General features: G+C 35.9%; 1 long non-coding RNA gene across 4 annotated transcripts; it reads right to left on the reverse strand.

The window, feature by feature from the left end:
• Positions 1–29,189: 29,189 nt before the first annotated feature.
• LOC121173226 (uncharacterized) lies at positions 29,190–32,985 on the reverse strand. 4 transcript variants are annotated; one of them, XR_005887649.1, is made up of 6 exons: positions 32,668–32,985; positions 32,469–32,561; positions 31,509–32,169; positions 30,444–30,459; positions 30,271–30,355; positions 29,190–29,907 (listed from the first exon to the last, which is right to left on the reverse strand). It is a non-coding gene; the product is annotated as an uncharacterized lncRNA (long non-coding RNA). The 4 variants fall into 4 exon arrangements; XR_005887651.1 differs by lacking the exons at positions 32,469–32,561; positions 32,668–32,985 and adding an exon at positions 32,285–32,456 and having other exon boundaries at positions 31,509–31,739; positions 32,065–32,169; XR_005887648.1 differs by lacking the exons at positions 32,469–32,561; positions 32,668–32,985 and adding an exon at positions 32,285–32,456.
• Positions 32,986–72,089: the final 39,104 nt, after the last annotated feature.

Genomic DNA, 72,089 nt, shown 5'->3' on the forward strand with positions numbered 1-72,089 from the left:
TAATGGACATATCATTCCTGCATTTATCATTTATCATATTCATGCATTGCATTTGCATAAGTCATTGCATTATCATACATCTTCATTTAGCATGCTTTTGTTTTGCCAGTTGCATACATTCTATTTTCATCGTCCGCATGTTATGTTCACTCATGCATGATCCTAACACATATTTGCTCATGCCTTTCATTTTCCAAAATAGAAAACAAAAAAGAGCAAAAAGAAAGTCACAATGAAGCTTGAAAGTTTACACCACATTCTTAGTTAAATGTGTTGGGTACCATGATGATAGCTATAAACAAACCATGTTGGGATTATACACTTATTTCTCTTGAAGAATGATTGAAAATCATGTGAACATGGTACCTAATGCATTGTTAATTAGAAAATGATGGTTCGTCGGACATCTCATGTCGATCTCATAATTACATTTGTTATGCATAGCATAAGTATGCCTTAATCATTCATCTCTATGATAGGTTGTCAAAGTATTGTCAATCAAAATTTCTATTCCTTGGATTATGGGGTCAAACCAAGCACATGCTTTTAAGAAAAGGTTTTCATCAAGTCAAGGTCAAGTATGGAAGTAACCAGCTTGCCAAAGTTGGGGCATAAGATGGATCGAGTTTACATAACTTCTTTGGCTACTGCCAACACATGATTGAGCTAAATAATTTACAAAATTAGGGACTGTTGATGTCCATGTTTTATTTCCAGTTGCACTTTGGCTCTGACAAGATGTAATGAACAATATTGTTTTAATGAAAATCTGAATTGATTCGACCCTATGTTCTACTGGATGTCCTGTGTAAAATTTGCAATACTTCAACAATGTATCATTCACATACATCCATGCTTATTTTTCTTTTTCACATTGGTTGCATTGCTTATTGCATTTTTTCCTTGAAATAAGAACTATAATCATTGTAATCAAAAGGAAAAGATGCGCTTTACGACGCCCTTACTGAATGCGTGCCAAAGCTAGAGTGATGAATGAAATAAAAAAGGTGCAAGAGCAGATGAAGGCCGACATGGAGACTATGAAAGAGCAAATGACCACAATGAGCGAAGCCATGATGAGTATGAGAAAAGCAATGGAGGTCAACATGGCTACAATCATTGCTGCAAGTACCGCCACTGAGGTGGACCCGACTCACCTATCTGGCCTCAATCAAGTAAATCATCCAGTCTCAGATATGGTAGGTCAGGGAGGCGGGGCATTGGGAAGTATGAGAGGCCCCCATTTTGTGCAGGTCCAGAGCAAGCATTCCTTCCCACCATATGGCTTGCCTCTCAATGATACACCACCCAATGTTGCACACGCTTCTGACGGGAATGTCGATAACTTCGCTCCTATACCCATTGAGAGCCAACACCCCAATCCGGTCATGCACAGGTCCCTCAACCCATGAGGGAGACACATGAAGTACCCCAAGACCACACTCTAGCCGACTTCAAGCCTCACCTCGAATATGTCACTGAGGGGCAGGCATTTTGTGGCATACCCCTGCCAAACACTTTGGGGGGCCCTCAGTATCGCCCACAATCATAACCCTTGCATTTTGCAGTAGGAAGAGTGCCTCCTGCCATGGTGGAAAGGGAAAAATTTGATCATATAGAAGAAATGCTGAGAATCATTGAAGGAGGCGGAAATTATGCCTTTGCTAACATGGTAGAGTTGTGCCTAGTGCCTGACATGGTCATTCCTCTGAATTTCAAGGTGCTGGATTTTGATAAGTACAAGGGTACTACTTGCCCCAAGAATCACCTGAAGATGTACTGTAGGAAAATGGGGGCATACATGAAAGATGAAAAATTGTTGATGCATTTCTTCCAGGAAAATCTTACTAGGGCAACCGTCACCTGGTATACTAATCTGGAACCTTCCCGGGTCTGTTTCTGGAAGGACCTAATGGTTGCCTTAATTAGGCAATATCAGTACAATTCTAATATGGCTTTAGATAGAATGCTGCTACAGAACATGTGTAAAAGAGATAATGAATCATTCAAAGAATACGCCTAGAGGTGGAGGGATCTGGCGGCTCAAGTAGCACCCCCAATGATGGAAAGGGAAATGATAACAATGATAGTAGATACATTACGCGTGTTCTACTATGAGAAGATGGTGGGATATATGCCTTTGATTTTTGCAGATCTAGTGTTTGCAGGCGAGAGGATCGAGATAGGCTTAAGAAGAGGCAAATTTGCTTATGCTGCTTTGATGAATAGGAAGCCTGGGGAAAATAGAGAGAATAAGAAGGAGGAAGAAACCCATGCTGTGACTGTCGTTCCTACATGGCCAAATTTCCCACTAGCTCAACAATATCAATATTCAACTAATATTTGTTCTTCTTATTACCCACCACCCTACCAGCCAAGAACACCCAATCATCCACAATGGCCGCCCCTAAATCAGCCACAAAACTAGCCTGCTGCACATCCGAGACCAAACACCACCCTTAATACGAATCAAAACACCAACCAGGGAAGGAATTTTCTTGAAAAGAAGCCTGTAGAATTCACCCAAATTCCGGCGTCGTATGCTAACTTACTACCATATCTACTCAATAATGCAATGGTAGCCATAATCCCCACAAATATTCCTCAACCTCCATTTCCCCGAGGATACAACTCAAATGCAACATGTGCTAATCATGGAGGAGTTCCGGGGCATTCCATTGAGCATTGTATGACCCTGAAACATAAGGTGCAAAGTCTAATTGATGTAGGCTGGCTAAAATTTAAGGAGGACAATTGCTTGTGAATTCTGATGTTGTTGAGCGATACTATGCATGATACTTGGGGAAATTTGAAGGTTGTTGTTAGATGTCTCCAATGAATCATTAGAATTTTCAAGTTTATGCCATTACTGTAAACAACAATCATAATGGTAATAATGTGATATATTTGATGTCCTTGTCTCTTATTCTCTCACAATTACATCTTTGAATATTTATTGAACATTCATTGGAATGACTTGCGCTCATGAGTTGATCTCCAAGTCCGTTCAATCCGAAATTGCTAGTTCTACACGTTTGGTAAGGGTGCCATAAACAACGAGTAAAGTAAAAAAAAAAAGAAAAAAACATTTGATTGACTGTGTTTCAATTAAAAAATAAGAAGTACATACATTTATGTGACCTCATTTTTTTTCATTCTTAAAAGTTGTCTTTTGAGAGAAAAGTGAGTTGTCAAGAACAAGAGTCTTTCAACTTAATCTATCAATTGAAAATCCTTTAAATATTTCTCGTCCTTGAAAATTCATTTTTGAGAACCTGCATAGTTCCTTTCACTTTTCCTTGCTACAAGGTCATGACAAAAGACAACAATAGATACCTCAGAGCCCTACACTGGGGCAGTGAGAGGCACTATGCATGAGCCTCAAGTGAACCTAGGGACAGATCAGAAATTCTCACCCGGTAGGTTAAAAACCCGAAAGGGCGGCCTAGGCAAAATTAGCGTAATAAAAAATAAAAAAAGGAAGAATAAAGAGTGTGTTTATCAAAGGTTTTGTCCCAAAGTCCAAACTGCAAAAATATCTAAGTCAAGATTTCAAATGACACATGGGCGTGTTTCAACATCCCAAAAACTAATTTATCCCTTGCTTCCCCCTCCGAGCCAAAGCATATTTGTTTTCTAAAAGCAACACAAAAAACAAAAAAAAAAAAACAAAATAGAAACCATGAGTAGGAACCACTGCTAAACCGGCGGGAAGAGCAATGCTAACAGTGCATGCATGAAGTTGGGCAACAATGAAAAGAGAAAGAAAATAAAATTTGCTAAAGGCGAGTGAAGAAAAAAAAGAGAGACAAAAGATCTCCAGATTTTACAAGGAAGGCACAAAAGTGTAGTAAGGGTTAACGTATAAGACAAAAGGAGTAGAGCCCAACCCAAAAATTGAAATGAATAAAAGTACAAGCAACGCTCTCGAGGTTCTTACTCAATATAATCCTTAAGCACTCTTTGAGCCTCTCTGATCCTTTCTTTCATAGCCCTCTTACCCCTAACCTCGTTACATGCCCAATAAAGCGCATGTGGATCAAGGAATTACTAATTTTGCTTTTAAGTTTGGATTCTAGAATGGAATTCGCACACACTTGTGATTGTTGAAAAAATTTATATAAAGAAAAAGAGAATCCTCGAGGTTTCACACTTGCACATTTGTGAAGAAAACTCATTCGATCGGGAGCTCGTGGAAAATGCCCAAAGACAATTGTGATAGTAGGGTACATCTAATGTTAGTCGCTCATGCAGACTCCTTAGGATTCCTTTTGAATCCAAGGGTGACCTTTGTTGTATAAATTCTTTCGGGATCATCCCATGTCATCGAGTTTCAGCGGGATCGACAGACCCTTGGCATCACTCTATGACTTTAAATCAAGAAAGTTTCACTTGGTCACTTACCAAAGTGTGACAATCCATTGCCATCCTTCAATGGGGCATGTGATCGATTCCAAAGCCTTATGTTTCCTTGCTATGCAAAAAATAATAAAAGGTTTTAAAACAAAAAAGAAAGGGACAAAACCTAGGATCAATATTTCAGTTGACTGATTAAATATCAAACGACTCCATTGCTGTCATCCAAAATAGTCAAGTGATTAAATCAAACAAAACATGCACTCTAAGGGAGTCCTTGAAGGGATTTGTAAAAGATAGGATGAGGTTGCACGATTTATCACATCTTTTAGAAAGAGACAATCAATCTGTGTTTTTTCACACACAAAAAGAGAAAAAGAAAATTAAGATCACCAAAAGTGGAAAGAATGTCATGAACATTGCCCAATTTTTCATTGCATTGCATTGTTGCATACAAAACCTGCATTTACTTCATTTTAGGACAAAGTTTGCATGCCCATGCATTCCAAAGCCCATGTTTCACATCAAGATATCAGTCCATAGATTTCTCATTATATACCAATTGCCAAAATCCAATTGCATGATTCACAGGACTCAACATCCTTTGTTTTTTTTCATAGGACTCAACGTCCCGTGCTTTATGTTTCAAAAGACAACAATGTCTTTTTTCGTTTAACCTTTCAAAGACTACAATGTCTTCTGTTTTATGATTTCAAAGACTACAATGTCTTTTGCTTTATGATTTCAAAGACTACAATGCCTTTTGCTTTATGATTTCAAAGACTACAATGTCTTGAGTCTTTTACGCTTTCAAAGACTACAATGTCTTTAGTCATTTATGCTTTCAAAGATGTCGCAACCTACCCTTCGGCGGGAGGGCGAAAAGACCAAAATGGATTGGCCAAAGCATTTGCCTCCAAGGGAGAAAACACGCGAATTCGCCACCAAAGTTTATTCGGGGAAAGCGTTAGAAAAACCAAAAAGACAAAGGTCTACGGATTTTGAAAATGAGGGTTCGGGAGTTGTTTACACATGGGGAAGGTATTTGCACCCCACACGCCTGTCACAAGGGACGACAACCTTTGATCGAGTGTGCAAAACATGACTTCAATATTATGTATTTACCCTTTTATGTTTATTGTTTTTTTGTGGTCGACAAGGATGTTCCCCTTGCTCCTACATATCCTTAGGTGCGATGAAGAATTCAAACCTACGTAGTTCTTTAAGTCTGAAAGTTTATGTGTTACATTGATTTTATGTTTTTTGAAAGATTGATTTTAATTGCAAATAAAAGTCATTTAAGGCGTCAGACCTTAAAATTATATTTTAAATTTTGAAAAGCAGAGAGAGTCATTAAGACGTTGGACCTTGAAACGATCTTCTCAGGTTTGAAAAGCGAAGAGAATCATTAAGGCATTGGACGTTGAAACGATTTCAAGTGATTTTAATGAAGAGAAAATCAGTTATATGTTGATTTCATCTTGGTTTTATTCATTAACTTTCAATCTCTTTAAAAAGATTATTTATGGCATTAATGATCGGTAAAACTCACTTTACAGGAAGAAAAGTGATTACTGATGATAAAAGAAGGAGATGAAGATGCACAAAAAAGAAATAGGACCCCTAAGGGTTCATAGATCACATTCAAATCCTTAAAACAAAAACTAACTGGATGACAAACAAAGAACGATGTAGAAGTTGATTACGGTTGCAATTTGGTAGTGCCTCGGCCTCGATTTCTCTTCTTTCTTCTTCTTATTCTCTCTAATTTCTCACAATTTCTCTTAATGTTGGACCTTGGAATCCATCACTCAGCCTCCCTCATGCCTATTTATAAGAAGAGATGGCATTAAGGGTCATAGCAGCTCGCCCAAGCGAGCTGGTGACTTCACCATTAAGCTATTTGGTGGCCCAGGTGAGGCAAAGGCTAGCCTGGGCGAGCCAGGGTTCAGAAAAAGCTAAAAATGACCCTTTTGCCCCTATCTTTCGGTATTTTTCACATTCTTGATCTAAACATGGAATGATCATCTATTTTGCACTGTAATTGGCATTCAACACCATAAGTCGACTAGCAAGGATCAAAAGATCAACAAATGATAGTTCCCAGACAAAATTAGGGTATGATAGTTGCCCCTGTTTACTTATCTTTTATTATAAATAAAAGGGAAGTAAATATAAGGACACTAATTTCGTTCGATTGATCTTGCTATTTGATTGGGCAACTAGCGAAAACCAAGGAAGTGAAACCGAGAAAACATGAGGACATTAAAGTTCTGTAGAGCGGAAGACATCTGAAGTTTTTTTTTTCAAAGCATAGAAACAGAGGACGTTGAGTCCTATGAAACACAAAGACAAAGATATTGAGTCCTATAAAAGATAAAAGAGGTTGAAGTCTTGTAAAGCGTAAAAGATAGAAGATATTGAAGTCTTTGAAAGTGTAAAATGATTGAAGACATTGAAGTCTTTTGAAATGTAAATGAAGACATTGTAGTCTTTTGAAGACAAAAGGCATTAATAGTCTTGGAAATGCAAAGGCAGAAGACATTGAAGTCTCTGCAAGACAAAAGACTTTAATAGTCTTGGAAATGTAAAGGGCAGAAGACATTGAAGTCTTTGCAAGACAACATACTTTGATAATCTTGGAAAAGTAAAGACAGAAGACATTGATTGTCTCTGGAAGACAAAAGACTCCAATAGTCTTGGAAAAGTAAAAAAGAATTTGATAGTCTTAATAAAAGACTCTGATAGTCTTGGAAATGTAAAAAAGACTTTGATAGTCTTGACAAAAGACTCTGATAGTCTTGGAAATGTAAATGACAGAGGACTTTAAGCCCAATAAAAGCATAATGACAAAAGAATTTGAGTCCTATGAAAGATAAAGATGAGAACTTTGAGTCCTATGAAAGATAAAGCGAGGACTTTGAGTCCTGTGAAAGATAAAGGCGAGGACTTTGAGTCCTATGAAAGATAAAGGACTTTGAGTCTTGTGAAAGATAAAGGTGAGGACTTTGAGTCCTATGAAAGCATAATAGCGAGGACTTTGAGTCCTATGAAAGATAAAAGCAAGGACTTTGAGTCCTACGAAAGATAAAATGAGGACTTTGAGTCCTATGAAAGATAAAGTGAGGACTTTGAGTCTTGTGAAAGATAAAGACAAGGACTTTGAGTCCTGTGAAAGATAAAGACGAAGACTTTGAGTCCTGTGAAAGATAAAGTGAGGACTTTGAGTCCTATGAAAGATAAAGATGAGGAATTTGAGTCTTGTGAAAGATAAAGTGAGGACTTTGAGTCCTATGAAACAAGCCAATCGGTACTAGTACCAAAGGGCTCAACCTTATGAGAAAGCAAGAGGTTGACTCTTTGAGAAGGCCTCTCATCCTAAATTCAAAAGATAGGACATTAGATTTGAGAAATTGGTATATAAAGAGAAAAATACGCACTTATAGCTTAATATGAACATGATTTTTGGGATGCAGATGCATGCAACCTTCATCTTGAAATGCAGTAAATGCAGGCTTTGTATGCAATAATACAATGCAATGGAAAATTGTACAATGTTCATGACATTCTTTCCTATTTTTGTCATTTGATTTTGATTTAATTTTTTTTGTTTGTGGAAAACACAGATTGACAATCTCTTTTTTGGAAGATGTGATAATGCATACAACCTCATCCTATCCTTTTGCAAATCTATTCGGGGACTCCCTCAGAGTGTATGTTTTGTTTGATTTAGTCTCTTGAAAATTTTAGAGTGATGACAATGGAGCTGTTTGACATTTAATTAATCAACTGAAATATTGATCTTAGGGTTTTCCCCTTTCTTTTTAAAAACTTTGATTATTCTGCACAACAAGAATACACAAGGCTTTGGCATCGATCGTGTGCACCATTAAAGGATGGCAATGGATTGTCACATTTTGGTATATGACCAAGTGAAACTTTCCTGATTTAAGGTCATAGAGCGATGCCAAGGGTCTGTCGATCCCATTGAAACTCAATGACATGGGTTGATCCTGAAATAATTCATATAGCGAAGGCTACCCTTGGATTCGAAAGGAATCCTAAGGAGTTTTGCATGAGCAACTAACATCAGGTGTACCCTACTATCACAATTGTCTTTGGGCATTTTCCATGAGCTCCTGGTCGGATGAGTTTTCTTCTCAAATGTGCAAGTGCGAAACCTCGAGGACTCTTTTTTTTTTTGTTTTGTTTTAGATATATATTTAACAATCACAAGCGTGTGTGGGTTTCATTCTAGAATCCCAACTTAAAAGCAAAATTAGTCATTCCTTGATCCACATTGGCTTTACTAGGCTTGTAATGTGGTCAGGGGTAAGAGGGCTGTGAAAAAAAGGACTAGAGAGGCTCAAAGAGTGTTTAAGGTTTATATTGAGTAAGAACCTTGAGAGTCTTGCTTGTACTTTTTTTCCTTTCAACTCTTGGGTCCGGCTCTACTCCTTTTGTCTTATACATTAATCCTTCATTACACTTTTGTGCCTTTCTTGTAAAATCTGGAGATCTTTGTCTCTCTTTTTTTACTCGCCTTTGGCAGATTTTACTTTCTTTTTTTCTTTCATTGTTGCCCAACTTTATGCATGTGTTGTTTGCATTACTCTTCCCATCGGTTTAGCGGTGGTTCCTACTCAGGGTTTCTATTTTGCTTTTGCTGTTTTTTTTTGTTTTTTGTTTTTAGAAAACAAATATGCTTTGGCTCAAAGGGGGTAGCAAAGGATAAACTAGTGTTTGGGATGTTGAAACATGGCCATGTGTCATTTCAAATCTTGACTTAGATCCTTTGGTAGTTTGGATTTTGGGACAAAACCTTAATAATAGGCCCCTGATTGTTTTTTTTTAATTTTTTTTAATTTTTTATTAACCCCAATTTTGCCTAGACCACCCTTTCGGGTTTTCGACCTACCGGATAAGAACTTCTGATTTTCCCCTAGGTTCGCTTGAGGCTCATGCATGGTGCCTCTCATTGCCCCAGTGTAGGGCTCTAAGGTATTTATTGTTGTCTTTTGTCACCATCTTGTAGCAAGGAAAAATGAAAGAAACTGTGTAGATTCTTGAAAATGAATTTTTAAGGACGAGAAACATTTAAAGGATTTTCAATTGACAGATTAAGTTGAATGACTCCTGTTCTTGATAACTGACTTTTCTCTCAAAATGACAACTTTTAGGAATGATAAAATGAGGTCACATGAATGTTTGTACTTTTCATTTGAAACACATTCAATCAAATGTTTTTTTTTTAACTTTTTACTTTTACTCGTCGTTTACGGCAGCCTCACCAAATGTGTAGAACGAGCAATTTATGATTGAATAGACTTGGAAGTCAAACTCAGGAGCATAGGTCGCCTGGGAAAACAAACCATCGGCTTACATTCACATTCCAGTGAAAGTTAAATAAGCAAAGATGTAATTGAGACATCAAATTTATCCATATTATTAGCATTGTGACTGTTGTTTACAACAATGGCATAAACTTGAAAATCCTAATGATTCATTGGAGACATCTAACAACAACCTTCAAATTGCCCCATGCATAGTGCCACTTGACAACATTAGAATTCACAAGCAATTGCCCTCTTTGAATTTTAGCCAGCCCACATCAATTAGACTTTGCACCTTATGTTTCAGGGTCCTACAATGCTCAATGGAATGCCCTGAGCACATGTCACGTTGGGGTTGTATCGTCTGGGAAACGAAGGTTGAGGAGTCTATGTTGGGCTTATGACTGCCATTGCATTATTGAGCAAATAGGGGAGTAAGTTCGCATATGGCATTGGAATTGGGGTGAATTCTGCCGGCTTATTTTCTGGAAAATTCCTTCCTTGGTTGGTGTTTTGATTTGTGTTAAGGGTAGTGTTTGGTATCGGATGTGCGGCAGGCAGGCTTTGTGGCTGATTTAGGGGTGACCTTTGCGGATGATTGAGTGTTCTCGACTGATAGGGTGATGGGTAATGAGAAGGGATGATATTGACTGAGTATTGATATTGTTGAGCTGGTGGAAAATTTGGCCATGTAGGAACGACAGTCACAACATAGGTTCCTCCCTCCTTCTTATTCTCTCCATTTTCCTCAGGCTCCTCATTCATCAAAGTAGGATAATCAATTTTTTATCTTCTCAGACCCACTTCCATCCTTTCGCAGGCGAAAACTAAATCAGCAAAGCTTGAAGGTGTGTAACCCACCATCTTCTCATAGTAGAACACCGATAATGCGTCCACTATCATTGTTATCATTTCCCTTTCCATCATTGGGGGCGCTACTTGAGATGCCAAGTCCCTCCACCTCTGGGCGTATTCCTTGAATGAATCATGCTTCTTCTTGCACATGTTTTGTAGTTGCATTCTATCTAGAGCCATGTCAGAGTTGTATTGATACTGCTTGATGAAGGAAACCATTAGGTCTTTCCAAGAATTGACTCGGGAAGGTTAGAGATTAGTGTACCAGGTAACGGTTGCCCCAGTAAGACTTTCCTAGAAGAAATGCATCAAAAATTTCTCATCTTTCGCGTACACCCCCATCTTCCAACAGTACATCTTCAGGTGGTTCTTGGGGCAAGTAGCCCCCTTGAACTTATCGAAATTTGGCATCTTGAACTTTGGAGGGATGACGATGTTAGGCACTAGGCACAACTCTGCCATGTCAGCAAAAGCATGATCTCCGCCTCCTTTTTCACCATGGCAAGAGGAACTCTTCCCACTGCAAAAAGCAAGGGTTGTGGTTGTGGGTGGTACTGAGGGTCCCCCGAGGTGTTAGGTTGGGGTATGCCACCAAATGCTTGCCCCTCAGTGGCATGTCTTGGGTAAGTCTCGCAGTCGGCCAGAGCATGGTCCCAGGGTGCTTCATGTGTCCCCCACATGGGTTAAGAGACAAGTGCATGATCAGATTGGGGTTGTTGGCTCTCAATGAGTATGGGATTGGAGTTATTGACATTCTCATCGGGAGCGTGTGCAACATCGGGTGGTACATAGTTGGGAGGCAAACCATATGGTGGGAAAGAGTTCTTGCTTTGCACAACATGGGGACCGCCTGTACTTCCCAATGCTTCTCCTCCCTAACCTACCACGTCGGGGACTGGACAAATTATTTGATTTACGTCAGACGAATGAGTTAGATCCACCTCAGCAGTGGCGCTGGTAGTGGCAACTACAACTGCATTGACCTCCATTATCTTCTTCATGCTCAACACGACCTCCATCATGGCAGCCATTTGGTCTTTCATGGTCTCCATGCCAGCCTTCATTTGTTCTTGCACCTCCTCTATTTCACTCATTACTCTAGCTCTGATGCGCGTTAGGTAAGGGCACCGTAAAGCACATTCTTTCCTTTTGATTACAATGATTAAAGTTCTAATTTCAAGGAAAGAATGCAATGAGCAATGCCACCATTGTGAAAAGAAAAATAAGCATGGATGTGTGTGAATGATGCATTATCGAAGTATTGCAAATTTTGCACAGGACATTCAGTAGGACATAGGGTTGAATCAATTCAGATTTTCATTAAAACAACATTGTTCGTCACATATTGTCAAAGTGAAACTGGAAATAAAACTTGGACGTCATCAATATTTAATTTTTTGTAAATTATTTAGCTTGATCATGTGTTGGGAGTAGACAAAGTGTAACTCGATCCATCTTCTGCCTTAACTTTTGCAAGCTGGTTACTTCCATACTTGACCTTAACTTGATGAACCTTGTCTTAAAACATGTGCTTGGTTCAACCCCCACAATCCAAGGAATATCAATTTTGATTGCCAATACTTTGACAACATATCATAGAGATGAATGACTAGGGCATACTTATGCTATGCATGACAAATGTAATTATGGGATTGACATGAGATGCCCGAAGAACCATCATTTGCTATTTAACCACGCATTAGGTACCATGTTCACATGATTTTCAATTTTTTTTTAGAGAAATGAGTGTATAATCCCAACATGGTTGGTTTATAGCCATCATCATGGTACCCAACACATGTAACTAAGAATATGGTGTAAACTTTCATGATTCTTGTGACTTTCTTTTGTTCTTTTTTTTTCTTTTTGTTTGTTTTTTTTTTTTTGCAGAGGAAAATGCAAGGATCATTCATGAGTGAACATGACATGTGAATGATGGAAATAGAATATATGCAGTTGGCATAACAAAAGCATGCTAAATGAAGATGCATGATAATGGAATGACTCATGCAAAAGCAATGCATGACTATGATAAATGATGAATGCATGAATATGTCCATTACGATGCCATAAAGAGATGCATGATGCAATCAAGGAACATGCCAGAGTGAGTTTGCTATGTGCCCCTCTAATTCAGGAACCTAATGGAAAGGATCCAAAAGTCCACTTTTAGTGATAATTCCCAAGGGCAGTTTCATGTAACTTTACTGGCTTCTAGAGATATCATCCTTTTAGGTAATACATTTTGGAAATAGGGACTATAAGCGACAATGCATCACCAAAAGAGGAAAACTCTAGATGAGGCTTCACTGTTATCAAGCGAGTCGGAGACCCAACATGACCATAGATCGACCTTCACTCCTTATGGCTCACATAGACTCGGGTATAGGGCCTAATATCTCAACGTGTGTGCAAGGTGTAGGTGCCATGTGTGCGTAGAAAAAATATTTCTAACTATGAATGTAATTGATAGACAAACACACACCAAACACAACAAGATAGCAAAGGTTCTATACAAAAATGGACAAAACAAAGGATAAAAGGGAAAAGGGACATAAAAAGAAGAAGTCAAGATAAAAAAACATTGCACACTGATTGAATGGCCTAACTCTCTAATAAGTCCCCAGTGGAGTCGCCAACTGTCGCAACCTACCCTTCGGCGGGAGGGCGAAAAGGCCAAAATGGATTGGCCAAAGAGTTTGTTGTTCACGGTCGGCAAGTGTACCGGATCGCACAAGTAGTATAAAACTGTAAGAACCGAGTATCGAACTCTCGGGGAACTTGTGATGTCTGGCAAGCTATTTCGCTAAATAGGTGTCTGGTATGAAAAGATGATTATGGTTATGAACAGGTATGTAAACTATCTATGCAAAAAGAAAGAAAATCACGCAAGAGAAATGTTGTGTAAAAACAAGTAGAGAACGCGTTGGTCTTCCTAATAGGTTCCTGATGCTAAAACAGATGTTCTCTATCTAACAATGCTCATGTATTCCTTTGTTGTCTCCTGAACTGCTAGACCCCGATTCCTCATGATAGCCTAGCCTAATCCTAATCAAGCCTCGTCCGCTGATTCCTCTTGTAAGACTAAACTCAACCAGGACCGCATTAAGACACATACATAACTAAGTTCTTGTACCCTGATTCCTCGTGATAGTACAACAACTTAGCCCCGTACTATCAAGGACTTTAGAATCAGACCATTTTCCATTGTTGAATGACCCTAACAAAGCATGCATATACTGGAATGAAAAGCAGATAGCACAGAGAACACACAAAACATCATTACATAGATAGAAATATATTTACATCAGGTACCTACAGGGAAGATCCAACGGAGGATTTAGCTTTCCATAGTCTGGAAACCTCCTTTACAACACAGAGAAGAACAAGATGAAAGATTGCAAAAATACAAGTGGTGAGGATGTCTCCTTCACCTCTAGGATCTCACAATCACTCACAAACTCATCTCAAGCTCTCAGAACAGCTTCTGCTTTGAGCTCTCGTCTCTGTAGATCTTCACAAAGCAAAATCTCTCAAAACTCTCTGGAACTTGGAACTTTCCCTCTCTAGAACTTCCTAAACATGCAAAAGCTTCAAGCCAAGGCCAGACTCGTGCATGCAGAGGCTTCTCAAGGAAAAATGCCAAACTCCTACAAAAAATCTGATTTCAAGCTTAAATAGGTGGGCTGGTCCGTGCTTGCGCGCTTAGCGCAAATCTGAATTGCTTAGCGCACATATGTGGATTTTGGCTTAGCGCGCTTCTCTCGCTTAGTGGATAAGCTGAAGCGGTGCGCTTGATGACCTGGAGCGATGCACTCAGCGAACCTGACAGCTTATCTTCTTCTGGCTTCTTCCTCGCGCTTAGCCACTGAGTGCCGCGCTTAGCGAATGCTCCTAAGCCAACAGATTGGCTTAGCGAGAAGGTGAAAACAACACTTTTTCCAATTTGCCTAATTAACCTGAAATTGAGAGAAATTGATTATTAAACACACAAAACAAAAATATAAATTATCTATTACCTATATTTAACAAAATGTACTTATAATATTACAAAACAACTATAAATTGGAGAAGTTTGATACAATATACATAAGTTTTATACACAAAAGTTAGTCGTATTCATCGACTAACAATTCCCCCAAATTTACAGTTTTGGTTGTCCTCAAGCAAAAGAGAACAACTCACTTGTCCTCAAGTGGTAAAACATGCAGTGTTTATGTACAAAGGTGTATGCATCAAAATTTATTGATTGCATGATGAGAAAGATGAAGCAATGTGTACCTATCACTTGTTTTCACAGAATACGCAGCTAGACAAAGAGGAGAAAAAGTGTGAACTATACAGTTAGATGAAGTTAATCATAAGACAGATATCAAGGAAAATAGCTCAAACCACAGTCTCATGGCTACTATTTCACTCAAGCACAAGTGTTTAAGCTATTCATTAATAACAACTAATAGGGGGTCCAATCTTTGCATTTCATCTCATGCCATCAAGTCAGGAATGTATAAACAGAATCAGAAGGACTTTCTCGGGCTTGTAGTGAGGTTTGGCTACAAAAATTCATTGGTTTTTCTAGGATTCAAAGGTTTAGAATCTAAGAGAGCACAAGTCCTAGACTTATCCCAATGATATTTTCTTGTATCATACAAGTAGCCTTCTCACTATTTTTCTTATCTTAGGTCGCTTTTGACCTTATTGAAACAGCACACTTATTCTTTTCTTCTTCCTTTTTTTATTTACATATAACTTATTTGTTGTGTGTGCTAATGCTTAACCTTTTTCTTTTCATTCTAATTGACTTTCCTCCCCCAAATTTAGAGTAAATTTCCTTGAACCATATGCTCTCCTAGAATCTAAACAAGGTATCAGGAGATAATCATTTAAGTTTAGGGTTCAATTCATGACAAAAATCATTCAGCTTATAGAAGGAGCAAAAGATACAATTATCATTCAAGGTGAGCTATTCGGTCAAAAAAGCTTGTGTATATACAAATCATGGCCTTCATCATGTTCTAAGCTATACATATCATTCTAGAATTCAGAGATTCATGCAAAGATCATTACTCATAGTTAGTCGTTCACTCACAGAGTAAGGTCACATTCTCACCAGTTTTTGGTTCAAGCTTTTTCTTTCACAATCAGTATGCCTATTGACTAACAATTCTACTGTAAGTTCACACTCTTGTTCTTTCTTTGTTCAACATGAATATTCGTTCAAATTCATGAAAAGAAACACAGATCTCATCTTAAGCATGCATTCAATTTAAAACAAGGCATACATCCATTTCACAAAATAAATAAACTACTTCACTGCCATACCAACAAAAGTTAAGTTAAACTATTCCAGATGCTTCATGATGAGAAACTACACTACTCATGCACAAAACTAATAAAAAGTAAATAATCTACTAACACCATAATTATACTAATAGATCAAAAAGCACAAAAAATAAACAAGAATTTAAAAGTCCTGTGATTGGTCCTGGGTGTCCTGTGTCTGAACCTCCTCCTCTTCCAACAAATGAAGTACAGGAGTAGCTACAGGAGAGGCGTTCGGAGACTGGACCGGGGTGGTTTAATCCTCAAGCGTGGAAAGGTCTGCTGCTTGCAGCGGAGAAGTGGTATCTGCCACTGGTGCCAGAGGCTCTGGAGTGGCTTCAAGAGACTTTTTAGAGGTGGCTGCAGCTTCCTGGGTTACAACTACCCTCCTCTTCCTGATCAAGGGCTCAGGAGTGGAAGACTCTGATGACTCATCCTCCGGCCGATGGGGTACCTGAGCGGCGGGATCTTCGTCTTCCCTGTGAAGAGGAGGCTGAGTCCCTGGCCAGGCTACCCATAAATTAAATTGCTCTACCGTCGGGATGGAGTTTGGAGGCGCTACCAGCTGTAGGCTTTGCAGTAAAATAATCTTCCCCTGATGTATGCTTCGAAATGTTGAAAATCTGCAGGAGGTAGGGTAGAAGGAGTTGTTGTCATACAAGCTGGAGGAGGAGCTGCTGATGTAGAAGCTGGATGAGGAGCTGCTGATGTGGAAGGAGCCTCAACTGGCCTTGCCCTTGGTCTTCTGGCCCCCCTAATAATAACTGTTGGATCATTCGGGTTCCAACAGTTTTTCCTTATGTAGGCCAAATTAATGACCGGGCTAAAACATTCAAAAACTAAGCTATTGGAAGCGACTCCTCTGGACCTACGTAAAGCTGTGATAAGAGCAGGGAACCCAAGTCTAGAGGAGTTAGACTAGGCCATTGATGTGATCTGTCCAGAGATGAGAGCTCCGACATTCATGTCCAGTTGAGTAACTAGGCCAAAGATTAACCTAACTCTATCCACAGTCAAATCCGAGGTGTGGGAAGTCAGAGCCAGGTTGGAGTATGAGAGAACACTCCAGACCTGAGCAAGAGTGGTTAGATCTTTTTTGAGGATCTTCCCAGGGTGACCTTCAGCATTTAAAATAAACCCTCGGCCGAGTATGCACAGAGCAGCCTCAATTTCCCTGATGTTAGTAGGCATCATGTAGTATCTTGAGTAAGCGGGTAAAGATTTACCCTCAGCAAGCACCATAGGTGTTTCTAAAAAGGCATTGAGGCTGTCTGCATCAATTCTTATCAAGTGGCCCTGTATTCTGACTTGTTTTGGTGAAGGCCCCTCAGGACTGTAGAGATTGGCGTAGAACTCCTTCACCAATGCTAGGTCAATGCTACTGTCAGCTAAATTGGTGAGGCGCTTATGGAAGTTACGCCTCTCCAATTCAGCCTTAAATTCATCCAGCTCTGTATGATATATTTCCACTTTCCTCTTAGCTAATACATGTCTTCCCAGGACATTATCAATGTATCTAGTCCAAGCCTTAAAAGAGTGGAATCTTCTTGTATCATATTGAGTGGTGGGCCTTGAAACGACACTCTTTCTTTTCCTGGAAGACATCTGCAGACAAAGGAATTAAACATTTGATCAGGACTCAATTTATTAAAAATCAAAAGAAAAAATGAAAAAAAAAACTAAAAAAGACACTTTCCGCTTAGCGGGCCTTCATAAAAGACACACACCCACTTAGCGAGACATGGGTTGCTTAGCGGGCTTCACAAAAAATGACACTGGGCTTAGCGACACAGGAGTGCCGCGTAGTGGAAAATGCTAAGTTACAGTGTCTGCAAAGTTGGCTTAGCTGGCAAGGAGCCCGCTAAGCCTAAGGTTAGCCACATGGATTTGCACTTAGCCAAGGATAAGCTGCACTTAGCGGCACTAAACTGAGCAAAAATTTCACTAATTTATGTAGGCTTAGTGAACAGGGCCGCTCAGCTCAGCAGATGCCGCAAGGAATTTCGCTTGGCGCAGGAGATCCTGGCTTAGCGCGCGGCCAATCAATCAAATTTTTTTTTACTAAGTTACCTGGGCTTAGCGAATTAGCCTCACTTAGCCACAGGTATTGTACTAGGCAGATAAGTGTTCATCCTCAAGAAATAAACTCGCTTAGCGCACAAGGCATGCTTAGCAAGTTCTCTTATCAGCACCTATGTTCAGGGAAGAACTCGCTTAGGGCAATAGGTGCGCTCAGCGAGTTCTTCAGGAAAACGCCTATATTTAACGAATATTGATGAACTCGCTTAGCGAGGTAAGTGCGCTAAGAGAATTCATTGCATTTTCCAGAAAAAAACACAGAAACAGTGGCATGTTTTCTTCCATATTTTGGGCCTCTACCTAGTGGATTAAACATGCACAGCCCTCAATACAGTTTTCAGACACAAAATGAACCTAAAGTTTTCAACTTTAAACTATTTGTAAAACAGCAAAACCCTAAAAATTTAAACCTACTCAAAAGTTGTCTATCCTAAGGTTTGATAAAATAGCAAAGAGAAAGATCAAGGAACTTACTTGTGCTGCGAATGATTGATGAGAACAAAAGGATGCAAAGCAAAAGAAACAAAAACACATAGAGAGCAGTTTGAGGGAGAGAGGGAGCAGAAAGGGTGCAAATTTTTGGAAAGTGGGTGTAACTGACGTTACACCCACTAAGAACGTTTCGTTCTTTTTGCTTAACGGTGAGGTTCACTGAGCGAGAAGGCAAGACGTTTGGTTTCTCAAATTTTCCCATTCAGCGGTCCCGTGCTTAGCCAAATTCAAAATTCAAAATTAATTTTTTTAAGCACAGAATTTGGCTTAGCGCGAAGGTGTTGTCGCTTAGCAAGATCTGCAGATCAGAAAACCTGCAACTTCCGCTAAGCCAAGCTCTAGTCCGCTTAGCTGAACTTATGCATTTTAAGTGCAGAGGAGCTGGCGCTGAGCGGTTAATAGCATCGCTTAGCGCGCATATAGCCGCAAGCGATTGAGCTCAGCGACCATGAATGGCGCTAAGCTGCATCAAATCCAGTTTAATCTACAAGATAGTCTGCTTAGCCAGCAAATTACACGCTCAGCCCCATGGCCCTCAATTCTGACCGCAATGAATTGTGCTTGGCGACACTGGGTCATGCTTAGCCAAGGTAAAGCCATCGCTCAGCGATCTGTCTGTCGCTTAGCTGAATTCAACTCGAATTGATTTTGGCTTAGCTTAACCTTGGCTAGCTTCTGGAAATAATCAACCTCAGGTGCCAGGGTTGTGCGCTAAGCGCTTGAAACTCGTGGCTTAGCGCATGAACGATTATGCGCTTAGCGAAAGGACTAATTTTCAAAAAGATTTTATAAGTTTTAAACTTAGTCCTTTCCCAAGAAATTGAAACCCTTAATTTTACCATTCAAAAAGAGGTTTATATTCTCCAATGTTCAGATTATACAACAAGTTCCCAATGATCCAATGCATGAAAAACCAAAAATAACACAAATTGAAACTGGGTTGCCTCCCAGGGAGCGCTTCTTTAATGTCATTAGCTTTACACTTTTACCTCACTGGGCGATCTTACGTTTTGGTTCTCGCCTTCAGAACCTCTTGACCTTCTCCCATTACCCGCAAGCAAACATTGTGTTCTGGAGTAGGCTTGTCTTCAACAAACAAGTCAAAATCAATTTTCTGGTCTTCAAAACCTAACTCCAGCTTCCTCTTCCCCATGTCAACTATGCAGCTTGCAGTCAACATGAACGACCTCCCCAAGATTATAGGGATGTCAGTATCTTCAGAGATATCCATGACCACAAAGTCTGCTGGGATGATAAAATGCTTGACCCTGACCAATACATCTTCAATTACTCCGTAGGGCCTGGTAATGGAGCGGTAAGCTAATTGTAGAGTCATTCGAGTGGGCATAATCTCCAACTCTCCCAATCTTCTGCACATGGAGAGTGGCATCAAATTAATGCTGGCTCCCAGATCAATCAGAGCCTTTCCCACATTGACTTCTCCTATTGAACAAGGAATAGTTACACTCCCGGGATCTTTATGCTTAGGTGGAAGAATCTTTTGGATCACTACACTACAATTTCCTTCCACTATGATGTTTTCCTGATGAATGTATTTGTGCCTCCTTGTCAACATATCTTTAAAAAATTTGGAGTAGAGTGGCATTTGCTGCAAAGCTTCGCCAAAGGGCATGGTTATTTCCAGTTTCCTGAAAATATCCAAAAATCTAGCCAAATGACGATTTTTTTCTTTCTTGGAAGGTACCACAGGATATGGTACTTCCACACCTTTGTCCACAGCCTTTCCACTTCTACTCTTATATGAAATCTTATTTTTTTCTTCTTTTTCATTTTTTTCATTTTCTATTTCTTTTTCTCCTTCTTTTTCTTTTTCTTAGTTCTCTATCTCTTTATTCTGGACCATTATTTTCTTCCCTTTTTCCTGATTCTATTTACCCTTCACATCATTTTCCTTAACCTTAACACCTGTCTTTTCACCCATTTGCTCCTTGTACACCAGACTTTCTTTATCCTCAGCTTCCACAAACCTTTTACTCATAGTCATCACAACCTTGCATTCCTCCTTAGGATTATTTTCCGTATTTGCTCCAAAACTGTTGGATGACTTGTCAGCTATCTGCTTGGCCAGTTGTCCCACCTGGACATCAAGGTTCTTTAGTGCTGACTCAGTACTCTTATGATTTGACATCGTTACCTGCATAAACTGAGTCAAGGTCTCTTCCAACTTAGTCATCCTCTGAAAGATGTTAGGCCCTTGTTGAATTGGCCTGTTTAAGGATCCACCCTGGTCTTTATTGAACTGGTTGTCAGGGTGTGTCATCCACTGTCCTTGCTGATTATAAAGACCTTGTTGGAAGCCTGAAAATCCTCCTTGATTATACCTTTGCCTCTGCTGATTCCCTATGAAATGAAATTCTTGAGTGTTTTCTTCAGTGGTGATGCATTGGCCTGTCTCATGAGCTTCACCACAAATGGTACAACCTGTGACCTGCAAAACAAAAGAATGTGTAGGTTGTAAAATCGACAGTTTAGTTGGCAGCTTACCAAGTGTTTCCGGTAGGATCTCAAGTTGCTTAGATAGCAACTTGTTCTGTGCCAACAAAGCATCGTGTGATGTTAGCTCCAACAGTCTCTTCTTTGTGGGTTGATGGGTTCTGCCCCTCGAAATGGCATGATCACTGGCTGACATGTTCTCTATTAGCTCAGTTGCTTCTTATGGGGTTTTCAGCTTTATTTTTCCCCCAGTAGAAGCATCTAGTAATTGCTTGGTTTGTGGTCTCAGCCCATCTATGAACATATTCAGTTGGATTGGCTCAGAGAATCCATGGGTGGGAGTTCTTCTCAGTAAGTCTCTGAATCTCTCCAACGCCTCACTCAAGGATTCATCAGGGAATTGATGAAATGAAGATATTGCTGCCTTCCCTTCAGCAGTCTTAGATTCTGTGAAATACTTCTTTAGGAACTTTTCCACAACTTCTTCCCAGGTTTTAAGACTGTTACCTTTGAATGAGTGGAACCACCTCTTTGCCTCTCCTGCCAGTGAAAATGAGAAAAGACTGAGTCTGATAGCTTCATTTGGTACACCAGCAATCTTAACAGTGTTACAAATCTCAATAAATGTTGGCAAGTGTGCATAGGGATCTTTATTAGGTAATCCTTGAAATAAATTCCCTTGTATCAGAGGGATCAAAGAATGTGGGTAGGTGATGTTGTGCGCTTGCACTTCAAGACGTGCAATGCTAGTGAAAAATTGTGGTACCGAGCTACTTGAATAGTCCTCAAGGGTAGTCCTCTGGTCGTGCTCATCTGCCATGGTAGCAGTTTCACACAATTGATTAGTGGATTCCCTTGATGATGGTGAATTAGGTGATGATGAATCAGAAAAATGGGTCTCTTCCTCAAGAATGGATGCAACTGTTCTGTCTTGCAATAGTTTCCTTCTCCTCTTAGCCCTATTCCTTCTCAGTGTAGCTTCAATTTCTAAGTCCAAAGGAACTAAAGTTCCTGTGGGAGATCTATGCATAAACAGTACTAACAGAACAGCGGTTATCCAGTTCAATAAGAGAAGACAAATATAAATTAAAGAACAAATATTCACAGAAACAATCAAAGAATAGAAACGTAAGAATGAGCTAACTTTCCAAATAAAAAGAAGCTCCCCGGCAACGGCACCAAAAACTTGTTCGCGGTCGGCAAGTGTTCTGGATCGCATAAGTAGTATAAAACAGTAAGAACCGAGTATCGAACTCTCGGGGAACTTGTGTTATCTGGCAAGCTATTTCGGTAAATAGGTGTCTAGTATGAAAAGATGATTGTGGTTATGAACAAGTATGTAAACTATCTATGCAAAAAGAAAGAAAATCATGCAAGAGAAATGTTGTGTAAAAACAAGTAGAGAACGTGTTGGTCTTCCTAATAGGTTCCTGATGCTAAAATGAATGTTCTCTATCTAACAAAACTCATGTATTCCTATGTTGTCTCCTGGACTGCTAGACCCCGATTCCTCATGATAGCCTAGCCAAATCCTGGTCAAGCCTCGTCCGCAGATTCCTCTTGTAAGACTAAACTCAAGAAGGACTGCATTAAGACACACATACATAACTAAGTTCTTGTACCCCGATTCCTCGTGATAGTACAACAACTTAGCCCCATACTATCAAGGACTTTAGAATCAGACCAGTTTCCATTGTTGAATGACCCTAACAAAGCATGCATCTACGTGATCAAGGTAAAGGAATACTGGAATGAAAAGCAAATAGAACATAGAACACACAAAACATCATTACATAGATAGAAATATATTTACATCAGGTATCTACAGGGAAGATCCAACAGAGGATTTAGCTTTCCATAGTTCGAAAACCTCCTTTACAACACAGAGAAGAACAGGATGAAAGATTTCAAAAATACAAGTGGTGAGGATGTCTCCTTCACCTCTAGGATCTCACAATCACTCACAAACTCATATCAAGCTCTCAGAACGGCTTCCGCTTTGAGCTCTCGTCTCTGCAGATCTTCACACAGCAAAATCTCCTAGAACTCTCTAGAACTTGGACCTTTCTCTCTCTAGAACTTCCTAAACATGCAAAAGCTTCAAGCCAAGGCCAGACTCTCGTGCATGCAGAGGCTTCTCAAGGAAAAATGCCAAACTGCTACAAAAAATCTGATTTCAACCTTAAATAGGTGGGTTGGTCCGTGCTCGCACGCTTAGCGCAAATCTGAATTGCTTAGCACGCATAAGTGGATTTTGGCTTAGCGCGCTTCTCTCGCTTAGTGGATGAGCTGAAGCGGTGCGCTTGATGACCTGGAGCGGTGCGCTCAGCGAACCTGACAACTCATCTTCTTTTGGCTTCTTCCTCGCGCTTATCCACTGAGTGTCGCGATTAGCAAATGCTCGCTAAGCCAACAGATTGGCTTAGCGAGAAGGTGAAAACAACACTTTTGCCAATTTGCCTAATTAACCTGAAAATGATAGAAATTGATTATTAAACACACAACACAAAAGTATAAATTATCTATTACCTATATTTAACAGAAAGTACTTATAATATTAGAAAACAACTATAAATTGTAGAAGTTTGATACAATGTACACAAGTTTTATACATAAAAGTTAGTCGTATTCATCGACTAACATTTGTCTCCAAGAAAGAAAACGCGTGAAGTCGCCACCAATGTTTATTCGAGGAAAACGTTAGAAAAATAAAAAAGATGAAGGTCTGTGGATTTTGAAAATGAGGGTTCTGGAGTTGTTTACGCACGAGGAAGGTATTAGCACCCCACGTGGCCGTCACAAGGGAGGCAACCTTTGATCGAGTGTGGAAAACATGACTTCAAAATTATGTATTTTCCCTTTTTATGTTTATTATTTTTTTGTGGTCGACCCTTGTTCCTATGTATCCTCGGGTGTGATGAGGAATTCATACCTACGTAGTTCGTTAAGTCTAAAAGTTTGTGTTACATTGATTTTATGTTTTTTGAAAGATTGATTTTAATTGCGAACAAAAGTCGTTTAAGGCGTTGGACCTTGAAACAATGTTTTAAATTTTGAAAAGCAGAGAGAGTTGTTAAGGCGTGTGACCTTTAGACAATCTTCTCAAGTTTGAAAAGTGAAGAGAATCATTAAGGCATTGGACCTTGAAACGATGTCAACTGATTTTAATGAAGAGAAAATCAGTTATATGTTGATTTCATCTTGGTTTTATTCATTAACTTTCAATCTCTTTAAAATGATGATTTACGGCATTAACGATCGGTTGAAACTTACTTTACAAGAAGAAAAGTGATTACCGATGATAGAAGAAGGAGATGAAGATGCACAAAAAAAGAAAAAGTACCCCTAAGGGTGCATAGATCACATTCAAATCCTTAAAACAAAAACTAACCGGATAACGAACAAAGAACAAACGAAGAATGATGTTAAAGTCGATTATGGTCGCAATTCGGTAGTGCCTCAGCCTCGTTTTCTCTTCTTTCTTCTTCTTCTCTCTAATTTTTGTCCATTTCTCTCAATGTTGGACCTTGGAATTCATCACTCAGCCCCCCTCACGCCTATTTATAGCAAAAGATGGCATTTAGGGTCATGCGAGTCGTTGCTTCAACCTGAAGTAACCTTGCTCGCCCAGGCGAGCCGGTTACTTCACCATGAAGCTATTTGGTGGCCCAGGCAAGCCAGAGGCTAGCCTGAGCGAGCCAGTTTTCAGAAAAAAGCTAAAAATGACCCATTTGCTCCTGTCTTTCGGTGTTTTTCGTATTCTTGATCAAAACATTGAATGATCATTTGTTTTGCACTGTAACTGGCATTCAACATCATAAGTCGACTGACAAGAATCAAAAGACATCAAACGATAGTCCCCAAACAAAATTAGGGTGTGACAAAAGACTACGATGTCTTTAGTCATTTATGCTTCCAAATACTACAACATCTTCAATCATTTATGCTTTCAAAGACTATGATGTCTTCAATCATTTATGCTTCCAAAAACTATAATGTCTTCATTTATTTATGCTTTCAAAGACTACAATGTCTTCAGTCATTTATGCTTCCAAAGACTACAATGTCTTCAATTATTTACACTTCTAAAAACTACAATGTCTTCAGTCATTTGACTACAATGTCTTCAGTCATTTGACTACAATGTCTTCAGTCATTTACGCTTCCAAAGACTACAATGTCTTCAGTCATTTGACTTCAATGTCTTCAGTCATTTACGCTTTCAGAGACTACAATATCTTCAGTCATTTACGCTTTCAAACATTACAATGTCTTCAGTTAGTTATGCTTTCAAAGACTACAATGTTTTCAGTCTTTTACGCTTTCAAAGACTATAATGTCTTCAGTCATTTATGCTTTCAAAGACTACAATGTCTTAAGTTATTTATGCTTTCAAAGACTATAATGTCTTCAGTCATTTACACTTTCAAAGACTACAACGTCTTCAGTCTTTTTACATTTTCAAAGACTTTGATGTCTTCAGTCTTTTACTTTCCAAAGACTTCGATGTCTTCAGTCTTTTACTTTTCAAAAACTTTAATGTCTTTAGTCGTTTACTTTTCAAAGACTTCAATGTCTTTAGTGTTTTACTTTTGAAAGAATTCAATGTCTTTAGTCTTTTACATTTCAAAGACTTCAATGTCTTCTGTCTTTTTACATTTTCAAAGACTTCAATGCCTTCAATCTTTTACATTTACAAGACTTCAATGTCTTCTGTCTTTTACATTTTTACGAGACTGCAATGTCTTTAGTCTTTCACACTTCCAAAGAATTCAATGTCTTCTGTCTTTTACATTTCAAAGACTTCAATGTCTTATGCCTTTTACATTTCAAAGACTTTGAATGTCTTCTGGCTTATACATTTCAAAGACTTTAATGTCTCCTGTATTTTAAATTTCAAAGAATTCAATGCCTTCTGTCTTTTACATTTCAAAGACTTCAATGTCTTCTATCTTTTACATTTCAAAGAATTCAATGTCTTCTATCTTTTACATTTCAGAGACTTCAATATCTTCTGTCTTTTACATTTCATAGACTTCAATGTCTTCTGTCTTTTAAATTTTTAGAGACTTCAATGTCTTCTGTCTTTTAAATTTTTAGAGACTTCAATGTCTTCTGTCTTTTACATTTCAAAGACTTTAATGTCTTCAGTCTTTTACATTTACAAGACTTCAATGTCTTCTGTCTTTTACATTTCAAAGACTTCAATGTCTCTAGTCTTTTTACATTTTCAAAGACTTTAACATCTTCTATCTTTTACATTTCAAAGACTTCAATGTCTTCAGTCTTTTACATTTACAAGACTTCAATTTCTTCAATTTTATACATTTACAAGACTTTAATGTCTTTAGTCTTTTACATTTACAAGACTTCAATGTCTTCATTCTTTTACATTTACAAGACTTCAATGTCTCTAGTCTTTTACATTTCAAAGACTTCAATGTCTTTAGTCTTTTACATTTTTAAAAACTTCAATGTCTTCAGTCTTTTACATTTCCAAATATTTCAATGTTTCTAATTTTGTTTTACGAGACTACGACGTGTTTTGCTTGATGCTTTCGATACTTCCATGTCAATGTCTTTTTTTTTTTAGGTTTCGCTTCCTTGGTTTTCTCTGGCATCCAGTCAAATAGGAAGATCACTCAAATGAAATTAGTGTCCTTATCTTTACTTACCTTTTCATTTTCAATAAAAGATAAGTAAAGAGGGTCAACTGTCAGACCTTAATTTCATCCAAGGACTATCGTTCAATGATATTTTGATTCTTGCTAGTCGAATTATGGTGTTTTACGCTAGTTATAGCGTGAAACAAGGAATCACTCAGTGTTTTGATCAAGAAAACAAAAGGATACCAAGGAAGGGGGCAAAGGGGTCTTTTTTGGATTTTTCTAGACCCTAGCTCACTCAGGCTAGCATTTGGCTTGCCTGGGCCATGAAATAGCTTCATGCCTAAGTAACCAGCTCACCTGGGCGAGGTTCAATTGCCCCAAAATGGCTTTTTCCCTATAAATAGCCATGATGGGAGGGTTTAAGGGGTTCGAAGGTTTAGGAGTTGAGAGAATTGAGAGAAGAGAGAAAGAAGAAGAAATGAAATTGAGGCGTTACTAAATCGTGATCGTGATTATTCCCAATATCGTTTTCTTGTTTTGTGTTCCTCGTGAAATAGTCGGTTAGTTTTGTTTTTAAGGATTGAATGTGATCTATGTACCCTTAGGGGTCCTCTTTGTTATTATGTGCATATTCATCTTCTCCATCTATCATCTGTAATCTCTTTTTGTTTTGTAAAGTTTAATCTTAACCGATCACTAGTATCGTAAAGTTGTCTTTAAAGAGATTGAAAGCTAATAAACAAAACCAAAATAAAACCAACTCATAACTGAACTTCTCTCCATCAAAAAGTCACTTGAGATCATTTCAAGGTCCAATGCCTTAACGACCTTTTTGTTTGTAATCAAAATGAATCTTTCAAAAGCATAAAACCAGCTCAACACACAAACTTTCTCACTTTAAAGAACTACATAGGTCTGAATTCCTTATCGAACTTGAGGATACGTAGGAGCAAGGGCAACCACCTCGTCGACCCCAAAAAGTAAAAAAAATATAAGAAAAAATAAATAATTTTAAAGTCACGTTGCGCACATTCGATTAAAGGCTATCATCCCTTGTGACAGGCGCGTGGGGTGCTAATACCTTCCCCATGCGTAAACAACTCCCGAACCCTTATTTTCAAAATTCGCAGACTACTTTTTGGGTTTTTTCTAATGTTTTCATTAAATAAACGTTGTTGACAACTCCCACACATTTTCTTTTTGGAAGATGCCCTTTATACTTTTTCGCTCGTGTGCCCGTCGTAAGGTAGGCTGTGATAGGGGGTTAGGTGGGTCCTTAGATTTGTGTGGATTTGCAATAAGGAGGAGAATGTGACCTCGACATTTGTGGGACGAAGTCTACTTTTCATCATAGTTATAACACAGACCTTTCTCACGGCGGAGGGCAATTTTGTCTAGAGTATGGTGAATGAAAGGCTGACGAGGATTGGAAGTGGTGGTTGTGCAGGGCTATACGTATTTGCGGGTTTATAACTCTGGCAATGATCAAGGAGTTTATCCTCCTGCAATTTAGCAAATGTCGTGGCTTATGGTAAAGATATTGGTTATATGGCTTAGACTTCACGGATAATTTTTGAAGAGAGGCCAGAAATGGAGCACCTAAGGAGGAAAAGTGTTTCAATAGTGCACCCTTAGGATCGTCGTAGTGCGTTAGAGCAAATCGTGATTCCAACGCCTAAAGAAATCCAGGCCACGAGGTGATAAAGCCGTTCCGATATGACCATTGAAACCAATTGAGGGAAGGACCATCCATGTAGAACAGCATGACGATAATGCACTCCTACTCGGGTGTTCCCTGGTACTCAAAGAATTGGGAGATCTTAAAGATCCATCCCAAGTGATGTAAGCTCCATTGGAGCTTGTAGGCCTAGGATCTTCTTCATCAATGGATTCCTTTGCTTCTTGGAAGATGAATGGCAGCGAAATGGAGAAGGAGGAGAGAGAGGAGATGCCACTTCAAGGAGAAGATGAGTCTAGAAGAAGCTCACCACCATAGGAGGCCATGGATAAGAGCTTGGAGGAAGAAGAAGATGAATGAAGGGAGAGGAAGAGAAGAGCACGAAATTTTGTACTCTAAAAGAGCTCTGAAATCTGAAGTTTAATTTTCAAATGATCAAAGTTGCAAAAGTGCACACACATAGCCTCTATTTATAGCCTAAGTGTCACACAAAATTGGAGGGAAGTTTGAATTTCTATTCAAATTTCACTTGAATTTGAAATTGAATTTGTGGAGCCAAAATTTCACTAATTATGATTAGTGAATTTCAGATATGGTTCAGCCCACTAGTCCAAGATCAAGTCCAAGATTCTCCACTAAGTGTGCTTCGGTGTCATGAAGCATGTAAAGCATGAAGGACATGCACAAAGTGTGACTAAATGATGTGGCAATGAGGTGTAGCAAGCAAATGCTCACCTCCCCCTCTAAAATTTAATTGGATTGGAATTTTCCCAATTCAATTAAATTTATTTCCCAACACACATCAAATATTCACTTAATGCATGTGAAATTACAAAACTACCCTTAATACAAAAACTAGTCTAGGTGCCCTAAAATACAAGGGCTGAAAAATCCTATATTTCTATGGTACCCTACCTACATTATGGAGCCCTAAATACAAGGACAAAAAATAATGAAATCCTAATCTAATGTGTACAAAGATAAGTGGACTCATACTTAGTCCATGGGTCCGAAATCTACCCTAAGGCTCATGAGAACCCTAGGGCCTTCTCTTGCATCTTTGGCCCAATCTACTTGGATTCTTCTATCCAATGCCCTTGCGGGGTAGGATTGCATCACCAAGGGGTCGTGGCCATCAAACCTTAGAACTTCGAGTTTGATGTGAGGACGTGGGGAAGGAAGGGGCAGAGTTGGGGTCATGGAAACAATGGTGAGGTGGTTGAGGTAGTCCAGGAAGGTCTTAACCTTAGAGGCGAGGTTAGAGTGTTTGGAGGGAAGGGATTCGTGGTGAATGGTTAAGTGAGATAAAGCCATGGCAAGTCAGACCAAGATAATAGGAGCATAGGGAAAGAATAAGGAGTAAGGGACCTTGAATTCGAGGGCAAGGGACCTCCTTCTATGCTAAAGGTAATTTCTGAAATTCATATTTTGCTTTTATTCCTTTCTATGTTCTATTTATATAAGCTTTGGTGCTAATCATACTCACAATTCACTAAGGCAACTAACAGAATTCCACTACTAACAGAATTATCAATCCACTAACGCCACTCATAATTACTAATAATCTTTGGCATTTTGCTAAATAGAAAACATTGCTAATATCCACGACTGTTACACGTAATCTTCAAGGTAGGCTGGTCGAGTTGCACTTCTCTTAGGCCTACTGTCTTGGGCCTCTATTGCATTTGTAGTCTCTGATATGCTTGGGTTCTAGTTGCAATCAATCAACCTATGAAACATTTTAGCATCACCAACACCATCAATTGTCATGCTGCCACTTTGGTTGAGATATTTATATTCACGATATAGGAGAAAATATTTTCATGCTCAATTAAATTGATGAAGAAATCACAATGTGAAGCTAACATATCACTTCATATGCATAAATTGGGGTCGATAAATTTCCGTATAAAATCTAGTGTTCATTTAAGATTTGTAACTAATATTATAGGGAAGGGGAGATCTTTATAGATGACAACACTGGGATCAGATGTGTACAATGGAATATCTCAAAAATGGTCATTTTGATCTCAAAGATGCACAGAGGTGTACAAGTATGCAAACTAATAGATAGGCTATGTAGAAAATGCACCTTTAAAATTAGATGAAGATCCAACACAAAGTTGATAAAATATGTGATATGACCTCTCGCCCAAGGCAAGTTGAACAACTCTTGACTGTCCAAGAGACAAGATGATTTTAGAAGTGAAGAATAATAAATATTTCAGTTTCACACTTTTGTTCAAAAAGAGCATCTCAAGTTACCTTTTCTAACAGAACTCTTCAATTTAGCATATGGGAATTGGCATATGAGAAACACAAATCATAAGAATAAGCTTGGTTAGTAAATTGAAAAAACAAAAAAAAATATCAGAAAAGAGGTAATTTTATTAACATATTTAATTCAAACAATCTTAGAAGTTTGAATTTTTGCCCCATAAATTTTCCCCATTGTACTGAAATGAATTTCAAGCAACTTCCCCTACACCCAATTAAAAATGAATATCAACTAAATTGCTCAGCCATTAGATAGCATCCACACATCTTATAGAAATCTTATAGAACGAAGAAAAGGTGGAGTAGGTTCCTTCCACTACATTGAAAAGAAATGCAAATTCACAAATCTGCTAGAGTTGTCATTTCTAGATGTTTTTGCATTCCTAAAAGCTTCTGGTTTAAAGTGTCTGAAGAACTTTATTTTCTATTCCATAACATCCACCACCGAGAGCAATTAAGTATTGCATAGAAATTTTTGTTGTCTCTGGTTTCCCAGATCCACTCTTGCCACTATAAAAAAATTTGAGTTTAGGAACATGTATTAAGAGGCGTGCATGAAACAAATCATCTAATGTGCTGAGTGTTAACCTTATGATAATGAACTGATTTGCTTCATCTAAAATGTACAGCATGCAAACAAAAAAGCTTTGTATCACACAATTGCATTATAAAAGTTTCAAGGAGGAGAAAGAAAAAGCGAATTCCTTTTACCTCTAATGTATTTCCTCAAATAAACTTTATTGCACAAACTATAAAATCCTGATTGTAAATAGTAGAAAACAGGAAATTAGAAAAAGCCTTTATCATTGGTGATTTTTTGGCAAAAAACTAATCATGGAAAAAGACCTCTCCATTATCGGCTATAATTAAAATATTAATCAAAGTGCTTGCTTATGAAAATTAAGATGTAAAGTACAAGGCTTTAAACTTGGTGTACTAAAATTAATTTGGACAGAAAATTAAAGATAAAATGTACCACCAATAGTTTTGAGTTGAAAGGTATGGAATGATTTTTCCTTTAAATGGTAAGTACTAGAGCACTTTATAATCTACCTGGAAGAACTAATTCCATACGCTGGACTTCCCAAGACTCAAAGGATGCTCCCAAAAGTGATTTCGGATATAGATAGCAATGCCCTTGCACAGTTGGCATCATCAGTATCACAATTTGTCGAGTTGAACATCTTCCTTGTGATTTCTGGCTACCTAGCCACACAAAAATTCCACAAAAATTCCACTTGTACACACATACACCCTATCTTTCCACGTTGGCACACATGCACCCTATCATTGTCAGTTTGTGACAGAAAGAACCAAGTAAACTACAAATAAATTCAAATAATTAATGTGATGACACATTCCTTAGAATTATCTCTCTTCTACAAACCATAGTTTGTCACAAGAATGAACATGATAATGTGCAAAGAAATGTTACTTCATTCTAAAGCTCTAGCTCAACCCCTGACAGTTTTCAGTTATTTCTCATACAATCTTATGACAATTAATGCATCTTTACAACTTCACCCCCCTTCCAAACAAAACAAAAGTTTAACAAAATTAATGAGATGATGACACTAAGGCATCAAAGCTCCCTAAGAAACTAACTTACAAGATTCATGAAAATCTTCTCTTTGAATTGTTTGTGCTATGACCGCTTCTTGACTAATTTAGCTGACCAAAGCCCTCGATCTGGTGGAAGATATCCAAGCAATAGCTACAAGTATCAAAAAGCATAAATTGCAACAACATTCCATGATTTCATTTCCATTGTTTCATCAATAAAGGAAAACAATCTTGACTAACCAATAACAACCAAACCATATCCTTACTTAGACTTATGAACACACGACCTGCTTGGTTGGAATGGAATAGGAATAAGCCATTCACATATTTGGAATGCACATCCCTAGTGCATAAATCCCTACTCCATTTTTCTTAAATAAATCTAATTCACTTAAAAAAATAAAAAACAACTAAAATGTAGGAAAAAAAAGAATGAAAAAGAAACTTAACCTTCCACATAATAGAACGTATCCCAACAGCATCAGGTATACCTTAACATGCGAGGCTCTGCAACTTGCTCATATCCACCACCTTCTTTGACAACTAAACCAAACCAAATCATCACAAAATCAACACTATTACTAAACACACTAATCAACAAAACTCTAATGTCGTTTTACAAAAGTAGGTGAAGGAGGAGAGAGGGAACCTCGGCCAACAATTAAGCCTAGCGAGACACGTTGGTGCGTGGAACAAAAGCCTCGTTGTGATCTTCCCTCAGAGAATCATCGATTCTCTACGTCGACATAGGGGTTCATACCTCGATGTCAATGATGGCACGATGGTAACGAAAAGACGATGATGATGAAAGCACCATGTCGGCGAGATTCAGTAAGATGAGAGCAACAAAGGTTTAAGGGCAAGGCACAAGAGTGTTTCAGACCTAAGTGTGACAGCTTGAGTGCAACCAAACTCAACAAATTAATTTTTAAATTCAATAGGAAGAAGGTTTTCCAAAGCCGTCTTTAAACTTCTCAAATCAACAATGGTTTTCATGAAAACCATTGTCGTATTGAATGGCTTTATGATAGTTTTATCAAAAATTGTTGTTAACGTGTCCACTTATTTGAAAAATGCCACTGACCAAATTTCTACATCAATTTTGGTAGAACCGTCATTGTTATGGCATCGTAAAAAGCTTTTTGTGTAGTAGTGTGCGTACCAATAGTATATATAGTAGTATAAAAAAGTGCAATAATTATACACACAAACACAAAATATGTTAAAAGAGGAGGATCAAACTACACCAGTATAACTTAGTAACTATTACGCCATTAATAACTTCTTATAAAATGTATGTAATTTTATCAATCCAACTATTAAGTTATATTTTCATATTCTCAAGATTGTCTATGTTAAATTTTGTCAAAATTGAACATCAATAAGTATGTAATCAAATGATCAAATTTTAATATATTTTGAAAAGTTTATATTAAATTAATTTAATCTATATGAATGATGTAACAAATAATTTTGAAAATTAATACGAATTTTGATGATTTTTCTGAGAGGAAGTTTTAATCCAACAATAAATTTTAAGAAATATATCAGATATATATATAGAGAGAGAGAGCACGAATCACACAAGAATGACCCTCTTGTGTGAGAATGAAAACGGTCGTTCTCATCCGTTAGATTAAAAAGTCAAGATTAAAATATTTTAAATTCAAATTAAAGTCTTATTTAATCATAAAATCTCTATAAGATTTATCAAACAGAAAATTAAATATTTTAAATATTTGATTTTTAAAAAATATTATAGAGATTTTATGGGTAAATGAGACTTTAATTTTAATTATATATATATATATATATATATATATATATATATATATATATATATATATATATATATATGATACATTTTTAAAATCAAAAGAATTGACCTTTTTATTTAACAAATTGGTAGATTGTTAAAATTCTTAAAGATGAGTAGTTTGAGTTTTTTTTTTTTTTTCAGGAATGTAGTTTTAGTTAACAAATTGAAATTTTTTTTATGTACCAAAAAAATGGGTAGTTTTAAGTAACAAATTTTTATCTTTTTAAATTTCAATAAATAACTCATTTTAATTATTATTTTTTGTGAGATTAATTTTTTAAAAAAAATGAACAGTTTTAAATAAAAAATTAGATCATTTTTAAAATTTAAAAACGTAGCAAATTCGATTAGAAAATCACAAATTTTTAAAATTCATAAAAGTTGCAGTTTTAATTAAAATATTGGTTAGTCTTTAAAATTTTAAAGAAAAGAACAATTTTAATTACAAAAACTACTGAAATTATTAGATTTTTTAAAAATTCAAATTATTATTTTTTGTCTCCAATCTTGGCCCAGTAATGCATCCCCAATCATGGCATAAGAATTCATATTCAAGGGAGAAAAAAGCATAAGAATTCAAGTGAAATAAAATATAATAGTATACTTTGCTTAAAACACCATCAATGTAAAATGATTTTATTTGATTTTGGCAAATGAAAATTGTAAATGCAATATTCTTGTGTAGACACAGTTAATAGAAAATTGACAAGTGGTAAAATATGGAGAAAAAATATTTTTCATTTATTAGATTTAATTTGATTTCTTCTGATAAGAAAATGATATAATTAGTTTCTTTTGATAAACATGTGATCAAATAAAGATATGTTAAATAAATAAAAAATGTAATAAAGATATTTTGTTTATGCAAATAAAACAAAAATGCGTAACAAAACTAAATCAGAAATTTTTTTAATATATTTTCTACTTACTTTTATTGTATTTTGTAAATTACATTATATAAAATAGATTAGTATTTGTATATTTTAAAATCTATTTATATATTCATTTTAAAATAAATATAAAATATATTTATAAATTATTTTATATAAATATATTAATTAATTTTTAATTATTAATAATTATTAAAAATGTTCAATAAAAAATATTTTATATAATTTGTATTTGGCCACAGTTGCTATCAACTCTTGATACGAATCATTTATTATTGAACGATTTTAATATTTTTATTTTGGTGATTTTGAAAATATTATGAATATATTTTATATGTATTTTAAAATTAATATATAAATATATTTTTAAATGTATAAATACTAATCCATTTATTGTTTTTTATATAATATAAATTAGAAATATATTTATAAAATATATAAAAAATATATTAAATAGATTATTTATAATATATTATATAATTAGTATTTGTCCACAGCTGTTATCAACTCTACAAACGAATAATTTCTCGTTAAACAATTTTAATAATTTTATTAATAAAAAATAGATTTTATTAATATTATATATTTATATATTTTTATATAATATAATTTAAAATATATTTTTTAAAAATATACATTACTACATAGAAAAAATATTAATAAAATTTCTGATTTTTTAGTTTGTTATTATTTGCAAAAATAGTAAATAAAAGATAACAAGAAAAATTTAATTTTTATTATTATTTAAGATATTTTTATAAGATGAAATATTTATAAAGTAAAACTAATTATATCATTTTCTTATCAGAAGGAATCAAATTAAAACTATTAAATGAGTGATATTTTTCTTTATATTTTACCACTTATCAAATTTTTATTAGTTATATTTAAGAGTGAGCTGTTAGATATGTCTCCACACAAAAATATCTCGGTAAATGTCGCATAACATTGACACATGAATATATAAAGGATTGACAAAAATTATATACTACTACTCTGCCAATAAAACATTTTTCTGTTGGTCATAACATGTCAAAGTATGACACACACAATATCATGTTATTAGATAATTACTAAGGCCCATGACCGTTCACATTTAAAGTAGTTAGCATGTCAAGTGTCCAGGACAGATTTAGATTTGCAGGATAATACTTGGACATTCTCAAGTTATGGAATATGTGTTTGATCTATTCAATTTATACTGTATATTATCTCTCAATTTCAACTTTGAATCATACACATTGTAAGTTCTTTCTCTCTCTTATCTAGTTTTGGTGTCTCAATCACAAATTCATGTTGATCCATATAAAAAAAAGAACAGGTGTATTTTAAGAAAATTGGTTGTTTTTAAATAAAAATATTTTAATTAATCTCATAAAAATTGTGTTTTCTTTTGTCCTGCATCATAATAATTGTTTTAAAAAAATATGATTATTGTTAATGGTTAAGTTTTAAAAATTAAAAATATTAGACGGGTTTAAAAAAACCCAAGGGCAAAGTGGGGGTAGTTTGAACTTTTAAAATTAAAAAAAATGTCACTCTTTTTAAATAACAGTGGTTTATTAAAAAAAAATCCAGAAATGAGCAGTGGGGTGGTTTTTTTGGTAGCGTACATATTTTTATAAGTAGCGTGTGTAGTGCGGTGATTTGGAATTTTAAATAATAGAGATTTACGTTAATATTGATCCTCAAAAGTAAAAAAAAAAAAAAAAAAACTACTTTTATATCCAGTCAATCAATTTAACATGAAATAGATATTAATAAAAATATAATTGTGCATAAATTTTCAAGCAAGAAATTAACCAAGAAAAAAAGGCTGAATATAGAAAATGAGAGAATAGTGGGGAGGTTTAAAAAAGGATGGAAGGAAAAGGTAGATAGAATTAGGAAGAGTAATTGGAAAGTTAAAAAGAAAAAAAGGATTAAGGTGAATAAATTAGAATCCATCACAATTACTCAAAGGACGAAGAGTAGCTTTAGAAGAGGGTTCTGTCCATCTGCTTAGCTTCATGAAAAAATAGATAGTGATCCTGCAGTTGTGTGCAATGCTTCAATTATTCAAAGGGCAAAGGTGAAATTAAATCTGAAATTAAAGTCGAATTTCGAAGCCTTCATGAACCTTGTGCCACGGTTTCCCTGCTGTTTTCACTAATATTCATTCCAACAAAACCGGTAATAATAGTTTCCGTAAAGTGGAGCACATTTGACTATTTGAAGATTTTTTTTTTTTTATATCTTCTTCAACGTGTTTGCATTTGTAATACCCCATTTTTTTAAAGTAAATTAAAAAATATTTTTATTTATAAATAAATAATTTTATAAAAATGATGATATTTGTATAATTAAATAAATAAGAAGAAATAATTTTATTAATTAAAATAATGATTTGAAGGAAAATAAAAAAGATATTTTATTTATTCATTTGATAAAAAATAAAATAAAATTTTATTTATAAAATAATAAAAATAAAGAAAAAAAAAACAATAGGCTAGGAGTATCCTAGATATGAACAAAGACATATGTTAGGTCAATTTTTACGGTTTTACGCTTCTTCTACCTCTTAATCACGCTTTTTCTTCTTCCTCTATCAAAACCTTCTATTTTTTCTTCACACACCCAAACCTGTCTTACTAAAATGGCGATCATGGACTTGTTAACAGTTTTGTGAAATTGGAGCACCAGGTTCGGAACTCATTTATGAATATTATCACTATTGGAATTTACGAAACAATGCTGAGGTGAGACAAATGCCTTTCACATTGTAGCTTTCTCTTTTCCCGTAGAGACCCAAAAGTTGTCTAGTAAAATTACGATCCCTAACTCGTCGACCATTCGATTGTCGTGAAATTTGGACATCACCTTTGGAACTCATATTCGCACATCTTCACTATTGGGATTTGCAAAAAAATGTCCATAGAGAGAGAAAAGTCCCTTGCAGGAAGACAATAAAATGAGGCTACAATCTCTTCCCCTTCTCTCCAACGCTTAAGAACCCTAACAAAGCAAACAAGGGAAAAACTTGAGGAATCTTAAGGAACTGCTAGAGACGTCACTATCATTACCGGACTACACATGTGAGCACACTTAGAGGTAAGAGATGAGTTTATCGCACTTGGAGTTAGAATGAACATATGTAGGAATCCTAAGGGGATTAAATTGAGATTTATTTTGGGATGTTTATTGAATTATAATTTTTTCTTTTATGATTATACAAATGATATTGTCGTGTTTGACGGACCAATTGATGTCCTAATGTGAATTGGTTGATAAAATTGAGTGTTCTTGGTGTTTTTGTGTTTTTAATCTAGGATTTTGATTCATTGATTTTGATATGATTGTGTGAAATTGTTTGAGGGGTTTTACTCCCCATGTTGTGAGAAGTATTTTTGTATAAATTGTTAGTACTTTGGACAAGATTTGCTAGATTGACATGATAAATTGTTATATTGAGATTATGAAATTGTGATTAAAATTGTGCCTAAGTGATAAATTGAATATGTGTTGAATTGTGAGATAACATGCTGCTTTGAGATCATAACATTGTTATTTGGATTGAGTATAAGTGCAAAGTTGAACATGCGTTGATTTGTGAGATACACGTAAATATGTGATGATGGATTCTGACGTTGTGATATGTTAAAATTGTTTATTATGAAATTTGGTTGTGAATAACTGTGTGGTTAACACTTGATGTGACAATACTTATGTTGTGAGTTGTAAATTATACAATAACCAGACTGGTGTTTACCTTGAGAAAAGTGTTTAAGCACACTGTTAAAGGAAAAATGTAGTATTCCTAGTTAGGAACCTGAAGTGTTAAATTATAGTACAATGTGTTAAACGTGTTTGAAACACGAGTGTGAGGTCGTAGGTTTTGTATAATTCATGAGCAGTGTCTACGTACAAAAATTATTTTAGGGGTTGGACTTGAATTAGGAAGGTGAGACCCTAACGGATTCTTTGGAGTCTAGGCCTTGGGGGTAAAGACACTCGGTTTGAGTGTTCCTTTAAGCCTATGTTGATCCCATAAGGTTGGAACATTATCACAAAACAGAGTGACCCTGACTGGTCACCTTATGATTTTATTTAGTGAGAGTGACCTGACATACTCACTGTGTGTTGTGTCTTGTTATGTACTCCTAAGCGCCCCAAGGTGGTTTTTCACTGACATGGTACCACATTGCATATAGGCTTAAGTCTTAGTATAATTGTTTCATAACACTTGCTAATTCTTTATTATGAAATTGATGAATGTTATTACATCTTGACCCGAGTGTGTGATTCATGTGTAATGCGATTGGTGATTGAAAAATGAATTTTAAATGATAAAGTGGTGAAGTGACATGGATTGAATTAAGTTGAGCTATGTTATAAATACTCCCATAATTTATTTTGATTACGTATTTGTTTATTTGTATTTGTTTTATAAATGTGATAACTTACTCCCTGTGTGCTATTTGTGTTTGAATCCTATGATGATCTCGAATCTTATGTTCGTGGGAGCAAATGACTAGGTGGATGGCTTTAAAGAACATCATGCTAGAGAATGTTGGGACACAATGTTCTGATAGGATGTGACATTGGGGATGAGTTTTTTATTTTAATTGCATGATGTTATTTTATTTTATTTTACCTCACTAATTTACACAAAATTTCTTTTGCAAACTTTGACAGCCTTTTTCTGAGTCGGATATGTTTTTAATAAGTTTTATTTGGTAATAGTGAAGTGAATGTTAACCTTTTATCCACATGAATTTGTATATCAGTATTTTTTATATGTTTTATTTATTTATATATATGTCGGGGTTGAGGGTGTCCCAGCATTCATTGCACCTTTTTATCGTTGGGCAAGTCTACCATGATGATCTTAGTTTTTCTTCAAGACAAACAAATTAAATTAGGATAAAGTTCACACTCTACTAGAAAATATGATTTTGACATTGGCATTTCAACGTTGGTTTTACAAAAACCGATGTTAAATAAAATGTGGTGGCATAATTGTAATTAACATGAGTTCATTAGCATTTGTTTTAAAAAAAAATGATGTTGTGTGTCGATAACAACATCGATTTTTATAAAAACCGATGTCATTTTTATCAAATTCTTAACATAGGTTTTTATAAAAACCAATGTTGTTCGATTAATTCTTAACATCAGTTTTTATAAAAGCTTATATTATATTTTAACCCAAATTAAAACCCCAATCATTGTTTCATTCTCTTATCTCGCTCATCTTGTTCAGTGCTTTCCAAACCCTTAACTAGTGCTCTCACCACTCTTACTCATGACGGTCCTCACTCTTACCACTCTCACTCGTGATGGTGCTTAATCTCACCGCCATCACTATGCCATTAGGACACTGTTGTTGCGACGATGTGGAAGTCTATGTCTTCCGTCAGCCATCCACAGTGTGTTCTTCTTTTACTTAGCTCATAACTCATTGGGACACATAAATGTTACATAAACTAGATAGGGTTTGAAAAATGTAGTATTTTGTTCTTAATTTCTAATTAAGGCAGGTTGTTATACAGTCTTTGTAGCCTTCTTCCTTGTGTCCTTTTAAAGAGAATAACCTTTCAAAGTGGATAGTGAGATTGGCTAAATTTTTTGTTTTTGAATCTTAGTCTCATGTTTATGATATACCATTTAGGGGTGGACATGGTTTGGTATAAGCTGGAAAACCTAACCAAACCATAAATGTGGTTTGGTTTTTAGAATTTAACTAATTTTAGAGATGGGTGCTTGCAAGTGCCTCATGGGCATTTTTTTGCCTCATACTAAGTAACATAATCTACAAAAGCAAAGCTTCTATGACTTCCAAACTTCATTGACAACCTTAAGCTTTTTAATCTGAATAGTTTAGAGGGATCAAATATGGGTGAAAAGAAAGCAATAGAATGCACCAGAAAAATGAATCCACATGTTTTGACTGGAATAAAAAACATGTTCAAACAAAATCCATGTGAGGCTCATGCACTGGGCTACCCTTTTAGATATTAGTTAAAATTTAGGTAAAACAGGATGACAAATTAAGATGAAATTGTCATATAACTTCTTATATAAAAAATGGCTATAACCAATTAACACATATTGTTGGGATATTAGGTCTGCTATTTTAACTTGCAATAAGATGTAATGTGTCTGAACTTGGCATAAATCTCACTCCAATAAGATGTAATGTAAGATGAAACTGAGATCATTTGGATTTGGCCTACATGGTAATTGTACACAAATCATATGCAAGTCCAGGCTCATTATTCTGGAGCCACTATTGAAATAATTTCACATTATCATTTTAATTATCCATAAGAAACTCAAATATTCAATATTAAGGGTACCCATTGAAGGTAATTTTTAAGGGTACCCATTGAGTTTTGATTCGAGCGCCACCCCTAGCATAAATTAACTCTCTGAGTAGTAATTAATTACTTGGTCAAATGGGCTAAACAATCATCTCAGGTTCAAATCAATTATTGTTTTGCATCTTCCCTCTTGATTCTGCAAACATATTAATTTAGATTCAGGGAGAAGGGTGATATTTAATTAGTCTTATTCTTTTCTTTACTCATCTTGTTCCTATAAAAAATCATAGTTGTTACTTGTTACCTGGTGATCGAGACCGTACCTGAATCAAATAAACATTAAAAATGCAGTATCTAGGAAGTGATCCTAGGTCGTCTCCCAACGAGCAATGACCAACCAAACGTTCATAACAGATAATAGGAAAATATTAGAATTAAAACACGTTCCTTCCCCTTGATTCACAAGCAAGTCTCTTATCCTAGGTTACGAGAATTTATCCTTTATCAGTTCAACCACTTAATCCAACCCTAAATTAAATTACTAAGCGAAATTTAACATAAGGCATTCATTATGTGATTAAGCAACACATACACCAATTAATCATGAACAATCATTAAGCATGAACGTAAATTAAGCGCAGAGACAATTAATCAAGCACTAAGCATGCATGGATTAATAGCAACAAATACAGAATAATTAGTGAAGAGGAGAAGTTGATCAGAATTTAATAGTAATAATAGAACCTCAAAGAGAGTTATGCTTGATCCTCAAGAGAAAATAATGCTGGAGACTTAGCCTTCCGTTAATCAATAAAGAACGAAATTTTATTGCTAAAACGAAAAGTAAAAACTGGAATTGCAAAACAAAAAAGTGTCTAAAAGAAGAAGAGAAGCCTAAAACTAAAAATAAAAAAGAAGCCCTCAAACTAGAGCCTTGGTGCTGTTATATATTTTCAGCCCCAAAGCTTACAAATCTGTTTTAAGTACAAGCCCATAAATAAAATAAAATCTAGACAAGATAAGATAAGATTTGATAAAATAAAATCTAGAAGAAATAAAATCTAAATAAGATAAGATAAGATAAGATCTAGATGAAATAATGTCTAGATTAGCTAAAATCCAAATAAGATAAGATTTGATCTAGATAAGATAAGATTTGATAAAATTGTCTGCTCTCTTCAAGTCCAAGCCCAATTCTGGATTCAAGCTTAATTGCTTATAATTCTCCTGAAATTAAATTTAAAACACAAAATTAGTCCAATAGGTCCAAATGATAAAACTGCATAATTAATTTGACAATTAAGACTAATCAGTAATTAAAATGGTGCAAAAAAGGTTAAGAAATAGGAGAAAATAATGGCACATCACCTGGCAAATTGAGAAACTTTCAATGACTTTTTTGCTCTATAGAGTTCTCATTAATTTTGTATATTAGGCTAGTGTTACTTTATTTTGGACAAAAACAAATGAGAGTTCTTATTTAGTTAGTCTTCATTTTGTATATTAGTCTAGTGTTACAATCAATTTACCCTCAGATAATTCCAATACTCTTTCACTAATCCCAATTCTATAAAGTATTCTCAAGATTTGTTTAGGGATTGACTTATGCTATCTGCCAACACAACATAGCTATAAAGTATCTTTATTGATGTAGGAAAATTATTTAGATGCTATATTTTAAAATAGTTTTATTATGATTATAGAGTTGGAAGAAGATTAAACTAGAGTGGAGAAATGAGATGGGAAGCTAAACTAGCCACTTCGAGGTTTCCAGGACATGGACACTCTCAAGGCTATATGTTTTGCTTTGTTTTATTAGTTCCTCCCTTATACTAATGTTAGAGCAATATAAAGTGTAGTTCAAATGGCCACTTATTAGGTCACATTAGACAATAGTTTAAGCTAGCCAAAGCAAACCAATAACAAACTTTCTCCATTTAAGAAGATAACATTTTACTTTTGTTGACTTTGTTATTCATAAACAAAACTTGGAAGCATAAAAAACACAAGACCACTTATTAAGAACTATTTGCAAATTTGAACTTAACCAATTAATGGGAAACAATGACAGAAACAACATGAGAAATTTAAATTATAAGATTCTAGAATCATATTTAAGCATAAAACTATTGATCAAGTAGTAATATGTTGATCCAAATTGAAGTGATATTCCTAGTTTTCCAATTTGGTAGAGTTGTCATACTTGCTAACTCCTATAAGGAATTCATAGTGTTGTGTGGATAGCAGCCAAAGCTGCCAAATTGTGCTGCTATACCAATAAGTTGTGAAAATTATGCCCCCTCCTTTCATCTATATAGACATTTGCAATTAGTGCTAGTCTCTTGATTATTTTATTTAATTTCTCATCACAGGTGGGGGGTACAACACGAAACCCTCCACCTTCAGCTTTTGGACTTCATATTGTAAACTATATATTAACTACTTTGAGCAAGACCAATTTTCTTTTCATCATTCCCTTTTTTATGTTGGGTCTAGATCATGTTCATTTGATTTTTAACAGTCACCCTACAACATCTTTTGTTCTTCTTAATTGTTTTTTCTGTTGTGTTGTCTACATATAACTTGAAATCTTGTTTGTGATGCGTTGGTTCTATTAACATCATGTTCTTGTTTTGGTTACAATTTTTTATTTATTACAATTAGCATCATGTTCTATCCAAACTACATAAATAAACACAAGTTCCTACGTGTAAACTACTATTTGCTCCAAGTACACTTTGTCACATTACTTTTAGTTTCAATGGTCATTATATATAATAACAACAATAGTCCATAAACAATTTCATATTTTGTTGATTACAAGATTCCCTGGAAGAGCATCAGTGCAAGGTAGCCTTGTAGCCCATGGACATTAGGATGTACTGATTGCTGCCATTGAGCGACCAGAGCACCTTTGGTCGTGTCCATGCTGTTGGAGTCGATGTGATGATCAAACAATACTTTTTACCAACTTCAGCAGGCTACCACACATCTACGTCGAGCAGCCCCGAAGAGCTTAATTGACTCAAACAAAATATTAAGCAAGAGCTGACGTAGAATATCAAGGACGTGCTGGAGCAGTCCATCACTGAAAAAGTGACAAGACAACTTATGTTGTACTTCAGTTAAATACAATCTTAGGAAATCATACCTCCTATTGAGCCTAAGGTTGCTCCTTCTGGTGCTCTTGTCAACATAAAGGGAAGTTGTGTTGATCCCTCGGGGCAAGACCCAAACATGCGTGGGTTGTATGTTGATGACGATCCTCCTCGCTTGGTTTCCCTTGGAAGAATTTATGAGGGATCGACAATCGTGCACCACGTCCCTTTGGGTAATGATTTGGTGAAGGTGGGTGTTGAGGAAGTTTGAGATGCTAATGCTTGCGTCCTTGTACCCACTGAAGAAGTTCAGTTAGTGAGGTATGCCCTTAACACTTTCCTTGCCTGGCCGACACATCTCTTACAACCTTTTTTCAGAAAAAAGTATTTCCTTTTTGTTGTGTTTATTGTTATTAAAAAATGATTCATTAAAAATAAAGTGTTGACTGTCATTGACTTATGTTTATTAACTATGTAGGATAAACAGGTACCAAAGGGATCAATGAAGCCTATTAATAGGCTGGAACCTGATGACGATCTCATATACCAAATGACATTGATGATCCCACAACTTTTCCTCAAACCTATGCAGGAGTTGTGGGATGCAACTATGTTTGGGGTGTACAATGATAATGTCTCCTTGTACATAAAGCATGAAGATCTTAGGGAAATAGCACACGGTGGTTAATGTCTGAACATCGCTATTATACAACTATGGATTATGTAAGTAAATTTAAATTACAACCCATTACTTAATCCATTGTTTTAAATTGATGTATAATTTACTTTATTTTAACAACAATAGACATATGAATGAGTTAAGTCTACAATCAGGAAATGCCTATCAATATGGATTCCTTTAGCCATAGTCTATACAGAGATATGGGCAATCACAATTTGAATATGAGGATTATATTAAGAAATGGATGCAGAGTTCATGAAGTGATGTTTACCTAGGAGCCTACTTGAATGGGTAAGAAAAACTAAACAAATCAATTTAAATAATGTATCAATATAATAACTTAATGTTCTCTAATGCAGTGGACATTGGTAACTAGTGGTTATATGTCCTAAGGACAGTGTTGTCGTCTGGTTCTATTCCTTGCAATAATAAGTTTGATAACTACTTGAAAGGAATGGTTAATAGGTCAGTTCTAATTCGTAAAACAATTAGTTTATCATTAGTATTTGGCATCAATATTTTAATTGTACAACATACATGCATGTTTCTCTTAACTAGTGCTTTAAAGAGATTCAACGATAATCACAAAAGTAAATCCAAGGCAACTACTAAATGGATTCCAGTTAAAGTAAGTCATTTAAACAATGCTTGATCTCTTCTAAATGAAATTTTATTACTTGTACACTAATTTTGGGATAACTTTGAACATCTTATTGAATTTAGTGTAATAAGCAAAGAGGAAGCACTGAGTGCAGCTATTACGTCATGCATTGGATGTCAACCATAGTCCTAGGAGGTTTCAAGGATAATTGCGAAATGGTAATTGTTGACTTCAAAACTAATTTCATTTTTTTATAGTTATTATTATTTACACTTATTAAGTTATGAGTATTTTACTAATCTAAGACCATTGAAACTAGAGAGAATAAAGGCAATTTGCATTTAGTGGGCAAGATATTTACTAAGAGTTAAAAATGAAGCACTAAGTAGTGTTTAAGAAATTTTGCAATTGTTAGACTTATGTAAATTATAGGTTATAGATGATATTTATGTATTGACATTATTCTATTTATTAGTATTTATTTAATAATAATTTGAATATAATATATACTACCTAGATTGATTTTGTTTTGGCCTAGATTGGTTCTATTTTTAATTTACAGGTCCGGATTCATTTAATAAATAAAAAAATATTAAAAAGATTATAAACGACATTGGTTCTGCCAAAATTGATGTTGTATAGTACTTACAACATATGTTTTGGGCAAAACCGATGTTGTATTATGTTATACAACATCGGTTTTGGCAGAACTAATGTCGTTTATGATTTTTTTTGTTGCTATTTTCTACTATTATACCACATCAGTTTTGGGGAGAACTGATATTGTATAGTGAATTTCAACATCGGTTTTTATAACTGATGTTTAAAACGACTACTTTTAACAACGATCATTTCAACATCGGTTCAAAACCGATGTTGAAAGTACAAAATAACCAATGTTAAAAGCGCTTTACCTAGTAGTGTCGCAAAACATAAAATATGTTATCTTAACAACAAAGATCATGTTTTATCTTCAAATTTTCATCTAAGAAGAAAAAGTGAAGGATCAAAGAGACAAAAATATGCACAAGACAATGCATATACCTTCCTCTCTTTGAAAACCCAAAGAATATTGTTAAAGAACCATAATCTACAACATTTGTTCCTATTCTCAATCAGATAAGAATTCTAACATGACATGGAACTATTATTATAAAACAATTGCACTTAACCTAACAAGGGAAGAGAAAACATTTTTAGTCACTTTTACGCATTACAATAAAGTATGTGTTTTGCAACATTACAAAATGTCGCCATGAGCCTCCACGTCCTCTCCGCCATCTACTACAACCTTAAACATATTTGCGTTCAAGGGAGAACCTAGTTGAAGAGTTTGTACACCACAACTATGATAGGCGGAACCATGATGGCTGCATATTTGTGTGTACCCATGCCCACTTCCCCACAGTCCCCCACAACTATGAGGAATAGCTGCAAAAATCTGAAAACTTCTTGCTCTGTTAATAAAGCCAAAATTACAATGCCCCCTTTCAACCCGAAAGATCTATTTCTATCCAAGCTTTCTATTGTCGCTGCTTCTTCCCCTAAAATGCTACTCAACACTCCCAAAATCTCTTACACCCCTCCTTATCTCGACTTCTTTGACTCCCCCAAACTCATGGCACTCCCGCTCAAGTAATTATATATTTTCTCACTTATGGCATAGTATGTGATTTGATGCAATCCTACCCCCCAAGGGCATTGGATAAAAGACTCCAAGAATATTGGGCCAGAGATGTAAGAGAAGGCCCTAGGGTTCCCATGAGCCTTATGGTAGATTTCAGGCCCATGGGCTAAGTATGAGCTCACTTATCTTTGTATATATTAGATTAAGGTTTCATTGTTTTTGGGCCTTGTATTTAGGGCTCCATAATGTAGGTAGGGTACCCAAGAAATGTAAGATTTTTCAGTCCTTGTATTTTAGGGAGCCTAGACTAGTTTTTGTATTAGGGGTAGTTTTGTAATTTCACATGCATTAAGTGAATATTTGATGTGTGTGTTGGGAAATAAATTTAATTGATTTGGGAGAAGCCTAATCCAATTAAGTTTTAGAGGGGGAGGTGAGCATTTGCTTGCTACACCTCATTGCCACATCATATAGTAACACTTTGTGCATGCCCTTCACGCTTTACATGCCTCATGACACCTAAGCACACTTAGTGGAAAATCTTGGACTTGATCTTGGATTAGTGGGCAGAACCATTTCTAAAATTCACTAATCATAACTAGTGAAATTTTGGCTCCAAAATTTGGCTCCACAAATTCAAGTTAAATTTGAATAGAAATTCAAATTTCCCTTCAATTTTGTGTGACACTTAGACTATAAATAGAGGCCATGTGTGTGAATTTTTTCAAATTTGATCATTTAAGAAATACACTTCAAAGTTCAGACCTCTTTTGAGGCACAAAATTTCGTGCTCCTTCTGTCCTCTCCCTCCCCTCATCTACTCCTCCTTCAAGCTCTTATCCATGGCTTCCTATGGTGGTGCGCTTATGCTTGACTCATCTTCTCCTTGAAGTGGCATCTCCAATCATCTTTCTTCCTTCTACTTTTCTCTGCCATTCATCTTCAAGAAGCAAAGGAATCCATTGATGAAGAAGATTCAAGGCCTACAATCTCCACATGGAGTTACATCATGTGGTATCAGAGCATCTTCGTCTAGGTGATGTTCTTTTGCTTCCTCTATCTTTTTGTTTGGTCAATTCACTTTAATTCATTGTTCTTCATCTTATTCTCCATGTATATCCTCCATTGTGATGTGGTTTGGTGCTGTTTAGAGTAGATTAAAAAAAATAAACTGATTAAATCTTAGATCTACACTTGTTCTTGCATTTCTATGGTTCAAATTTTATAGATCTACTCTTGAATCATGTTTTTGTGTTGATTTTAGGTTCTATCATTTTTTAGTCATAATCTTCTTGGCCAAAAAATCTAAGTGTAAATTACTTATTCCATGTTGATGCAATCCTACCCCGCAAGGGCATTGGATAGAAGACTCCAAGTAGATTGGACCAGAGATGCAAGAGAAGGCCCTAGGGTTCTCATGAGCCTTAGGGTAGATTTCAGGCCCATGGGCTAAGTATGTGCCCACTTATCTTTAGACATATTAGATTAGGATTTTATTATTTTTTGTTCTTGTATTTAGGGCTCTATAATGTAGGTAGGGTACCCTAGAAATATAAGATTTTTCAGCCCTTGTATTCTAGGGAACCTAGACTAGTTTTTGTATTAGGGGTAGTCTTGTAATTTCACATGCATTAAGTGAATATTTGATGTGTGTGTTGGGAAATAAATTTAATTGAATTGGGAGAAGCCCAATCCAATTAAATTTTAGAGGGGGAGGTGAGCATTTGCTTGCTACACCCCATTGCCATATCATATAGTCACACTTTGTGCATGTCCTTCATGCTTTACATGCTTCATGACACCTAAGCACACTTAGTGGAGAATCTTGGACTTGATCTTGGATTAGTGGGCTGAACCATATCTGAAATTCACTAATCATAATTAGTGAAATTTTGGCTCCAAAATTTGGCTCCACAAATTCAATTTCAAATTCAAGTGAAATTTGAATAGAAATTCTAATTTCCCTCCAATTTTGTGTGACACTTAGGCTATAAATAGAGGTCATGTGTGTGCATTTTTTCAACTTTGATGATTTGAAAATTAAACTTTAGATTTCAGAGCTCTTTTAGAGCATAAAATTTCATGCTCTTCTCTTCCTCTCCCTTCATTCATCTCCTTCTTCCTCCAAGCTCTTATCCATGGCCGCCTATAGTGGTGAGCTTCTTCTAGACTCATCCTCTCCTTGAAGTGGCATCTCCTCTCTCTCTTCCTTCTCCATTCCACTGCCATTCATCTTCCAAGAAGCAAAGGAATCCATTGATGAAGAAGATCCAAGGCCTACAAATGGAGCTTACATCACATGTTGTCTTAGAGTCATGTTTAGTCATAATAATTGTCACATTATATTCTAAGTTTGTGTTGAATTTTTATTTTGTTGATTGAATTCTAGATACATTTGTTCATGTATTCTTGTCATTCTTAGCCTATCTTTTGAATTTTGAGTCTAATTCATGCATGTTATTTAGTTCATAACATATTCTAAATCAATTTCTAGAAGTAGTCTTGTTTTTGAACTTTTTTTTTTTTGTTTTCTAAGTTTCCTACATGATGCCTATGAAGAAGTTGAGTCGTGGTGCTGAGTTGTGGTTGGATTTGTGAATCAAAGTAACTCTTAAGCTCTCTTGAATTGTGTTATTCAAGATAATTGAGCCTAAGCAAACACAAATTGTAACTATCCAAGCTTTAAGCAACATAAACATTACTCTTGATTTCTAGGTTGATATCGCTGGTGCTGGCAGCTTGAACATATGAACTTGCATAAATTACTAGAAATTGGTCACTATTATTTTTGAGCAAGTGATTTGGAAAAAAGGAAAAAAATTGAAAAATCTCACATGTTGGCAGAAAAATCAGTGTCTGGGAAAAAGAAAGTAAAAGGGAAGTGTGATTGTCGTTTTGGCTCAAAATTTATTCTATAATTGGTGCCTATTTTATACCAATCTTAGTTCTGCAATTTAAATTGAAAATTAGTGTGAAAAAAAGTGTCAAAACTAGAGGTTTCTTGATTTTTTTTTTAGTTTTTCTACTCTACTCTAGAGCCATTCTAGGTTTCTCTTTGAGTCCTAGCTTTCTTTTATGTGCTTGTCATTGCTTTAATTATTGAATAATCCTTGAAAATTTGTCTTGATAAAACTCTATTGGTTTAGCTTTCATTTCATTTTTTTGGTCTTTGGTTATTGCTTGTCTCTTTGTTTCCTTGTTTGTGAGTTACCATATAGGGAATTGCAAAGGAGGATTTGTGTCATCCCTTTAAGAATTTGAGTCAAGAAGCAAGGGGCCAACCACCTTAAGAGCTATTGGACTAAGAAGCACTCCAAATTGAGTGAATCACCAAAGAGAGAACAACCACCAAAATTGAGGACTTTTTTTGTAATTTTGTAATTAACAATTTACTTACCTTCATTGCTTTCAAATTTTGTAAGAAAATGCCTTTCATTGGAAGTAAGTTGAGAGCCTCCAATAGGTCACACTACTTATATTTGTGAGTAATAATTTTAGGCAGTTTTTCCTTATGATAGTGAGTGTTTTGTTGGGAACCTTAAATGAGGTCATCCAAATACTCTTAGGAACCGCCTAGTTTACATTTCTTTCACTTTAATTTCTTGTTTACTTTGATATCTTGTTTTCTTTACTAGTCACGCCTAGTTTATCTTGTTATTGCATGATCCTTTCTTCTTGCTTATCATGCTTATCTTGAGTTCTTTTGAACGCTAGATTTTACCTTTTGCAAACCCCCAACAAGAAAGAACCACAACTTAGGAACCAACATGAGTCATCATTCATCTAGTGTTAATGGTGAGGGTACTAGTCATAAGGACCCTTTATGTAGAATCTTAGATGAGTTAAGTTCTCTCAAGTTATGGAAAGAAAAACTAGAAAGAAACGAAAAAGGAAAAGAGAGGGTAGAAATAAATCAAGATATGAGGGAACAAATAAGGGAAGAAAAAAAAAGGAAAATACTAAAAAAGTTAAGGAAAGAAAAACATGTCACCTATAGTAGTCATGACTCTTGTAAGAGCCTAAGTGAAGAACTTTGTGACTATCATGAAGGAAGGCATGGGTCACATCTTAGACCTCACTCCCATAGGAGAGAAAAGAAAAGAAAGCCTTAAGGGGCTAACATTAGCCTCCCATACTTCCATGGGAAGGACAATGTAGAGGCTTACTTAGATTGAGAAATAAGGGTAGAGCAACAACTTAAAAGAAAGTCTACTTCAAAATCTTATGGCTCTCACCCTTATCCAAAGAAAGACCAAGGTCTAGGAATCTTAGGGGCAAGCCCAAAGATGATAAGGGGAAGACAATAGAAAAGCAACTCCCTAAGGCTAGTATGCAAAATAAGACTAGCTCTATAAAGTTATTTAAATGTCTTGGAAGAGGACACATTACTTCTCAATGCCCCACCAAGAAAACCATGATTATGAGGAGCCAAGACATTTATAGTAGCCAGGATGAGGCTACTACTTCACCTTCCTCTAGTGAAAGTGAAGAAGCAAAAGGGGAAGAATCTAGTGAAGAAATCTACCCCCAAGAAGAAGGAAAACCATTAATGGTTAAGGAGGAGTGTAAGGAGGTAAGTGTCTCCTCCAAGAGGTTAGCTAAGAAAGAGAATCATTTTGCAATACAGACAAACATTAAAGAAACTTCCCCCCTTAAACAACCTCTACATTTTCTCCTTTGTCAAAAGACACTTGTTAGCACTACCACACCTCTTGGGCTTGAGGTTATTCCTAAATTAAAGGAGTTGTTGGATGAAGGTGTGGTTCGTAAGAGCTTAAATTCTTGTGCTTTGTTAGTGCCCAAAATAGGGATTATTAGGCACCAAATCCCTAAAATAGGTGGTATGATGAATGTGTTGAGTGGTACAACCCTCTTTTGTAAAATTACTTATGCACTCAACATCTTCATGATTTGTGTACATAGGGACTCGTTAGGTAGGTTTGTTCTTATTTTTGTTTCAATACAAACCTAGGGGCTTATATGGGACACCTTAGGTTTGTCATACTTTTTGGTAGGAGTAATCAACATGAGAATATAAAAAAAGGTATGTTTTCTTGCATTACTTTCCTTAATTTTTTAAATGGTGATCAAGGGGTTCCCACAAACCCTAAGAGAATAAAGGTCATTCCTGAGTGGTCCACTCCACCAACTAAAAGGAAAATTTGGGGCTTCCATGACTTAACAAACTTTTTCAAAAGGTTTGTACCATATTTTTCTATACTTGTAGCACCACTCATTGAGTTGGTGAGGAACCATGTTCCCTCATGGGAAGAGGCCTAGGAAATGGGTTTTCAGACCTTACCTTACTCCAACAAACTAAACACCACTAATATATATGTTTTCATTCTTTTTACAGGTGTTGAGGGAAAAAGCCCAGAGTTTCAAGAACCTTTGGATTTGAGGTCAAATCCTTTTCAAGGGGGAGGGAATGATGCAATCCTACCCCCAAGGGCATTGGATAGAAGACTCCAACAAGATTGGGCTAGAGATGCAAGAGAAGGCCCTAGGGTTCTCATGCCTTAGGGTAGATTTCGGGCCCATAGGCTAAGTATGAGCCCACTTATCTTTGTACATATTAGATTAAGGTTTCATTATTTTTGGGCCTTGTATTTGGGGCTCCATAATGTAGGTAGGGTACCCTAGAAATATAGGATTTTTCAGCCCTTGTATTTTATGGCACCTAGACTAGTTTTTGTATTAAGGGTAGTTTTGTAATTTCATATGCATTAAGTGAATATTTGATGTGTGTGTTGGGAAATAAACTTAATTGAATTGGGAGAAGCCCAATCCAATTGAATTTTAGAGAAGGAGGTGAGCATTTTCTTGCTACACCCCATTGCCACATCATATTGTCATACTTTGTGCATGTCCTTCATGCTTTACATGCATCATGACACCTAAGCACACTTAGTGGAGAATCTTAGACTTGATCTTGAATTAATGGGCTGAACTATATCTAAAATTCACTTATCATAATTAGTGAAATTTTGGCTCCACAAATTCAATTTCAAATTTAAGTGAAATTTGAATAGAAATTCAAATTTCCCTCCAATTTTGTGTGACACCTAGGCTATAAATAGAGGCCATGTGTGTGAATTTTTTCAACTTCGATCATTTGAGAAATACACTTCAAAGTTCAAACCTCTTTTGATGCACATAATTTCGTCCTCCTTCTCTCCTTTTCCCTCCCCTCATCTTCTCTTCCTTCAATCTCTTATCCATGGCTTCCTATGGCGGTGAGCTTATGCTTGACTCATCTTCTCCTTGAAGTGGCATCTCCAGTCATCTTTCTTCCTTCTCCTTTCCGCTGCCATTCATCTTCAAGAAGCAAAGGACTCCATTGATGAAGAAGATCCAAGGCCTACAAGCTCCACATGGAGCTACATCATGATTTGTGCTAGGTTTTCTAGTAACATAACGTTATACTCAGTACTTACTTCCTAATACAAATTTTAAATTAGAATTTAGTGTCCCAGCTTCAGTGCTTAGCACTGTTGAATTAAACATGTGCTGAAAGAGATTGGATGGCCTATTTTATTTATATTTTTTTTGGCTAAGTGACCTATATAGTGTATACTATTTGTAATTTGTATTTCCTATAGTCATGCTTATATGTTGGGGTAACTCATCTAATTGTGTGGTTCAATTTGGTTGAAAGGTCTATTTCATACAATGAACATCACTCCAAAAGGCCGCTACCTAACCTGCCTTCACTACTTCTCCATGGTAGAATTGTTTACATTGTCATGCATGTAAGTGTTCAATTGTCAATTGTGTATTGTTTTATGTGTTATTGCATTTGATTCTGATTTTGTTATTTATGGCATTTAATACTTTGTTGTTGTAATTTGTACAAACTGTTATGGCTGTTTTTGAATCTCAATTGGTGTCAACTTTCATAGAGCTTGTCATTGCGAATCTGATGTACTTGGAATATATGGATCCTAAAGATCCAATCTATATTTACAAAAACTCCACTAGGACTACACGAGATGATGGTGAAATGGTAATTGTTCTGTTCCTAGTTTTATAATTTCAAGTCTTTATATATATATATATATATATATATATATATAGTTTATAGCCATTTAATGTTTGTTTTTGTTTAGTGAAACTGACATGGGGCAATTGAAATATTTAATGGTAGAGATTATGATGTTGAGAGCGAAAGGCAAAAGGGTGGGGAGGAATTTTATAGGTTGCAATAGATCAACCGGACACATGACTTTGTAAGCAAAGCAAGCAATTATTTCCCTACCAAGCTTAAATGGTGAACCCTTTGAGGTTAAGCCTAGGCCTAGGTTTTGAGGAGATTGTCTTTTAATTATTTTGGCCAACGAAGAGTGAGCAATTTACCAATATATATGCCTGTGAATATTTAGTTCACTTGTCCATTTGGCACATTTTCCTACACCAGAATGCCATTTGGCCTATGCAACACCCTTGGCACTTTCCAAAGGTTCATGGTGATTATCTTTTCTGATTTATTTGAGAGTTGCATGGAGGTGTTTATGGATGATTTCATTGTTTATGGTTCCTATTTTGATGTATGTTTGGATAACCTCTCTAGAGTTCTTGACCGTTGCATTGAGACTAACCTTGTTCTCAACTTTGGGAAATGCCATTTTATGGTACATGAGGCATTTGGTCTCTTGTAGAGGTATTGAGGTCGATAAGGCCAAGATTGATGTTATTGCTTCTCTACCTTACCCCATTTTGTCCGGGAAGTGCATTCATTTCTTGGGCATGTAGGTTTTTATAGGAGATTCATTCAAGATTTCAGCAAGATTGCACTACTGTTGTCCAAGCTTCTCCAACAGGACATAGACTTTGTGTTTTACCAGCCTTGCAAAGAGGCATTTGAGGAGTTGAGGAAGAAGTTTACCACCTCTCCTATCTTGTAGCCACTAGATTGGGAGCTTCCTTTTGTGCTCATGTGCGATGCCTCTAGCCATGCACTTGGGGATATTTTGTCATTGAGAGTTGGTAGCCTCTCCCACATCATTGCTTATGGTTCATGCACTTTAGATGCAACCTAAGTTAACTACACCACCACTGAGAAGGAGCTTTTAGCTATTATATTTGCTTTAGATAAATTCATATCTTATTTTCTTTGCTCCCATATGATTGTCTTTACTGAACATGCAGCTTTGATATACTTATTGAAGAAGCCTGATGCTAAACCTATATTGATCAAGTGAAAGCTTCTTCTTTAGGAGTTTGATATTGAGATTGAAAACAAGAGTAGTGTGTAGAACTTGGTTGCTGATCATTTAAGCTGGATTGAGGGACATGTGGATCCCTTTCCTATTAAGGATAATTTCCCTGATGAACATTTGATGCATTTGCATTCATTACTTGCTACACTTTGGTTTGTTGACATTGTGAATTTCATTGTTGTATATGTCATTCCACCTCATGCATTTAGGTCTCAAAGATAAACTTAAGAGTGATGCTAAATATAATGTGTGGGATGATCCTTATTTGTGGATATTTGGTAGTGACCAAGTGATTTACAGGTGTGTGCCAGACAATGAGATTCAGTATATTCTTCAGTTTTGTCATGACACCCATACAGGCGGTCATTTTGGTCCTCAGTGGACCACTAGGAGGGTGTTGGATAGTGGGTTCTATTGGCCCACCATTTTTATATATGCTAATCATTTTTCAACCACTTGTGAGTAGTGCCAAAGAGCGGGAGAGACTATTACACATAGGCATGAGATGCCCTAATAGCCCATTATTTTGTGAGATTTTTTTATGTTTGGGGAATTAATTTTATGGGTTATTTCTCATATTTTTTCATATATCTTGCTTGTTGTTGATTATATTTCTAGATGGGTTGAAGCTAAGGCCACCAAAACTAATGATTCTAAAGTTGTTGTGGATATTGTGAGATCTAACATTTTTCGCAGGTTTGCTCTACCTAGAGCCATTATCAATGACTGGGGGAGCCACTTCTGTAATAGGACCTTGACATCCTTGCTCCAAAAGTATGGGGTTGTGCATAGAGTTGCTATAGCTTATCATCCCCAAACTAATGGGCAAGTGGAGGTTTTCAATAGAGAGATCAAGCAAGTGTTGCAAAAAGTAGTGCAACCCAACATGAAGGACTGGAGCAATCTACTTGATGATTGAGCACCATGCTCATTAGGCAGTGAAAAGTTGTATCATGGCATTTAATGAAGTGGGTATGGAAAGGAAGCTTCATTTTCAAGAACTTGACGAGATCCACTTAGAGGCCTATGAGAACTCCAAGATCCTCAAGTGCCATTCAAGGCATATCATCACATAAAATTGGCAAGACCAAAGTGATGCAATCCTACCCCCCAAGGGCATTGGATAGAAGACTCCAAAAAGATTGGGCCAGAGATGCAAGAGAAGGTCCTAGGATTCTCTTGAGCCTTAGGGTAGATTTCGAGCCCATGGGCTAAGTATGAGACCAATTATCTTTGTACATATTAGATTAAGGTTTCATTATTTTTGGGCATTGTATTTAGTGCTTCATAATGTAGGTAGGGTACCCTAGAAATGTAGGAATTTTCAGCCCTTTTATTTTAGGGCACCTAGACTATAGTTTTTATATTAGGGGTAGTTTTTGGCGACTCAGTGCACCTTCCTCCCTTGGAAGACGCACCCGTGAGCCTTCGCGTCGCCCTCCCACCGAAGGGTAAGTTGCGACACATAGGACTCAATGTCCTCACCTTTAGGTTTCGATAGGACTCAACGTCCTCACCTTTATCTTTCATAGGAGTCAATGTCCTCTGTCTTTATATTTCCATAGGACTCAACATCCTTGCCTTTATAGGACTCAATGTCCTCTATCTTTATGTTTCCATAGGACTCAACGGCCTCGCCTTTATGTTTTCATATGACTCAATGTCCTCTATCTTTATGTTTTCATAAGACTCAATGTCCTCTATCTTTATCTTCCATAGGACTCAACATCCTTTGTCTTTATGTTTCCATAGCACTCAATGTCTTTTGCTTTTACGCTTTTCAAAGACTTCAATGTCTTTTGTTTTTACGCTTTACAAGACTTCAATGTTAGTGTCTTTTGCTTTTATGCTTTTCAAAGACTTCAATGTCTTCTGCTTTTATGCTTTTCAAAGACTTCAATGTCTTCTACTTTTATTCTTTTCAAAGACTTCAATGTCTTCTATTTTTACGCTTTACAAGACTTCAATGACTTATATTTTTATGCTTTGCAAGACTTCAATGTCTTTTATTTTACGCTTTACAAGATTTCAATGTCTTTTGTTTTATCCGTTCAAGATTTCAATGTCTTCTGCTTTATGATTTATAAGGCTTCAATGTCTTTTGTCTTTATGATTTATAAAACTTCAATGTCTTTTATCTTTTATGCTTTCAAAGACTTCAATGTCTTCTGTTTTATGATTTATAAGACTTGAATGTCTTTTGTTTTACGATTTTTCAAAGACTTCAACGTCTTCTGCTTTATCTTTCATAGGACTCAATGTCATCGTCTTTATTTTTCATAGGACTCATTGTCCTTGTCTTTGTGTTTCTTAGGAATCAACGTCCTTTATTTTTAATCTTTCAAAGACTTCAAGTGTTGATGTAAGCTCCATTGGAGCTTGTAGGCCTAGGATCTTCTTCATCAATGGATTCCTTTGCTTCTTGGAAGATGAATGTCAGCGGAGTGGAGAAGGAAGAGAGAGAGGAGACGCCACTTCAAGGAGAAGATGAGTCTAGAAGAGGCTCACCATCATAGGAGGTCATGGATAAGAGCTTGGAGGAAGAAGGAGATGAATGAAGGGAGAGGAAGAGAAGAGCATGAAATTTTTTGCTCTAAAAGAGCTCTAAAATATGAAGTTTAATTTTCAAATGATCAAAGTGGAAAAAATGCACACACATGACTGATGTGTCATTATTTTCTCCTATTTCTTAACCCTTTCTGCACCATTTTAAGTACTGATTAGTCTTAATTGTCAAATTAATTAGGCAGTTTTATTATTTGGGCCCATTCAGCTAATTTGATGTTTTTAATCTAATTTCATGAATTAATGAAGCATTGGGCTTGAATCTAGAATTGGGCTTGGGCTTGAATCCAGAATTGGGCTTGGACTTGAAGAGGGCAGACTAATTTATTCTACAAAATTAGATCTTATCTTATCTTATCTTATCTAGATATTATTTAGATTTGATCTCATCTAGATATTATTTCATCTAGATCTTATATAGATTTGATTTGATTTTACTTATGGGCTTGGATTTAAAACAGATTTGTAAGCTTTGGGGCTGAAAAACTATATAACAACACCAAGGTTCTAGTTTAGCTCTCGCTCCTCTCTCTTCTATTTTTCGTTTTTAGTTTTAGTCTCTCTTCTCTTTCACTTTTATTTTCATTTTTTACAATTCCAGTTCAGACTTTTAGTTTTATCAATAAAATTTCATTCTCTATTTGATTAATGGAAGGCTAAGTCTGCAACGTTGTTTTCTCTTGAGGATCAAGCACAGTTCTCTTTGAGGTTCTATTATTACTGTTAAATTCTGTTCAGTTCTTTTTCCTCTTCAGTAATTACTATGAATTTGTTGCTATTAATTCATGCATGCTTAGTGCTTGATTAATTGTCTCTGCGCTTAATTTACTTTCATGCTTAATGATCGTTTATGAGTAATTGGTGTATGTGATGCTTAATCACATAATGAATGCCTTATGTTGAATTTCGCTTAGTAATTTAATTTAGGATTGGATAAGTGGTTGAACTGAATAAGGATAAATTCTCGCAACCTAGGATAAGAGACTTGCTTGTGAATCAAAGGGGAGCAACGTATTTTAATTCTGATATTTTGTAATTAAATTTTACTCGTTGTTTAATTTACAAAAGCAACCACCCCCCCCCCCCCCCCAATTTGTTACTATTTCCTACTATCTGTTATGAACATTTGGTTTATCATTGCTCATTGGGAAACGACCTAGGATCACTTCCTAGTTACTACATTTTAATGTTTATTTGATTCGGGTACGGCCTCGATCAATGACCTCTATTTATAGCCTAAGTGTCACACAAAATTGGAGAGAAATTTGAATTTCAATTCAAATTTCACTTGAATTTGAAATTGAATTTTTGGAGCCAAAATTTCACTAATTATGATAAGTGAATTTCAGTTATGGTTCAATCCACTAATCCAAGATCAATTCCAAGATTTTCCACTAAGTGTGCTTAGGTGCCATGAGGCATGTAAAGCATGAAGGACATGCACAAAGTGTGACTATATGATGTGGCAATGAGGTGTAGTAAAAAAATGCTCACTCCCCCTCTAAAATTTAATTGGATTGGGCTTCTTCCAATTTAATTTAATTTATTTCCCAGCACACACATCAAATATTCACTTAGTGCATGTGAAATTACAAAACTACCCCTAATACAAAAACTAGTATAGGTGCCTTAAAATACAAGGGCTGAAAAATCCTATATTTCTAGGGTATCCTACCTACATTATGGAGCCCTAAATACAAGGACCAAATATAATGACATCCTAATCTAATATGTACAAAGATAATTAGACCCAACCTTGGCCCATGGGCTCAGAAATTTAGCCTAAGGTTCATGAGAACCCTAGGGCCTTCTTCAGCAGCTCTAGCCCAATCCTCTTGGAGCCTCTTACTCATGGCTCTAGTGACTGGTCCCTTCCGAGGGAGGATTGAATCAAGTGTCTTCTGCTCTTATGCTATAGGACTCCAGTGTCCTCCATTTTATGTTTTATAGGACTTCAAGGTCTGTTGTTTGGTGTTATAAGACTTCAATGTCCTTTTGCTTTTTTTAGTTTTCACTTCTTTTGTTTTCTCTGGCATCCGGTTTTGAATAGCCAGATCGCTCGAATGAAATTAGTGTCATTATCTTTACTTATCTTTTATTTTCAATAAAAGATAAGTAAAGAGGGGCAATTGTCAGACCCTAATTTCATCCAGGTATAATATTTTTATCATTCACATATGATGTTTTGATCGTTGCTAATCAAATTATGGTGTTTGGCACTGATTACAACACAAGGCCGAGGGGTCGCACAAGGTTGATGTTTGATTGTTAGATCCAGAAACAAAAGCCACAAGGAAAGGGGAAAATGATCATTTTCGGGAACTTTCTAGACCTAAACTCGCCCAGGCTAGCATCTGGCTCGCTTGGGCCATGGGAAAGCTTCAGCCTTAATCAATCAGCTCGCCTAGTCGAGCTGTTACCTTTAAGCCTAAGCAACTAGCTCACCTGGGCGAGCTCCAGCTAGCCTGGGCGAGCTTCCCCTACACCAAATGGCTTTTTCCTATAAATAGCCATGCAAGGGAAGGGTTTAAGGGGTTTCGAAACTGAAGAAAATAGAGGAGAAATGTAGAAGGAAAAGGAGAAGAAGAAAAGTAAAGCTGAGGCGCTGTAGAATTGTGACCGTGGATCATTTCCAACTCCATTTCTCTTGTTAGCCTTGCTCCCGGTGCAACGATCGGTTAATTTTTTTTAAGGATCGAGTGTAATCTGTAGAAGCAAATGACTTTGGTGTTTTGATGATGATCATGATGATTTGATGCAAATGGGCTTTTTCAAGTTTAAATTCAAGACAATGATTCAAGAATACAAGCCACAGCATCAAGATGATCACTAGTATTTTAGGAAGGGAATTCCTAATTGATATAGCAAAAGGTTTGGCCAAGTAATTTAAGTTAAAAAGTGTTTTTCAAGAGATTTACTCTCTGGTAATCGATTACCAGAGGATGTAATCGATTACCAGTGGCCAAAAATGATTTACAACAGCTACTAAATATTTGAATTCAAATTTTAGACTGTGTAATCGATTACACAAAATTGGTAATCAATTACCAGCAGTTAATAAACCTTTTAATTCAAATTTTAAAAGTTGTAATCGATTACACAAATCCTGTAATCGATTACCAGAGAAGATTTTCAGAAAAATATTTCTAAGAGTCACAACTTCTCAAATGGTTTTTTACATGACCACCAAAGGTCTATATATATGTGACTTAGAACACGAATTTGCTCAGAGTTTTTCAGAACAACAAGTGTTTATTCTCTCAAAGAGCAAAATCATTTTATCCTCTTAAGAATTCCTTGGCCAATACACTTGCCATTCAATAAGGAATCATTTGAGTGCTCAGATTGTAAAATCTATCTCTTTCAAGAGAGATTCATTCTTCTCTTCGTTCTTATTCTCTAATGGATTAAGAGACATAGGGTCTCTTGTTGTAAAAGAATTCTGAACACAAAGGAAGGGTTGTCCTTGTGTGTTCAGAACTTGTAAAAAGATTTTACAAGATAGTGGAACTCTCAAGCGGGTTGCTTGGGGACTGGACGTAGGCACAAGGGTGTGGCCGAACCAGTATAAATCCGAGTTTGCACTTTCTCTTCCCTTAAACTCTTTTATTTATTATTGTTTCATATTTATATTCAGATTGTTCTATTTGAATTATAATTTAAGAAGTTCATTGTTAAGGGAATTTGTAACTTGAATAGAAAGTGAAATAGAATTTTAATTGGGGAAATAGTTTGTGATATCTTAATTCAACCCCCCCTTCTTAAGATATCTGAGGCCACTTGTCCAACAAGTGGTATCAGAGCTTCATTCTTGTATAAAGTTTAGAAGCTTCAAGAAAAATGGCCTCCGCAAACTTCTTATTTCCAGAAGGAAATTCACTCAATAGACCTCCAATCTTTAATGAAGAGGGTTACCACTACTGGAAAACCTGAATGCAAATTTTTATTGAAGCAATAGACTTAAATATTTAGGAAGCCATAGAAATAGGGCCTTATATACCCACCACAGTAGAAAGAATTACAATAGATGGAAGCACATCAAGTGAAAGCATAACAATAGAAAAACTTAGAGATAGATGGTCTGATGAGGATAGAAGACGAGTACAATACAATTTAAAAGCCAAAAACATAATTATATCTGCCCTGGGAATGGATGAATATTTCAGGGTTTCAAATTGTAAGAGTGCTAAGGAAATGTGGGACACTCTACAATTAACACATGAAGGAACAACAGATGTTAAAAGATCTAGGATAAACACATTAACTCATGAATATGAACTATTTAGGATGAATGCAAATGAAAACATTCAAGACATGCAAAAGAGGTTTACACATATAGTAAATCATCTTGCAGCCTTAGGGAAAGAGTTTCAAAATGAAGATCTCATAAACAAAGTGTTAAGATGTTTAAGCAGAGAATGGCAACCTAAAGTAACAGCCATTACTGAATCAAGAGATTTGTCTAACATGACTCTTGCTACTCAATTTGGAAAGTTACAGGAACACGAAATGGAATTATTGAGATTACGCCAACATGAAGAAAATGACAAGAAAAAGAAGGGAATTGCTCTTAAAGCCTCATCTTCAATCCAAGAAGAAAGTGATAAGGAAATTGATCTAGATGAAGATGATGATCTAAGCCTTTTTGTAAAAAGGTTCAACAAGTTTCTTAAAGTAAGAGGAAATCAAAGGCGACCCAATTTTAAATCTAAAAGAAGGACAGAAACTTCATCCTCTACTCCAAAGTGCTTTGAGTGCAATCAACCTGGACATCTGAGGGTTGATTGTCCTATCTTCAAGAAAAAGATGGAGAATTCTGAAAAGAAAAATTTTAGTGAAAAGAAATTGAAGAAAGCATACATCACATGGGATGAAAATGATATGGAATCTTCTGAAGATTCAGAAAATGAAGAGATAAACCTCTGCCTAATGGCTAAAAGTTATGAAGTGATGAAGAGGTAACATCTTCAAATAACTTATCCATTTCTTTTGATGAATTACAAGATGCATTTGCTGATTTGCATAAAGAGTCAATTAAACTTGCAAAGTTAGTTTCATCTTCTAAGAAAACAATTTCAGATTTAGAAAATGAAATTTCAAAATTAAATAAAAAATTAGATCATCTTAGAAATGAAGTCTCAATTTCTAAATCAAATGAAAAAGTTCATATCCCTACTATTTCTGACAAGAAAATATCAGATTCTTGTAGTTGTTGTGAAAAATATGAAAAAGAAATTAAAGAGTTGAAAAACTCACTTGCAAAATTTTCTTATAGTAAAAATAATTTAGATGTCATATTAGGAAAACAAAGACATGTCTCCAATAAGGCAGGAATAGGATATAAATCTAAAAAACAACAAAAATTTCATAAAAACTTCTCTACTTCCACACAAAAATATAATTCTAGTTCTATCACTTGTTTTTACTGTGGAAGAAAAGGACATGGCATATCTACAACAACATTAAAATGATATGGGTCCCAAAAGGATCTTCAGTTTACACTAACACACAAGGACCCAATAAAGTTTGGGTACCTAAGTCAAAAACTTGATTATGTAGGTGCCTTTGAGGAAGGAGTGGTACATAGATAGCGGATGTTCAAAACATATGACTGGAGATGCATCAAAGTTTACACATATCTCTCCCAAGAAAAGCGGGCATGTAACATATGGTGACAAAAACAAAGGTAGAATCCTTGGAGTTGGTAAAATAGGTACAAATTCTTCAAACTCCATTGAAAATGTTCTACTTGTTGAAGGTCTTAAGCACAGTCTGCTTAGTGTTAGTCAATTATGTGACAAAGGCTATCTAGTATCATTTGATTCTCAAAAATGTCTTATAGAACATAAGCATGACATTAATATAAAGCATGTAGGACATAGAGTCAACAATGTATACATGATAGACTTAAGCTTAAAACTAGATAACAATCATTGTTTTCTTAGCAAAGATGATGATCCATGGCTATTGCATAAAAGAATTGCTCACATAAACATGGATCACTTAAACAAATTAATTTCAAAAGATTTAGTAGTTGGTTTGCCTAAATTGAAATTTGAAAAAGATAAACTATGTGATGCATGTTAAAAGGGTAAACAAACTAGAGTCTCATTCAAACCTAAAAATATTGTTTCAACCACCCAACCCTGACAATTATTGCATATGGATTTATTTGGTCCATCTAGAACCATGAGTTTTGGAGGAAATTACTATGCTCTTGTTATAGTTGATGATTTCTCTAGATATACTTGGACATTATTCATTACTCATAAAAGTGATGCATTCCAAGCATTTAGAAAACTTGCTAAAGTTATACAAAACAAGAAAAATCTTAAGATTGCATCCATTAGAAGTGATCATGGGGGTGAATTTGAAAACAAAGATTTTGAATTATTTTGTGAAGAACATGGTATTGAACATAATTTTTCTGCACCTAGAACTGCTCAACAAAATGGAGTTGTTGAGAGGAAAAATAGGTCATTGGAAGAAATTGCTAGAACTTTATTAAATGATACTTTTCTTCCAAAATATTTTTGGGCTGAAGCCGTCAATACTGCATGTTACGTCATGAATAGGGCCTTAATAAGACCCATTTTAAAGAAAACCCCATATGAGTTATATAATGGTAGAAAACCCAATATTTCACTTCTACATGTTTTTGGTTGCAAATGTTTTGTGCTTAATAATGGTAAAGATAATCTAGGAAAATTTGATGAAAAATCTGATGAAGGCATCTTTCTTGGATATTCATTGCAAAGCAAAGCATATAGGATATATAATAAAAGAACTATGAATATTGAGGAATCCATTCATGTTACTTTTGATGAATCTAATGCTATCTTGTCAAGAAAGAATATGCTAGATGATATTGCAGAATCTTTAGAACAAATTCATATTCATGGACAAGATTCTAAAGGAAAAGGGAAAGGAAGCAATGAAGATCCTCCAGAAGAAGCCAAATCAAATAATGAACTTCCAAAAGAATGGAAAGCCTCAAAAGACCATCCTCTTGGCAGCATTATTAGTGATATCTCAAAAGGGGTAACAACTAGACATTCTCTTAAAGAATTATGCAATGATATGGCTTTTGTATCTATGATTGAACCTAAAAATATAAAAGAAGCCATAGTAGATGATAACTGGATTATTGCCATGCAAGAAGAACTGAATCAATTTGAAAGAAACAATGTGTGGGAACTTGTAGAGAAACCTAAAAATTATCCCATCATAGGAACAAAATGGGTATTTATAAATAAGTTAGATGAACATGGAATAATCATTAGAAATAAGGCTAGATTAGTTGCAAAAGGATATAATCAAGAAGAAGGTATATATTATGAAGAAACATATGCTCCAGTTGCTAGATTAGAAGCCATTAGAATGCTTTTAGCATATGCATCCATAATGAATTTTAAGCTTTATCAAATGGATGTTAAAAGTGCTTTTCTAAATGGCTTAATTCAAGAAGAAGTATATGTTGAACAACCACCAGGTTTTGAAATATTGGATAAGCCAAATCATGTCTATAAATTGAAAAAGGCTTTATATGGCTTGAAACAAGCTCCTAGGGCTTGGTACGAGCGTCTAAGTAAGTTCCTTTTAGAAAAGGACTTTTCTTGAGGAAAAGTGGATACTATTCTTTTTATAAAAGGAAAATCACATGATATCTTATTAGTTCAAATTTATGTTGATGACATTATTTTTGGATCCACTAATGAATTATTATGCAAGGAATTCTCCCATGACATGCAAAGTGAGTTTGAAATGTCAATGATGGGAGAACTTAACTTCTTTCTTGGATTGCAAATTAAACAAACTAAGGATGGTATCTTTGTTAATCAATCCAAGTATTGCAAAGAGTTAGTCCACAAATTCGACATGGAAAATGCTAAGCACATGGCTACACCAATGAGCACTGCTTGCTATCTAGATAAAGATGAAACCGGTCAGTCAATAGATGTTAAGCAATATCCAGGTATGATCGGATCACTTCTTTATTTATCTGCTAGCAGGCCTGATATAATGTTTAGTGTGTGTATGTGTGCTAGATTTCAATCAAATCCTAAACAATCACATCTTAGTGTTGTTAAAAGAATCATTAGATATTTGGTAGGCACTACAAACATAGGTTTATGGTATCCTAGAAATTCCACATGCACCTTAATTGGATATTCTGATTCAGACTTTGCCGGTTCTAAAACAGATAGAAAGAGCACTAGTGGAACTTGTCAATTCATTGGATCTGCTCTAGTTTCTTGGCACAGTAAGAAACAAAATAGTGTTGCTTTATCCACTACAGAAGCGGAATATATTTCTGCAGGCAGTTGTTGTGTACAAATCTTATGGATGAAGCAACAACTTTCTGATTATGGAATCCTTCTTGACCATATACATATTAGATGTGATAGTACAAGTGCAATTAATCTCTCCAAGAATCCAGTTCAACACTTTAGAACTAAACATATAGAAATTAGGCACCATTTTCTTAGAGATCATGTTCTAAAGGGAGATTGTGTATTAGAGTTTGTTGATACTAAGAATCAACTTGCTGACATTTTCACAAAACCTCTCCCCAAAGAAGCATTCTGCTCTATTAGAAGGGAATTAGGCCTCTTAGATGTTAGTGATTTAGATAAATAATGATTGATTGATTAATTTATTCTTATGATTGATTGTTTATGTTAAGTATGTTACTTTGATTGATTTTGTTTAAATTCTTGTTATTATGATAGAATTTATGAATTCCTGTGTGTTTTATATTTGAATGATTGAATTAAGTGCATTAGTAGTGATAATTAATAATATTAGATGTATTTAGCATAGGCATAGGTAATTTTTTTTTAGAAACTAGCCTAGTTTATGCTCTGGTAATCGATTACCATCCAGTGTAATCGATTACACAAGAACAGGCAGCCTGTAATCGATTACAACATCCTGTAATCGATTACCAGAAGGCTTATTACTCCTGTAATCGATTACCAAGCCTTGTAATCGATTACAACTCGTCCTCGTCTATAAATACCCACGAAACTAGTGTTGCTGTGCAGCCAAGGCTTTTCTTCGTGCCTCCTCCATCCCTAAATCTTCAAACCTTCGTATCTTACTCAAATCTTCACCAAAACACGTCCCGTAAAGCCCAATCTTCCTTTTTCCACTCCTTTTTCACTTCCACCGATTGAAATCCACTAAAACTTCATCAAATGGAAGAACCATCGAAGAAAAGAAAGGGATCATCCTCCACCGCCGCTGCTACTGCCCATCGCCGCCACGGACCATCCGAAGCACCCACAGCACCTATTCATCCCTCTTTGTCATCTCCAAGATCATCCACCTTGTTTTCATCCGATGATCAACGTCTACGGTACCTTTCTCAATTTTCTTCTAGGATCATCTTAGACCCTAAGTACCTAGACGTAGATTTCTTTAATGATGAAACGTTTGATTGCTATCAAGTGTTTCAAAATTCTGGCTTGGTTGATTTCATGTCCTTAAAATTGCCACATTATCCTGAACTTGTAAAGGTCTTCTACTGCAATTTAAAAATTCAGGATGGCATTATTTCTTCTGAGGTGTATGGTATTCCCATGATCATTGATCAGTCATTGTTCTTCTCTTTAACTCATTTACCTAGTCAAGGTGCACCTTTTGAAGGCACCATTGTTGATGACTGGAAATTTGATTATTCTAGTCATGATGCTCGTCGTATGGTCTGCAATGACCAGGCTGAAATGACCGGTAGATTGCTGGTCGGATCATTAACATTTGATAATCGCATCATGCACTATATAATTGTTAGAATTTTTCTTCCCCGGTCTTCAAATTTGGCACAAGCCTCTGAGGAGGATTTGATTCTGATGTGGGCTTTCCTTACCGGTCGTCAGATCGACTGGGCTCACTTGGTTTGGTACCGAATGCATAAGGCATTACAGGCCAATGCACCTCTCCCTTACCCTCAATTGATAACTTTGTTTCTGCGTCATTTTCAAATTTCGCTTGATGATGAACCATTTGTTCAAGTCAAGCGTTCCTTTGCAATTGGTGCTGGTGCAGTGACTTCCTTTGGATACCGTAAGGATTGAAATGGTCAATGGCTGAAGAAAGACGCACTCCCTCCTCAAGATGAGCGTACTCCTTCACCTCCTCCTCAGCGAGATGATTCAGCACTCATGACTGAAGTTCTTTTCGAATTACGGGGTCTTCGTTCTTATGTTTGTGAACGTTTCGACTCACTGGATACACATTTTGCCGGAATGGATATTCGCCTCACACAGCTTGAAGAGGATGTGGGTTACATTCGTCAGAGTTTCGATCTTCCACCACCACCTCCACTTTCTTAGAATTTAGTTTCTAATTCTATGTCTCTTATAAGCCGTGTATTTTGGCTATGCTACTTAGATTATTATTTTCAGTACTTTATTTTATCTTGTAGTATTTGGATTTCAGACTTTTATGCTTTGATACTATGTGTTTTTGAATTTTGAACTGTTTGGATTCTGGTTTGGTTGTCTTATTTATGATTTTGGTTAGTTATGACTTATACTTTGTAATTGATCAGTATCCACTTCATTATTATATCTGTTTTGATTCCCAAGTACTTTGGCTTTTTGATGTTGCCAAAGGGGGAGAAAAATGGGGTGTAGAAAGGCTTAGAAAAAGCTTAGAAATCAAGTGATCATCAATTCCAAAACATAGGGGGAGTGAACGCTAATTTTATACATATACATTGTTTGCTTGTATCTTGATTTCAGGACTTATATTGTCATCATAAAAAAGGGGGAGATTGTAGAAGCAAATGACTTTGGTGTTTTGATGATGATCATGATGATTTGATGCAAATGATGCAAATGGGATTTTTCAAGTTTAAATTCAAGACAATGATTCAAGAATACAAGCCACAACATCAAGATGATCACTAGTATTTTAAGAAGGGAATTCCTAATTGATATAGAAAAAGGTTTGGCCAAGTAATTTAAGTTAAAAAGTGTTTTTCAAGAGATTTACTCTCTGGTAATCGATTACTAGAGGATGTAATCGATTACCAGTGGCCAAAAATGATTTACAACAGCTACTAAATATTTGAATTCAAATTTTAGACTGTGTAATCGATTACACAATATTGGTAATTGATTACCAGCAGTTAATAAACGTTTTAATTCAAATTTTAAAAGTTGTAATCGATTACACAAATCCTGTAATCGATTACCAGAGAAGATTTTCAGAAAAATATTTCTAAGAGTCACAACTTCTCAAATGGTTTTTTACATGACCACCAAAGGTCTATATATATGTGACTTAGAACACGAATTTGCTCAGAGTTTTTCAGAACAACAAGTGTTTATTCTCTCAAAGAGCAAAATCATTTTATCTTCTTAAGAATTCCTTGGCCAATACACTTGCAATTCAATAAGGAATCATTTGAGTGATCAGATTGTAAAATCTATCTCTTTCAAGAGAGATTCATTCTTCTCTTCTTTCTAATTCTCTAAGGGATTAAGAGATAGAGGGTCTCTTGTTGTAAAGAATTCTGAACACAAAGGAAGGGTTGTCCTTGTGTGTTCAGAACTTGTAAAAAGATTTTACAAGATAGTGGAACTCTCAAGCGGGTTGCTTGGGGACTGGACGTAGGCACAAGGGTGTGGCCGAACCAGTATAAATCCGAGTTTGCACTTTCTCTTCCCTTAAACTCTTTTATTTATCATTGTTTCATATTTATATTCAGATTATTCTATTTGAATTATTTTTTAAGAAGTTCATTGTTAAGGGAATTTGTAACTTGAATAGAAAGTGAAATAGAATTTTAATTGGGGAAATAGTTTGTGATATCTTAATTCAACCCCCCCCCTTCTTAAGATATCTGAGGCCACTTGTCCAACATAATCCAAGTACTCTTGTGTATCCCTCCTGATACTATATATGTAATCTTTTCTACTCAAATATCACTTGAGATCGTTTCAAGGTCCAACGCCTTAACGACTCTCTCCGCTTTTAAAAATTTCAAACGTTGTTTCAAGGTTCAAGGCCTTAACGACCCTTTGTTTGCAATTAAAATAAATATTTCAAAAACATAAAATCAATTCAACACACAAACATTCTTACTTAAAGAACTACGTATGTCTGATTTTCTCATTGCACCTAGGGATACATAGGAGCAAAGGCAACACCCTTGTTGATTTGAAAAAAATAATAATAAGAAAAAAAAAGGAAAAATAATTAATTTTGTAGTCACGTTATTTTTATTACACACTCGATTAAAGGCTGTCGTTCTATGAACCCCCCCTGTTGTAGGCAAATTCTACATGAGGAAGATACTCATCCCAAGACTTATGGTTGCCTTTTAGAAGAGCCCTTAAAAGGGTGGATAAAGACCTATTCACTACCTCTATTTGCCAAACAGTTTGTGGATGACAAGTGGTAGAGAAAAGAAGTTTAGTTCCTAGCTTAGCCCATAAGGTTTTCCAGAAGTGGCTAAGGAACTTAGCATCTCTATCTGACACAATGGTCCTAGGCAAACCATGGAGTCTCACAACTTCCCTGAAAAAGAGTTTTGAGATGTGGGAAGCATTATCCACCTTGTGGCAGGTATAAAGTGTGCCATCTTGCTAAACCTATCCACCACCACAAAGACAGAGTCTACACCTCTTTGGGTTCTAGGAAGCCCAAGGACAAAGTCAATACTAATGTCTACCCAAGGTGCAGATGGGATGGGTAAGGTTGTGTATAGCCCATGAGGCATCACCCTAGACTTGGCTTGTAAACATGCCACACACCTAGTGCAATGCTTATGGACATCTTTCTTCATATGGGGCTGCTAATAAAACTTTTCTTTGAGTAAGACAAGGGTCTTGTCTATCCCAAAGTGGCCCATGAGCCCACCCTCATGGCTCTCTTTCACAAGTAATTTCCTAATGGATCCTTGGGGTATGCAAAGCTTTCCCTCTTTGAACAAATACACCTCAACCAAATAGAATCCATCTTGGGCCTTTTTCCCACAACTCTCGTAAATGGGAGAGAAATGTTCATCTAAAGCATACAAGTCCTTAATGCTATCAAATCCTAAAATTTGAGCTCCTAGGGAGCAAAACAATGTGTGTCTCCTAGAGAGGACATCAACTACCACATTTCTTTTTCCCTTTTTGTATTTGATAACATATGGAAATTGTTCTAGGTACTCTACCCATTTTGCATGCATTTTGTTTAACTTTCTTTGCCCTCTAATGTACTGAAGTGATTGATGATCACTATGAATGACAAATTCCTTGGAAACAAGGTAATGTTCCCAAGTTTGGAGGGCTCTTATTAAGGCATAAAGCTCTTTATCATAGGTGGGGTAGTTGATGTGACACCCTCTACCCCACATATATATGTACTAATAATAAAAGAAATAATTAAAAAAAATAAACTTAATTCAAGTTTTTAAAACATATTTAAATACAAGCCTTTCAAGAGGGTAGCAGGCTCACATTCACTTTTCTAACATCATCATAAAACTTTTCTAAATAAATAATAAATTCACTTCGGCTCAAACAAGACCGTCTATAAAACCCTATACCCCAATGTCACATCCTATCAGAGCGTTGTGTCCTGACGTCCTTCAGCACATGGTTCCTTAAAGCAATTCACCTAGTCATCTGCTCCCCCGAACACAAAGTTCAAGATCATCACAGGATCCAAACACAAACAACACACGAGGAGTGAGTTATCACATTCCTAACTAATAGAGAAACAAGACAACTAGATATACATATCATATAAACCAAATAAAACTTAGTTACATGTAATTCACGTAATTCCACCACTTTGTCATTCAAAGTTCACTTTTCAATCATCAATCACATTACACAAGAATCACACGCTCTGATCAAGACATAATAGCACATCAATTTCATAATAAACAATTAGCACGCACATGAAACAGTTATGCTAAGACTCAAGCCTAGATGCAATGTGGTACCATGTCAGTGAAAAACCACCCTGGGGCGCTTAGGAGTACATAACAAGACACACCACACAATGGATTTGTCAGGTCACTCTCACTAAGTAAGATCATAGGGAGACCAGTCAGGGTCACAATGTTTTGCAAGAATGCTCCAACCATATGGGATCAGCATAGGCTTAAAGGAGCACTTAAACCCGGTGACCCCCAAGGCCTACACTCCGAAGAGTCCGTCAGGGCCTCTCCCTCCTGATTCAGGTCCAACCCCTAAAATCATTTTAGCACACAGACACTGCTAGTGAATTATACAATACCCATGACCTCACACTCGTGTC

Source organism: Glycine max, chromosome 2 (genome assembly GCF_000004515.6).
Source record: "Glycine max cultivar Williams 82 chromosome 2, Glycine_max_v4.0, whole genome shotgun sequence".
Taxonomy (NCBI): domain Eukaryota; kingdom Viridiplantae; phylum Streptophyta; class Magnoliopsida; order Fabales; family Fabaceae; genus Glycine; species Glycine max.